General features: G+C 32.5%; 2 protein-coding genes and 1 pseudogene across 2 annotated transcripts; all 3 read left to right on the top strand.

The window, feature by feature from the left end:
• Positions 1 to 14,307: 14,307 nt before the first annotated feature.
• Positions 14,308 to 17,444, top strand: LOC134276571 (uncharacterized). Its single transcript, XM_062758813.1, has 3 exons — positions 14,308 to 14,580; positions 16,230 to 16,326; positions 17,254 to 17,444. The coding sequence occupies exons 1-3, from the start codon at positions 14,308 to 14,310 to the stop codon at positions 17,442 to 17,444; spliced, it is 561 nt and encodes a 186-aa protein (XP_062614797.1).
• Positions 17,445 to 17,698: 254 nt separating this feature from the next.
• LOC134276572 (uncharacterized) lies at positions 17,699 to 31,711 on the top strand (annotated as a pseudogene).
• Positions 31,712 to 33,757: 2,046 nt separating this feature from the next.
• LOC134276573 (plasminogen-like) lies at positions 33,758 to 43,207 on the top strand. Its single transcript, XM_062758814.1, has 6 exons — positions 33,758 to 33,767; positions 33,932 to 34,042; positions 37,408 to 37,644; positions 37,751 to 37,838; positions 40,515 to 40,657; positions 43,086 to 43,207. The coding sequence occupies exons 1-6, from the start codon at positions 33,758 to 33,760 to the stop codon at positions 43,205 to 43,207; spliced, it is 711 nt and encodes a 236-aa protein (XP_062614798.1).
• The last annotated feature ends 28,882 nt before the right edge of the window (positions 43,208 to 72,089 follow it).

Genomic DNA, 72,089 nt, shown 5'->3' on the forward strand with positions numbered 1-72,089 from the left:
TGATCGAATGAACGGAACGATCAGTACACATTATACCAACATTCTAACTATTGACTTTCTTGACACCGTTTATCAATTTTCAATATATAAATATCGGGAATGTCCTGTAAAGCCATTTGTTAAAGAGAATAAACATTACCTGTGATATTGTAAATATCTTGAACTTTGTGTTTATTAAACAGCCGCTATTTATAAGAATACAGTTGATGGTTAAAATATACATCAATATTCTTTTTAACATCGTGAACATTGTCAACATTTTCAACATTGCAATGCCAGCAATGTTCATAGCATGTTTCCACAAAGTATTATTAAATAAGAGACAAATACCTACACATGCAGAAAGATGATCAAATATGATAAAAAATATTAATGTTACTGTTGAGAAAAAGAAAGCAATTATGTTAAACAAAGCCATAAACGAATCCATCTGTTTACAGGATTTTTTCTTACAACATTCACATTGATATTTGTTCTCTTCTTCAAGAACATCAACTTTGAGGCTATCATCATTCACACAACTCTTTCCATTCTCAAATTGCAGTTCCTTTGCTCCTTTAGTGTAGTTTGGGTCGTGATCAAGATTAAGAATTGGTTTTATATTAGGTTTCAAAAGAACGGATATGATTGTACTTAACACACACAGGAGTAAATGGAATGCTACGTATATCGTAAGGTAGGGCACGTCGGTAGAATTTCGTGGCATGGTTTCCTCGAATAAGGTTAAGAAGACGGTGAATGTCAGAAAAAGTGTCTGACTGTATGTTATTCTCTCCCCTGAATCAACAGGAACGAAAAATGTCAGTGAATTGAAAACAGCAAGTATAATTATTGGAATAACAATAGTCAATATAATGTACAGATATCTTCTCCTGAAATGAAGTTTGTAAACCACTGTTGTTAACTCAAATTCTTGCTGAAATACTTCTGTAAAAGTAAAATTCATAAACTCCCATTCACCATTTTCAAAAATGATATTCGTATCATCGGACGTCCTTGATCTTGGATTTAGTTTCTGGACCCAGTCAGAAACTTGCCATGCACCAACATTAATTTTACAGCACTGCTCATCAAAAGGAAATCTGGAAACTTTAATGACGCACGAAAGTTTGATTTTCCCACCAGGTTACCAGGTGACGAGACCATTCGAATTCAGTGTTACAAATGGGTGAGGTTCTAAGCCATGGATATTTTCTTCGGTATACCACATGGTAAAATCTGGAGTCCAGATTTTTTGATGAGGAACTGTAATCAATTTTAGCCCATTTTCTTGAGTCTCGTTCCAAATTAGAAATTCATCATACCACTGAACATTGCACCAACCAAAAAAAGTTATATACTGCAAACGTTCTTCAACTTCCTGTACGGAATTGATAGAAAAATAGAAACTTACATCAACAGCCTCACTTTTATTTTTTCTTGGTTTTATCATAGAGCTGTAGTTCTCAAAAATATCCTTTTCAACGCTTATAGAACATGCAGAAGTTCCCAAGCCAAAAAGCTAAATCACTATTGTCAAAGTCATTTTCTTTGTACGTTTTGTCAAAAACGTCAAACAAGGTTGATTTATATAGAGTTTTCCAGTTAAACTAATTGACTGATTTTCTTTTAATGGTTTTACGCAACTCATTCCCTTTATTTCCAATACTTCGAAAATTTAAATGTACCGATATTATATCAAACAATTATTCGTATTACAGTTTAAAGAGGTCAATAAGGTGATCTCCTATAAAGATGCCGAATGCTGGAATGAATTTAAATAAAAGTAATCAATAAAGTCCATTGGATTTGTTTACCTAGTAGATGATAGTTGATAACACATAATTTTCTTAATTCTGCTTGAATTGAGTTCGAATTAAACACCAAGTTTGAAAAAGCCCCTTCATTGTTTGAATGTCACTCAAAGAGAATAGATGTTTCTCTGAATACAATTATGTATATTATATGAATTTATTGACACTCAGACAAAATTTTGCATGTAATTAAACATATTGCACTAATAGTTGTAGTCTTAACTGCCTTATTATTAACCAGAAAATATAATACATTAAAACAAGTAGGGTTTTTCTTTTACCTCAAAATACATGTTGGTATATATAATGTAGGACATTAATTCGCAATTCAAAAAAGTTCTTCCAATTAATTCATTGTTTAACATCAGTATTACGTCAGAACGATTTCTTTAACATTAATTTTACTCAATTCACAAATCAATATCAATACGAGTTTTATGTTTTTACTGAGGACGCAATTTGTGATGTTAAGAAAGACAGTTAGTCTTTTCTTTATTGTTAAGTTTTGAATATACATTCATGTAAATGAAATATAGAAATAACGAGCAGTATTGGAAGTCATATGTGTATGGTAAAAACAATAAATCGGGAGGAAAGCAAACACATCAGTGATGAATTAGGTTACAAGGTGGTGTGAACCTGGGATATGCTATCAGAATTACCCCACCTCAGTTGCTTTTTCAACGAAATCCCTTCTTTCGATAAGTTGAAAGAACTTTATTCTGTAATAACCAATATTTGCCCCCTCCCCCAAATCAAACTTTGATGGAGATATATTTTAGTAAGTTCTTAAACAGGGGAGTATATGCTGACTTCAAAGCACTGAATATTTTCATAAGTTATAACGCCATATTTACGTAATGACGTCACAAACATGACGTAAATTTCAGTTTTTTAATGAATTTTACAGAAAAATGTACATATTTCGTCGATATTTTGAGTAAAAGTCACCGAGCGCATGTGTGTTCAGGATCAATATTTTGATATACTCTGTAGAATGATAATATCAATGAAATATGTCAATATTGTTCCTGAACAAACTTGCGCTCTATAAATTTTAAAGCTAAAATTGTTGAAATTTTGTCCATTTTGTCCTCTCTCTGAAAGAGGATATAAAATCGGACTAGTTTGTGACGTCATAAAAACAAAAATTGTGAATACACTGCTTTGACACTATAATATTTTCTGTAAATTTATATTTCTCATACAATTTATTAAATTCAGTAAATTTCAGGAAGTTTTCAAAATTTGACTTTTGTAGGGGCAAATGTATGCAATATACCGCATATACGAGGGTTGATCCAAAAGTAATGTCACAGTGTCCATATCTTTTATATTTGGAGTTATATTATCAAATATAATATACCAAAAGATGCACAAATACAAATCTAATAAATCTTGAAATTTTCATTTAACAATGTTTATTCAAATTTATTTTATAGATGTTTAAAACATAAAGCACAGTGGGTGTCGCCGCGTCACAACTGAACGTCACATTTTAAAGTGTATTTTTTCTTAGAATGAAAAATACAAACACATTTAAAAGACTCTAAAAAGCACCAAATCTCTCATTTTTTTTAATAAGATACAATTGAAGTCATTTTCTAGTCTTTAATTTAAAATTAAATGACGGCATTGGTATTTGTGATCATAAACATTGTTGTTTTACTCTCTTTAATTGAACAAATGGATTGTCGAAATGGGAAATAAACGGCTCGACGAGTTGTAATGCATTTTTGCTTCAAAATATGGGAATCATGACAAGCGACTGTTACGTTAATTAATTAGACTCACAGAATAAAGAATGTAGATAAAAGACTTCTTTATAGATGGTTTCAGTAATTTTGGACAGATGATGGGTCATTGAATGATCAGCAGAGGACAAGAAGACCGAAAGAAAGGAAATCGGACGGAAACGTTCAGAGGTGTCTGACGTTGTCAAAAAACACAGACGGATAAAGTGACATGTGAATTTTTAAGTTTGCTATATGCTACTGTTAAAAAAAATTGACATAGGGCTTAATTATGAAAAGAGTGAGTGTATAATGGTACCAAGAATTCTTAAAGAAAGTGGAATTGGTGAAAGTGTTTGCAAATCACAAATATTTTTTAATGAAACGAAGAGGAAACGCTTAAAATTATGACGGTGCGAATCCGTCATATGACGTTATATTTAGGTGCGGCGGGTACCATAAACGCACATTGTTTAAAATTCGATATTTTGGAAAGTATACATCAAATTCCTTTGAATGTTTCAGGTCTGATTTGAAATAAATAAAGTTTTCATCGAGTATAATAATGTTGTTTTACGTCGATTTATAGCAATTTTATCAAAGTTACTTTTGGATCAACCCTCGTAGTTCTTTGTCATCTGAAGAGAATTTATTATTTATATCTAATCTTTTAAAACAATGTTCTTTTGAGCTGTCAGAGGCGAGGTGTCACCTAGGATGGGCCGCGGCGTCCTTGGACCGAGAATTCTGTCTACCCTTTTGCTTTTGAAAAACTTCTCACAACTTTTCACGTGGGTTGCCGAGTGTCTGCAGTTGACAAGGGCAAAGTTAAATAACAACAATAACAAGAGAAAAAAAAATCTTTTCTAAAAGTCTTCAAGACTTGTCAGTACGTAAATATAGAACATAGCATAACACGACGTCTTAATTGGCGCAGTGTGAGGGTGATGAAGCAATTACAAAGAACAGAAACACACAAAAAAAATTTATCTGTGATATATGAAATTTACTAACCAGGTAATACCTAAAAGATTGTCAATAAAAAATAATTATACACAAATGACATATTCAAAAATTATAATAAAAACCAAATTTTTCAAATGCAGATCAAATTCAAAGGTTAAGTTTTTTTTTTCACAAGGAATAAGCTTATGAAATATATGGGCCATAAGACTAACTAATCATGGACTATGTCCTAGGTTAAAGATTTTTTTTATAAATGGACCAAATTCTAAATTAGATCCAGTCAAGAGGTCAAAAATGTTGAAAAAGGTCTTGTCAGGGTGATTTCTTGAGTTAAAAATGAAAGTCCTAGCATCAATTGTTCCAAAGTTATGGCAAGGGATAAAGTTCAGTATTTTTTGCAAAATTGGGTTAAACTCCAAGGTCAAGATCTAGAGGTCAAATATACATTTTTTCAAATACATGTTTTTTGTCATAAGTAGCAAACATACATGCCATATGAAAGGCATTATAGTTCTATCTTGTCAAAAGTTGTCAGCAAGAGTGATAATTTATCTAGCGCAAAAAAACAAGCAGGCAGCAGACGGACAAGGCATAAAATATAAACGCCCAAAAAAATTGGTAAAAATTATTTATTCATTTTACTTATTGAATTATTTCATCATACATTTTTTTAGGAAGTATTAAATTGAGCATTATTCAAAAGTAATTCTTAATTGTCGTCATGCATGATTATTTCTTGAGAACATACTTAAGATTTAAGAATAATAAATTCTAGATTTTGTGCTTTTGAAGATGACTTTCTAGATTTTCTATTTAATATTTATTCGATTTATCAATAGTTCATGTGTTCAATTATCTTTCATGTTAGTAAAAAATCTAGAGTTTCTTAATTTTTGATATGTAACCTTCAGCTTTTTAAAGTCATTTTCATGGAACTGATCTCAGCAGTGAAACTTTTTACGAATACCTTTATTTTACAACAATGATTGTGTATTTTTCTCATATACGTCTTATATTCAAAAAGTTATTATCAATTCTTTATTCTTTAAATTGAACTTGAATTTTTATTTATAGTATAGCTACAGTGTAATTGACTAATAGATTCACAAAACAATCCATAATTTTGACATAAACTCTGCATCATAGCTTGAAAGTAAAAAAAAAAAATTATCAAAGTTAATAAAGAGTACAAAAATGTTTTCGTACTCGCCTTAGGATCCTTGCAATTGGAGGAGAAAAAAGGAAATATATCAAAGGATTAATGCTGTTATTGCATAAAAGAAATAGCTTAAATAATTGGTGCAATTCCACAGACGAAAAAATACGCTGTCAAGCAAATGTAAAGCATCGAGTATTCTATAATGTAGAGGATAGCTAATCGTAATAAGATAAACCATTATAATAATGAGTAGCAATACTGACATTAAATGAATGAGTCTGATTCCGTTTTCTCTTTCTGTTAGAGGGAGGTTGTGTAAATGACAAACTTCTCTCACATGGAAAATAACGATCAAAATAAATGGAATACCTGATATATAAATAGCTAACAGCAACTCAGCCCAGTTTTTCACACGTTCAGACAAAATATTTTCTAGCATTAATATATGCTGCACACTATATATACTGGTCATTATCAGAGAGAAAATCCAGATTATTTGAGAATGCTTTAAAATTTTTCTAGAACTCATTGTTAGGCTCTTAAGAGACATTACAACAAGGATATAACGGATATACGAAATAAATACCATATGGAAGTTAGCAGCGTGTAAGAAAAGAAAAGTGAAAAACACGGAATGTCTCGGAGAGATTTTGAAAATGGAGCTTACAGGTTTGGGTAAAATCATGATATAGCGTGAAGATAGGGCTAAAAGGTCAGCAAATGCCAAAGACGCGATTGCAGTATATGTCGCGGTGTGTAGCCTTTTAGTTTTGATGATTAACGATAGGGTAGTGATATTTCCAATAAAACCTATCAAAAAGAGTATAGTTCCAAAGATGAAAACGTGTTTGTCCCAGTAGTGAACATTCAATGAAGAAGATGTATCCTTGCACCGAAATAGATCATCAATTGTGAAATTGTTCTTAGAGCTTCCTGTCCCAGTAGGGTCCACTGAATGGCCTATAAAAGTGGTATTCTTCGGGCAAATTTCGCTGGAATTTCGCATTTCTACTTATAACTCTGAAAAGAAAAAAAAAACGAAAAATAGATGCATGTATAACAGGATTAGCTGCAGAACTGTTACTGTAATTTTATGTTTTTATATACTCCCAGTATTTGTCTTTGGTCATAACACTGTAGATGTCGTAATGCATATAAAGTACACTTTACGGCGCAAGATTTTATATGGAAAACTAGGGATGTTTCTGCCACTTTTTGGTATTGGACTATCAACTAACCTCTCATTCCCTAATTCTAAACATATTTTATAACCAACCTGTATATTCTAATCACCTCTAAACCCTTTTTCAATTGATTTACCAATACATGAAAGTGGAGAATTTTCCCCATCTTGCGTTGTAAGTTACAGGATGTCACGGGGAGGTTTCCCCAATTATATATTTAAGGAAAATAAACTCAGACAATTTAAATGCAAGCAAATCATCTTCGAAAATCTGTTTGTTGAAAATACTATTCATAAAGATCTTATAACTGAAAGACTGGTGTATGCTATGATTTTATAACTGTATTCCCTTTATAGAATTAGAGATCTTATATCCCACCGGAAATCGAGAACATGGCCTCTCTTTTTTATCCTCATACTCCCCTCCCCGAATGCTGAATGAAAAGTATACTGTGAGAAAAACTTGGAAAATTTGTGTTTCAAAATTCCAAAATTACCTTTTACAAATCTTTATTTCTATCAAAGAACTCAAAAAATAATGTTTGCAGATATCTTAATAAAAAATATAAAAGAAAAAATAGAACTTACGTAGAATAAAATTGAATCACTTAAAAATATCCCTGTTGCTTGAAAATTTATACCTTGGTCAGTTCCCATCCGTCACACTATGACGTCAAACAACTAATCCACAATTTAAAACAGATAAGAAAAGTTCAACTTCATACCAACTGGAACCGTCCTCAAATATCATTTGAATTCTACTGGACTGAATAGAATTATATTTAGTTCATCAGTTTTGAATGTTATTATTAAGGATTGATTCCAAAGGATATCTATATGTTAGAATAATACCTGTACGGGTCAATTGAATGATCTAAATAAATGCAAAAATATGTCTGCAGTTACAATGTTATACAATCTGTTGGTCTACACTTCTTGCAATTTTTTTTTATTTTTTTCGAATATTGCCAGACAGTTTTCATAAATTATTCATGGAACCAATCAAGAGATATAAGGTTTAGCAAGATTTATAACTTCCCACCGTGCCCATGGCACCATTTGATAAAAGTATCAATAATATAAAAGGATAAACATGTATCATACATGAAATAAAAAGAAGTCACATATTTCCTGCCTCTTAATTATCTCTATTAAAATTGCCAGCACCCTTTATTCTCCGAACATACATGTAAATGGAATTAGATACCTTAAAGGATTTTGAAAGTAATCAGCATAAATGTAAACATAACTGGAAAAATTGTATAATTATATTAATCCTTATTTCCACGTTTCATTTTATAATTCGTTTTTTTGTTTTGTTTTTACAGATGTCTTTTGATTTTAAAGATCGACTTTTGGAAGTTTAGAGAACAAAATGACTCCATCCCATGCCAATTGATTTTTTTTTTCTGTTTTTTTTTTTTTTTTTTTTTTTTTTTGCATTTTTACTTCCCTCTACAAACTCATTTCGTTAACATTAATATTCTGTGTAATAAATTTGGATGTTTAGATACAAAACAATCGTTATCAATCTAGCAATACAAGTTATGATCTACTCTATTACATGTGACGAGTAAGGGTAAGTATTCAGCTGAAAACAACTACAAGTATACCTTTCACCTACTAGAATAAGTTAATATGCATGTAATCTATTATAATACTAGAATAAAGAATACTAAAAAGAACTATACTAAAGAATGAATGTATCTTTACCAAGATATCGGATATTTTGTTTCCGACCAACAGACAGCTAGATAACACTTTTATTTCAATAAAACAGAATTAGGCTTTAATTATTTAAAAGCCTCTAAAATGGGTCCATATCAATTCATTTATTTTTTGATAAATACTGTAGAATCACAAATTTTCGTTGGGATTAAATTTCGTTAATTTGTCTCAAAAAATAGCTTCGTTGGCATTTAATTTCGTTGTTTTGAAAGTAACCCTATTCAATATATAGTCATATAAAATTTCGTGTGGGATTTAATTTCGTGGATAATTGTTAACAACGAAATAAACGAAATTTAATCCCCCACGAATATTTGTGTTTTTACATTATTAAAAAACACATTTCAATCACGAAAAAGAAGAAAATTTCTGCAGGCAAAATGGCGAAGAAGGTCATTATGTAAAGAAAAGATGATCATCAGTAATCGAATTTTTAAATTGCATCAGCAAAAGGAATCAAGCCTCATTAACCCTATCAATAAAACAGAAGAACAGACTAAGGAAACTGGATCCTTGGAAAATTGTGAAAAGACAACCATATTAAATATGTAAAGATTCTAAATGTACTGACATGTTTTACAACTTACAACTTAGAAAAAACTTAGTTTTGCTTTTGATCACCCACCCAGGCTATTGCAGAACAGATAAAGCAGGACTGGTCTATTCGTGGTTGTAACTTCTCAGGTACTACCCGAACACTTACACTCATGTAGATGAAATCACCAATCGGGAGACTCCCCACAGGAAAAATATTAACATCATTGTTAGGGGTATCTTAAGGAAGATAGTTTGTTGCAAACTACAATGTCATTTCCCACTAAAGGTATCTTAATTCATAACAACACGCAAGATTTTGTGTACACATTTAATGATTCCAATTTTTGTTTGTGGTAAGTTTCAGAAAGGTATAAATAACACGCTTCTGGAAAATTCTGATATGATTGTGCGAAGAGTCGTAGGTCATGTCCTCAAGAATTCTAATATATAAAAAAATGATGAATTAATTTCTTACATTCAAATCAAAGGTATTGCAAATTAGAAAGGTGTGTGAGGGGACGGGGGTTGGAGGGTTGGTGGGATTTCATTGAACAGTTGCCTTTGATAGACAAATGTACAGACCCTGAGACGTGCTACTACCCCACACGCTCGCTGCACGAACGGTACACGAACGCTACACGGTTTGCACGAAACGCTGCACGGTTTACACGAAACGCTGTACACGGTTTGCACGAAACGCTACACGGTTTACACGAAACGAGTTGCACGAAAGGCTGCACGGTTTACACGAAAGGCTGCACGAAACGCTTTGTACACGTTTCTCACACGCTTTGTGCACGATTCTCGCACGTTTTGGCCTCGATTTGGATTTTTCTACTCGGAATATCTCGGGCATTATTACTGTTTTATCATTAATTCAATGGAAATCTTTCACAAAGCCACATTAAGCAGCTGTTTAAATTAAATTTCAGTATACATTTGTATTACCGGTATATAAACCGATAGAAATATTTAATACTCTGACAGTTGTAATTAATTGATAAATAATTGTCAGTTCGAATTTATTTATTTATTTATACAACTGTTTAAAAATGAAATGCCGATATCATGAATGACTGTTTAATAAAATACAATTTTTATACAGGTATTAGTCATTCATTTCAATGTAATAATCTTACGAGTATAATTTAATAAATTAAACACAAATTCGATTTCTTACCGCAGGAATATAAACTCATTGATTTTTAATAATATTGAGTTTGATTTCCGTAGGCTGATTACATGTATTTTTCGTGATTTTGATTGTAAATTAGTTATAAAATTTGCCTATATACTCTACTTACCATTATTGATACATTAATTTTAAAGATTTTTTTTTTATTTTACGCAACCATTTTCAATAGGAGGGAAACCGTAAAGGGGGGGGGGTAATGTAATCTATTCTATTTCTTTCTCTTTTCACATAAAGCTTATCAAATAACATCAGTATACCCATCATACTGTAAATTCCTTCATTTCAAAACAGGACTAAACGTATGTATATATGTGTACATTTATTAATACTCACGGCATCTGACTATACATTGTACATACAATATAGATCGATCTTTACACCGGCATTCAGGTATATTACAAGAAAATGAAATATCTTAGATGAAATAAAAAGTACGTGATTTATAAAACAAATAATATGCAATTATTCATGATTTACTTCTAAGCTTTTCTTACATGATATTCATGAAAAGACTACCAAATCAGTTCTGTTTATTTTACTGTTTACGGCTAGAAATTCGGATGTACAAATAAAAGATGAAATGCGCTGATTTATAAGTTGTACCCATTTAATATTTTTAGGAACATTTTATTTTAAAAAAAAATAAAATCCAGTCGTAATTTTCAGGTGTCGTTAAGCTGTGAACTCAACATGTACATATAGCAAAACCGGTTTTCATGTGCCATGCACTCGGAGCCCGTGATCGCTGTTGTAAATGACCTTGATCACAGTTGAAACGCGGAAAGAAGATTCCAATAAAATTTGAAGGGGTGTATCTGCGCACACATTTAACAAAGAATTTAAAAAAGAATAGAAAATTAAGCGTTTGCTGAAACTAACATTAGATTGAAAGTTACAACAAGAAATGAAAGACTGTACTAGTAATTTAACTTAACCCCCCCCCCCTCCCCCCTTCGTTTAAAAAGATGTGGTCGTCAGTGCATGTGTATTAAAATTATAAAATCCATTTATTTGAAAATAATGAGCAACAAGTTTTATGTATTAAAAAGTATTAAATGACACATCGTTTCAAATGTAAAGACAACAGCGAAGTCCTGATATATTTTGCTTTAAATAAAAAAAAAATAATACCGGTATATTTCTTTCTTTCTTTGAGAAAAAAAATTTAAGAAGCCATGATCACGTTGATGGTATATTGAATTCAATGCCCTTAAAATTGTTGTACATAGTTGGAAATCAAACAGATATAAATTATACATTTCCGTTTAATTTCATTTTGTTTTTCCATTTTTTTTTTGTTTTTACTCCTATAATATCACAAGCATAACTAATTCAATAATAAAAGACTAATAGAATTTTACATCCTGACCCATCGAAAGCCATATTTAAAATGAAATGACTTCCGAATGAATCTTACACGATTCTTGCACGAAAGTCGCACGTTTCTCACACGGTTCTTACACGAAAGTCGCACGTTTCTCGCACGCTTTTCGCACGCTCGCTACACGCTTTGCACGAAACGCTTTGGGGCATACACGAAACGCTGCACGGTTTACACGAAACGTTACACGGTTTGCACGAAACGCTACACGGTTTACACGAAACGCTACACGGTTTGCACGAAACGGAAAGCGCACGAAAGTCACACGCTTTTTTGGGGTAGTAGCACGTCTCAGGGTCTGTAATGGATTTTATGAAATCTATTCATTTTTACTGCAGGTAAAATATATATGGCGGTAATTGGTTTTTGACAAGTATCATTCCATACTGTTTTACAAATCCGCGTCACGTTCACTGCAGATCAGTCAAAATAAAATTCTCTTTCTATTCCTGTCTCTCTCTATTTGTCTTTCTCTTCAATTATAGAAGGGGTAATTTCTGCATGTGCATAGAAATACAATAATAAACATTCGGAGTCAACATCCAGGGCCGACTCCATCCCTGCCTCTCCTCGCCAGACAATAACAATGCACTTTTAATTTGCTAATGTACACATACCGACTATGCATATCAAGAGCTTTTAATGGATCCATGGTCAATCGATACCAATCAAAGTTAGCTTAATGTTGAATAAGTATTCAATGAAAATGTCAGAAACACAGTAGTAAAATAAACACATTCCGATTTAGTAATACTGTAAAATCACATATTTTTGTGGGGTCAAATTGTCGAGGTTTGAGGAAAATCTCTTGGTTCGTGGGGATTTGATTTCGTGGATCAAGAATTAATGAGTACTTATATATGTAATATTTTACCTGGTCATGAATTGGTTGGTCTCGTAGTCTCGAAAACAACGAAATCTATCTAAAACAACGAAAATTACACCCCATCGAAAATTTGTGATTTAACAGTATCGATTTGATTCGTATCGTCTGCTTTATTGCCATAATTTTGTCTAACTGTTTTGTACAATGTATGTGTAACGTGAGTTTTCCCGACAATAACACAAAAATTAAGAAAAAGTACGTTGTTATATTTTGCGTAATTCCCATTGGAAAATGCATTCATGCAAAATGTAATAATCTAAAAAAAATGTTATTACATTTCACTTTTATTTAACATTACATTCTGCGTTGTCACCGCAGAATGTAAAAGCGCAAAATATGAAAATCCTAGTTTATTACATTTTGTGTTGCTATTTAACTATTGCAATGAAACAGAGCCCCTGTAGTACATGTACTGATAACCTCTAAGTGGCTAATGAAAAAATCATGTTTCATTATTGTTATATAATAAGATAACCATTTCATAACCAGCAAGAGTCTGCCATATCATTTCTTGGATGTTTTATCGACCTTAAACGATAATTTTAGACCAACAAATCTCTAAATCCTATGACAAGGTACATGTATATGACATAAAGATATCTTTCACCACAAATTTACGTTTTTGTGAAATTATATTACGCTTTCACTTGCATAAGGTGTTTTAATCTTCCAACTTATTCGATATTCAGAAACATACCTGATTACAATCGGTTTAAACCACTTTCATCTTCTGACAAATAGATTGATGTTACAGAAAAAAAATGTTTCTAAATAAATAAGTTGCTTCTAGCATGAAGGATGTCGCATGCATCTAATTCCAAAGTTCTAGTCGATAATATTTATCTTGAATGTCAGCTTACTTATGTTGCATGCTGACATATTTATATTATTACATGTATTTCACATTATTATATGTTGAACTTATCCTTAGGTAAAATACTTTCACGCAGGGAACACAAATGTTTGAGCATGTATAGACTATTATCGTTGAATCATTTTTAAAAGTGTATGTTACATTCTGGGAAAACGAACAAACAGGGTTTGGAAGTTATAGTGTTTTAAATATGGTCAGTTTCTAAAATTTGTTCAATCTATAATTATTAAAATCACTATAAAATTACAGAATGGCACAAAGTAGTCTTTAAAAAGACGCAAAACAGTGTTTTGTGTTTTGATTATGTAATATACTGAATTTGTTAACAAGAATAGAATTGAACTTGTTATTTCTAATTTGCAACTGGATTGCAACCAATATTTCCTCGTGCATGAAACAATGCAAGAAGACATAGTTTGTTTCCTGTATATTAAGCAGATTGGCATTATATATTAATATTGAAAATGGAACCATTCTTTTTACTTAGTATCTTTTACTTTAACAAGTGTTCAAAACATTTCATACCAGAAAAAAGACAACTCTTCTTTAATAAATAATGCATAAAGGACGTGTTTTCCAAAATTAAATTTTTTTAAACTTAGGTGAAAAATGGGAAGATTCTTTTTAATTAATATCTTTTTTCTTTACTAAGAGTTCAAAACAACATTTCATACCAGAATAAGACAAACCTTCTTTTATTAATAAGCATAAAGGACGTTTTTCCAACATAAAAATTTCTTTCATGCAGTGAATTGCGTTTTACAGAAAGAATCGATCAATGCCTTACAAACCCGTGTAAGTAACACTTGTATAAAAGATCTTATTTACTAACAGGAATGGATACAATATGGTTTGTCTGTTTCATCTTCACCATGTCTTTCATTATCAATCTAAAAACGGTCAGTTGTGATTTACAACCATGCTTTGATTACATAATTGGAAAGAAACTTTCGACCACCCCTATTAAAGTTCTATCCAATATAAGCCTGGAAACCTGTTTGAGTCAGTGTAAAAGTCTTGCTGATTGTCTTTCTACAAATTATCATCGGCATGAGTTTATATATCAGCTAATTAATCGAAAAAAGAACAACAATGAAGCCCTCTTAGATGACTGGGATTATATTCACAAGGAGTTGCCAGACATTGTAAGTGCATTTTCAAGCAACCTGAAACTATTCGTTTCAAGTTGCATCATTCCAATCCCTTAAGATAAGGAAATGTAATCAAACTGCTTTTTTTAAAAATCTAAGTAAAGGTTACATATCTATGGAAAATCATGTATATTTCATTAAGTAATGATTGATTGATTGATTGATTGTTGATTGTTTAACTTCCCTCTCGAGAATTTTTCACTCATATGGAGACGTCACCATATGCCGGTGAAGGGCTTCAAATTTTGACCTTTACTCGGCACTCAGGGCCATTGAGCAATAAGGTCTCTTTATCGTGCCAACGCCTGCCGCTGACACGAGGCCTCGGTTTTTAAGGTCTCATCCGAAGGACCTGCAACTTGCACTTCAAAGTGCCGAGCGCATGGCGAAGGAACAGTTGATACCCATTTTAACGACTAGGTCAGTCGCGGCCGAGATACGAACTCACGACCTCCCGATCACGGAGCGACCGCTCTACCGACTGAGCTACCGTGAACGGTTTTCATTTAGTAAAACAATGGGTGAAATTCAATTAAAATCTAAGGGCACTTTTGTTATGAAATGAGATATATGTACATTTGTTCAGTTAATTTACACGTTGATATTTTAAAATTGCATGGCTAGAAATACATTTATACATGTATCAACTTAAAATTTAAAGAAAATTTGGAAATTGTTTGAAATTATTTCATTCAAAAATTAATACTACAATGACCGTTAAAAATTACGCTGACTTGTTGCACAGAAAAAAATATTTGACAACATAATCGGACAAAATGTCACACATAATATAAAAAAATCTTTACTTGTATGGTCTTCAAAATTTCATATTAAAATGTTGTAAATTGCTATCAATTTTGAGTGATTCTTCAAGACATACGAGGGTTGATCCAAATGTAATGTCACAACTTCGAAAAAAATTCTCCTAGTCGACGCAAATTAACAAAATTATACATGATGAAAGCTACATTTATTTTAAATCAGTCCTGAAAAATTCAAATTTAAATGATTTATACTTTTCAAAATATCGAATTATATACAAAGTGCGATTATGATTGTCGCCGCACCCAAATAACTTCATATGACGGATACTTGCCGTCACACACATTTAAAAACGCCTCCCCATCGTTTTATTAAAAAAAAAAACTGATATTCACAGACACATTCACATATTTTATTTTCTTTAAGAATTATTGTACACTTTATTTATAAGTTCATCAATGAAAACTTTTTGAACAATACCATAAGACAATTTGAAACTAAAAAGTGTCTCACTCAATCCGCGTGACATGAATCTCTTTTTTGACAACGTCGACGCCATTGAATGTTTCCACCGAACCTCCTATCTCTCGGACTTTCTGTCTTCAACTGATAATTTAATTACCCATGGCCCGCCCAAAATCTCTGAAACCATCTATGAACAAGTTTCTTGTTAACATTCTTTCCTCTGCGAGTCTGATTTACCATCGTAACTGTTTCTACTGGCAATTTCCCGATTTTGAAGGAAAAACACATTAAAACTCGGGCCCATAGTCAATTGTGCAAACGCACTCTTTAAATAATTTGAAACAGCTCTGATATTAAATAAACGAAGACATTTTTCACGAATCACAAAATGTTATCCAGTTCTATTTAATCTGTAGGCTCATCAAACTGAAAAGATATGTGGTGTAATTGTATGCAACAATTATTCATCGTGTTTACATACCTCCACTGGAAAAGATGTATGTATTGCAACTGGTAAGTCATAAATTATATTTCCTTGAAAGCTGTTATTTTAGTTTTCACAAACTTGGTTATACATGTATATGAAAATGTCTAGTTTCTTACCTTAAAGTCCGCATATTATCAGTAACGAGTAATATAATTAAGATAACTTTGATCAATTAAATTTCTATAAATAACATATTTTGTATCACCAAGGTTGCATTTTTTCCCCGATTGTATTGTCTTATTATATATTTCTATTTTACTTTATAAAATTGAACCTGCGAAGTACAGTGGTCAAAGCGTTTTACCTAGAGTGGCGGGGTATGCAGTTGATCCTTACATCGCGGGTTCGACTCCCACCAAGGGACGTGTAGACGGGTCCTTCGAATACACCGAAGTCATTTGTCGCAGTAGGTGCTTGTACAAAACAAAATCCCCCACTGCTCAATGCCTGTGTGTGCCGAGTATAGGTACAAATTTGCAGAACTCCACCTGAAAGTGGTGGCGATTCCAAAGGATTGGAAATTTCTCGAGAGGTCTCCATGTCCCCAAGTGGACTCATACCTGCAACGTAAGGTAATATCTTTACACAGCATACGCTCTAACCACTGTGTCAAGCGGACGACCAAATAAAGGATAACGATGTACATAGGTTTCTCTTTTTCGCAATTGTTTTTTCGTTAAACTGTATATCAACTATTATTCACACCATCTTTTATTCGCGATTCGTAAGTTTGCAATTAGTTCGCAGCGACGTTAAATTTTTGAATCCGAGGAAACATTCCTTACCAGTACAAAAGCAAAATAAATGGTTTGCGACATTCTATATTCGCGGGTAAAGGTAGATGCGGACAACTATGAAATTTCATGACTTGTGTTTCTTAACATCATATCATGTCTAAATGTGGTAGAAATATTTCGTATTTATGCATACATGCATTTTTTATAACCCTTCAGATTGTTCCGAACCTCTTCTCACATTGAAAAACGGCATTGTGACGAGTCGGACTAATTCTCCCATATCAGCTTCTTATGGTTGTATCCCTGGGTATACGGGTGTGGGCTCTAAGAATACTATTTTTTGTCCACCAGGGGGAAAATGGACACCTTTATACTACAGATGTGAGCGCCCAGGTATGGACCATTGATAGTGATTTTGACTAGTAAGTAATTATTTCTCAATGCTACAGTTTTGTTATATTCTTTCACATTTTGGGGTAGGTGTAATTTCTATTAACCATTTGCATATTTGACTTTTTCTCAATTGTTTCTAAAGAAATATATTTATCTGGTGAGCAATGGCTTACCAACTCTAAATGGAATTTCCCCTGAAATTAAGACAATAATCTAATTATTCTTAAAGCAAGTTGTCAGTTTGGTGTTTTTATAATATTGTCAGTAAATGGTGGATGGGGTCCCTGGGAAAATTGGTCTTCATGCTCAAAGAACTGTAATGGTGGTGAAAAATCAAGAAGAAGAGACTGTAACAACCCTTACCCAATGTATGGAGGGGCGTTTTGCATTGGATCCAAAACTGAAACGTCTTCCTGTAATACTAATCCGTGTAATGGTAATTTTTCGACATTTATTTTATTTTGAAAAAAATGTTTTTAATCATTGAGGAAAAAAAATAAGATTCTTTTATTATTTGATTTGATTCAATATTTTTTTTTTTCATTTTGCATGAATAAAAAATAATAAAAACCTTTTCCTTGAGATAAAGATAAAAAAAATTGGTTCCTTTTTGAAATGAATATTTCCAAAATAATAAAAAAAAAGAATATGATTTTTTTTCCCAATCACACAAAGCCTAAATGTTTAAGAGAATTTTTAACATGAAAAGGACACATACTATAATGGTTTCAGTAAAAATGCATAACATAATCTCTGGTCTTGCGTATGAAAAACAGTGCGTAAAATTACACGTCTGCTTGCTACTACAGCAGCACTACTATTGTACATAATCATCGTGTCGTCCTAAAAAGAGTATCTTATTGTTATCGAAAAATGTAGTAAATGGTCCCTAAGACAATTAAACAATATCCATCAAATTTGAGAAAAAATATAATCACCATTTCTGGTTATGCTCTTCATAAAAAAAATTAGTACATAATTACCACAATGACCAAGATTTTCTCCTCTTTTTTGGGAGGGGTGGAGGGCATTTAAAATCATTTCTTTCATTATGTCAGTTTTGTCTTTTTAAAAAGAATTCATAATGACATTGATAAAAAGGAAAATTACTCATACATGCATTCCTTTGAAGAGAACAAAATATTTAGGACTTGTCTCTTTTCTTTGATGTTCAGCTAGCGTGCCTCTTTCCACTTAATTACCTTATTGAAGCATGTTCAAATACGTGGAGTATACAATGCCACACATTGCAGAAATTAAAGCGCGAGGTATTACAAAGCAATCTGAATTAACAGGAATTCCAATAGAAATTTGCATCTTTTTATTCTTTTTATTTTGTTATAGGCGGAGGGTGGGTTGGACGAAGAAAGAAATGAGACACCTTCTGAAGGATTTTCTGAATTATTTTGTACCTTTATTTATATTAGCTATACGCTTAGTACATTTTGTACATTGCTAACCGCTGTGGATTTTTGAATTCTTATTACAAATTGTGTGTCATTTAAATATTATTTTTATCTGGTGTAGTATATATATCAACCATCAATAACTGCTTATCATTCAAATCAACAATTTTCCTCGCTTTCTAACAAATTGTATTATCCGGATACAAATTTGTCTTAAGTTAAAAAAATAATAGTTTGTTAAGAACAGTGTATTTTACATGTAGCAGATGTGCTATCTACGTGTGTGCTCTGCATACACATCATACATGTATCAATAGAACGTATCCTTTTACTTGATAAATGAACAGTCATGCTTTGTACCTGTACCCGATTACTGTAGATTCTTTAGTTTTGCGGGTACTTTTTACCAAGTCAGTAAGTTCATACATGTATAATGATGACCCTTCACGAAAATCTCTGGTTTATGTTTTCATTTTTCTAATTTTTCCATTCTGCAAAAATTCATATGGTCCTGGTATCCTGTCTTGTATGACCACTTAAGAGTCTAAAAGCGGGATGCAGAAAAATTATAAAGCTTTCTCAAATTATATTTATTTTCTTTTGCTTTGACTGGGATATACAGTCTTCAGTAGTATCAAGTATTTCAATATATTATCTGAAAGTATGAAAAACTGGAGCGAATTAGTTTTTGCGGTATGTATTGGGGACCTCCCTTTCTTCAGCAGATACTTTATTTCATGTTAGAAAAAAATATTGTCTTTAACAGAAAGAGAACCTAGGCTCCGTCATGTCCGTTCAATGTCTACAACTTTGCTTGTGATATTGATATTTTATTTTTTGTCCATTCATATTCCTTTATTTATACAATACTTGATGTTTTAAATTATACAAACACACTAGGCTTGTCTACTTTAGCATTTCATCAATTATTTGTTTTATTTATTTTATTTAATAATAGCGTAAACAATTTTATCTAGTTCTTTTTTTCGCTCCAAGCTTCAAGACTATTCTCAAAAAGAAGAAAATTCGCTAACAGTAGTATTCGTTCACAGTTTTCATTTACAAACTTGTTAATAATAATAGTAAAAAAGAACTTTATTTGCTTTTTATTTTGAAGGTTGATGTGAAGGCATTTTAATGTTATTTTATACTTTCATTTATATAAATTGAATCTGATGCATTGAGGATCTTTTTTAAAAAAAAAAAAGAAAAAAAAAGAAATACCCTCTGAATGATGGAACCATGTCCTGCTGTATATCAACATTTAACATTGCTTGGTGACGGATAAATGGACTATGAGGAATTTATGCGCACACGGTTCAGCTGTAAATTTATTTGTTAAAAATTTTCAGTACATGACAGCATGTAGTTGAAGTTTACATCGAACATTTTCACGCAAAAGAAACCGTTGTCAACAGAGTTGCAGCCTAGATTGAAAATTGAAATAAACTTTCTTGGGGTGAGAATTTTGAATGTTTTATCAACTACATGCAGTATTTATATAATTTTTATCTCTTATGACTATGATTTATGTAATCTATGTGTTTATTTTTAACGTTCTTGCTCTGGTATTTGTTGTGCTAATTTTCGTTTTAAGTGTAGCTTATAAATGTTTTGTTGTTATATGGAACTGTCTTCAAGAATTCAAAATAAAACAATCCTGAAGTCGTATTTGCTGATGTTTTATTGATTTTTTTTTTTCTGAAAAGCATTGACTTTCCAGGAGTGTTACCTACGAACCTTGAAATGTCGATATCCCAATCGATAAGTGAAATCCTGTCTGAAGATCATGAAATAGACTTAGACTTATTGTCAAATTTTTGAAATTTTCAATCGCCTGTTAAATGTTCACTTGTTATTGAATTCATCTGTAAATGTATATGTTTAATGATCCGGAACTTGGTTACTAGTAATAAGCTCGTTATTTGCAGAAAAATGAAAGATAGAGATAACGAACAGTATTCAAAATCGAAAGTCCATAAATCAGTTGTAGCCAAAACCTGATCTAAACTTATCGGGATAGACTCACATATTTAAAATCAGTTGCGTTTTGAAAAAAGGTGCGGAAAACCAGGAAAAAGCAAGAAACTTATTTCAAATACTTTGAAATATTTTAATTTAATTGAGAATAAAAACATGATGTTTAAGCAGTTTGACTTAAATATGGGTGCTTAATTATTTTATTTTCTATAATCCCCTCAACAACTGAACACCTTATCTTATCCCCTCCAATGAATAAAAATTTGTACAAATTTGGCATTTTGCCACTTTTGTGATATTCAATTATTTGTTTGAAATTCTCAAAGGATTATTAACAATTGTATATAATTTAGCATACACAATAAATACATGTTATTGTATGTTGTTTAACGTCCTTAGCTCTCTCGAAAATTTTTCACTCATATGGAGACGCCACCACTTGCCGATGGAGAGCTGCAAATGTTGTTCTATACTCGGCACTCAGGGCCATTGAGCAGGGAGGGATCTTTTTCGTGCCAGCATCTACTGCAACACGGGACCTCGGTTTATATGGTCTCATCCGAAGGAACGGTCTCCACGTCCCACAGTGGGATTCGAACCTGCGACTCCTTCGCGAATTTTGAGCAGATGCTCTAACCACTAGCTGTGCCACGCGGGCGACTACACAAAATATATAGATGAGGCATAAACAATTATTTATGTAACACTAAATCCTAATGCCTTAAGAAATAACGAATCTTAACTTATCTCAGTTGTACCTTATACATGAAATACGTTAACTGATTCATTTAACTCTCTCTCTCTCTCTCTCTCTCTCTCTCTCTCTCTCTCTCTCTCTCTCTCTCTCTCTCTCTCTCTCTTCAATCATATTTTAATAATAAAGAGCACTGGAAAATGCAATAAATAACATTGCACGGAATTGTTTTAAACTCAGTGCATTTTATTTCAAGAAGATTCATATGTTCATTAACGACTTAGAATAAGTACAAAGATGTAGAGAATAGTGACAATTAAAAAAAAAAACAGAATAATACAATTAATTAAGTAAACAATATACAACATAGAGCATAATGATTAAATTTCGCATTGATAAATGTCAATTTGAATAGTAGTACCTTAGTTAATACTGCAAATATCAGAATAAACCTTGCACCTTTCGAATGAGAAACCCATTACGATAAAATATTAATAATTATACATTTTTTTCAATTGGTTCTACCAGTTTTTTTGCTAGCTTAAGTTAATCTTTGCGCACTATCTGAGCGATTTTGACATTATAGAAATCAATACATGGGTAACTAGGTAAAAATGCTAAATTTTGATGAAAACCTCCCCACCCCACCCCATCCCCTCAAAATACTTAAAATTAGTTTGTAAGAAAGTACAGCATGCTCATAATTTTCAACAAAACAATAAAATATTTCTTAATGCAACGAAATATTAATATCAATTTGTCTAGAAATACTTAAAAATCTTTGCCATGGATGGGGTTAAATGAATACTCAGTAGATAACATTAATACATATGCATCGTAAGAGAGTAGGTTATTCGACAAATAGGTGTCAAAGGAATAGAATTCAAAATATATAATAACATACATTAAGGAGAGCAAAATAACACTGTGACATAACAGTACAGTTCCTTTTAAAAACCTTGCTTTTTATCATATTTTGATATGTCCCACTACATAGCTTTTACGGAAAACCCCCTTGTGTACTCATTTTTTAAAATACCCGTTGTTCCGTATTTAAACCAGGAAGAAATGGCTATGAGTGCAATCCTATACAAAGAAAATCTGCGGGAATAGAATATGATATTTATCTTTCCATTAAATGCATATAACACATGAAAAATATATGCAAATTTCTCAAGCTGTGAAAATGTTAAAAATTACAAAAATGAGTCACACATTATTTTTATGTCAGAATCCACAAGGCAACCCTAACAAAAAAATACTATAGTAAACTATAGTTAACTATAGTTTACTATAGTTAACTATAGTACCAAAGTTAAAACTTTGGAACTTTGATTTACTATGGTGAAAACTTTGTAACTTTGATTTACTATGGTGAAAACTTTGGAACTTTGATTTACTATAGTAAAAACTTTGGAACTTTGATTTACTATGGTGAAAACTTTGGAACTTTGATTTACTATAGTAAACTATAGTAAACTATAGTTAACTATAGTTTACTATAGTTTACTATAGTATTTTTTTGCTAGGGGTACATCAATGTAAGAAAATATAATTTGATTAGTAAAGGTGTATGTCATTGGATTGATCGTTAAGGGTTTTACGCGCCTAACTGGCAATATCTCATGCATACTTCTGTGGTATTAAGAGATGCATTAATTAAAGTGATTAATGAATAAATTAATAAAATTATTCGACAACTCTACATATTTCTTGTACAACAATTTTTACAGCAAATTATTTATTTCATATAGAATTTTAAAAAAAGTTACAAAAATATATTGAAATATTTTTGTTTAAATCCTGATCTTTCCATTTTACAGGATTTAGAACACTTAGATGATGACTATATTCCTCATACATGTAGATCCATCGGATGATCGAAAAACAGCTGCGAGAAAAATGTACCTGAGGATAAAGATGAAGACAGTGACGACGACATCAACAAAGAATCTGTTCAACAAGACGACATCAGGGACAAGATTGATAGATTTGGTAGAAACTGTGTCATTGACAACAATGAAGAGAGTTACAGTGAGGAAAAAGAAGATATAGAATGTAATGGACGTAACAATCTTCAGAGTTTACAGGAAAACATTAGTAAAGCATGTTCGGGTGAGAAAAACTGTTTGAAAAACGGTGCCGTAGAAAAATTACAAAACTCAATACTGACCAAAAGTGAACTAGCTAATGATGAAAAAGATATCTTTATCATTGGAAGACTGGCATGTGTGGTGATTGGTATTCACACTCTGCGTGGGAAGGAGATGAAAAGGACGAAGTATGCATACTATTTCCAAAATAAAGAAGTTTGTAAAGGTGCCTTTCTTTTAGTACATGGTGTTGGGTCCAAATATGTTAAAAATCTAGTCTCTCACATGATTGAAAATGGACAAGTACCTCGTACCCACAAAAACAAGAGCAGACGCCCACCAAAAGCCTCTAAGTTCGACGACTTTAAAAGAGCTATCGACTATATTCAGAATTACGCTGAAGAATGTGGACTACCACAACCGGCAGTAAAAACAAAAGTATTCCTGTGACATTTTTACCTTCATCTGGCAGCAAGACATCACTTCATTCTTCGTATTCTGCTACTTGTGACGAGCTGGGAGAGAGGAAAGTTGGCTCACTACCTTCAAACTTCTGTGGAAATAATGCTGTCCCCATATTAAATATATGACGCCACGCTCGGATATATGTCCAAAATGTGAAGATTGTAGAGCCAAAATTTCAACGGCAGTTGGGCTAGCTGAGAAGCAAAAGCAACTACGAATTTTTACAGAACATTTGTCTAAGGTTGAAATGGAGCGACAGGTAAGAGTTTGTTTTGACATAAAGTCTCACTCAACTAAAATATAAAAATCATAATTCATTTAGCATAATTTATATGACTTTTTCCATGAAATTTAATTTTTCAGGTGTATAACGATGCAGTGAAAAAATCGATAGAGGAGATGGGTGCATTTGTTAGACCAGAGGAATGCTTCCTCCCTTTCCAACAGATCTTCAGCATGTTTACTACACCTTTGACTTCTCGCAAGCTGTTTATTTTCAATTTTTGCTTTTTTCAGGCGTTTAAATGTAATATAAATTCCTTTTACGTAAGTTTAGTTTATAATAGTTCTAATTGTTTGTATGACCCTAAAATCCCATGCAATCTAGAAACCTTCACCTGTTGGCCACATATGGCACTCAAGAAAGTATTTATGTTCCTATTATAGTATATCATTCCTTGGCTATTCAATAGTAACTGTTGAGCCTGAGTCTTAAATCTCAATTTAAAGTGAAACAAGGGTACTGACTGGATGTAATATTTTAACTGCTAAGGCTTCTAACTGTATGATTAGAATTAATATTTTATGTAATTCAACTCATAAACAGCCCCGTGGGGATCCGGGTTAGAATAGGTCCTCAGTACCCCCTTGCTTGTCGTAAAAGGCGATTATATGGGGCGGTCCTTCGGATGAGACCGTATAAACCGAGGCCCCGTGTCACAGCAGGTGTGGCACGATAAAGACCCCTCCCTGCTCAATGGCCCTGAGTGCCGATCAAAGGCCTAAATTTGCAGCCCTTCACCGGCAATGGTGACGTCTCCATATAAGTGAAATATTCTGGAGAGGGACGTTAAACAGTATACAATCAATCAATCAATCAACTCATAAACACATCACGCAAGACAGGAGGGGCCACTTTATTTCTTGACGCCAAGAAAATACAACTTTTTGGAGTTGCTATAGAAGGAAATTACAGGCAGATGAATTATGTTGTCGATGAAGACCAGGAAATTGGTGAAAACGGGGCTGGAGTGAAAGGATGGTGTTATTTCTATGCTTTATCACTGCCTGTTGCAACCACTATTGAAATAACGACCACTATTGAAATAATTATATCAATAGTATTTGAGATTGCATTTCAATAGCAAACATAGTTAGTAACCACTATAGAAATACGACCACCATCGAAATACTTATATCAATAGTGGTTAAGAGTGCATTTCAATAACAAACATAGTTAGTAACCACTATTGAAATACAACCACTATTGAAATAATTATATGTATAATAGTGGTTGAGAGTGCATTTCAAAAACAAACATAGTTATTAACCACTATTGAAATACAACCACAACTGAATAATCATATCAATAGTGGTTGAGAGTGCATTTCAATAGAAAACAAAGTTAGTAACCACTATTGAAATACGACCACTATTGAAAAAAGTATATCAATAGTGGTTAAGAGTGCATTTCCATAACAAACATAGGTCGTAACTGCTATTGAAATACAACCATTATTGAATATTGATATAATTATTTCAATAGTGGTCGTATTTCAATAGTGATAACTAAATATGTTTGCTACTGAAATTCACTCTCAACCACTATTGAAATAATTATTTCAATAGTGGTCGTTTTTTCAATAGTGGTTGCAACAACTGCCATACAACGTTTGGATCTGGTGAAAAAGAATGCGTCATCCATAATAATCCATGATAATTGTGCTGGTAAATCAATGTTTCAAAACAATATAAAGTGATATTCATATGCATGTTTATACGGTCATGTGTACATTTTTATTAATTATTTTTATATATTTACTTAGAATAAGTGGAACATGACATCGTACACAATAGGTTTTTCTTAATTAACTAAGTCTTCGTACATTGTATATTATGTTTCGTTATTTATTTATACAGAGAAAATTGACACAAAACTCAATATAGAATTTATATTTATCTATTGTGGCGAGTATTGGCCGTGGCACAATACAAAATTGTGGGACGCCATTTCAATTGGGCGAACCACCAAATTCAAACATCAACAATGTGTGTTTCTTTTTTCTAACCTTCCCGGGCTAAAGGCGGAGGGTCAGCACACATACAAACTGTTCAAATCAATCAATCAATCATTCAATCAAGCAATAAACCATATCTCAAATTCCAAATATCAAGCATATCAACTTATTTTATCAAATCTTGTATATCATATATCATTAATATCTCAAACTTCATAGATCAAACATCTCAAACTTCAAATATCAACATTTTTCATATTTCAAACCTGTACGATGTAGTACAGTTCTAAAGTATATATTACTGTCACCAAGAGTAAGCTTATTAGCTTAGTTTACACTAGCATTAGCATTTCAACAAGGTGACAGTTTATTACAAGTTTCACACAAACATTCAGTTATCAGTTGACTTGGTGTGCGCAGAGGCCACATGGCTGCAAGTTGGCACAGCTTGCAGTCACCCCACACATTGCGGGGGAAGCAAAGCAAGTCAACTGGACCACCACCAATACTGCCAAGACTCCCCTTCCCAGCTAGATCCTTGCACACATCTTGATTCCTAGATGTGCATATCCTTCAGCAGACTTAGACTTAAGTATTTTGAATTTCCCTTAATTTAGAAAAGGTTTTACAGCACATAAGGCAATCAAATCATAGCAAATGTGATGTATCTCACCTAATTCCTCAATGCCTAATAAAGCTTTGTCTTGTAGAAACTTACCTGTTTATAAATTCCTTCTAAATGTCTGAGCAACCTTGCAATGCTCTTTACCACCATAATTTTTCGTTTCTCCATTATTCAAGGCAAGTTAGATGTAAATGGTTGTAGTTAATCAAAATTAAAGATCTGTTTGTTTTTTTTAAAACCAAATAGGGGGAGTTTCACTCAAGAGAACTACCTTTATCATAATTCCTGTTTAAAAATTGCTAGGAAAGCCATGTCCTGCTGTTTGAAAAAACCAAATTTTATATCTCCGAAGGCGACTCATTCACTCTCTAAATAGCCAATTTAAGGAGAGCAATTTGAAATTCTTAATCATATTCAATTACAAGGTACAACACTATTTAGTGATGGTTACAAATGCCTGTAAAAGACAATACTATCATTTTGGAAGCATACTGGTCTTGTTTAATGATATTCTTACAAAAGATACATTAGCTGGAACATGTAACAAATTTACTAGTATTCCAATTTGTATCATACTTACCAGTTAAGCTGCCAGGAAGATATTTGGCACTTTATAGATGCCATTTCCAAACTAGGATTTTTTGGCTGCAATTTCATGACCCATGCTTGCAATACTTGTGTACTTGACTAATCTTATTTATGTGCTAATTGACTAAGTCCCTGTCCTCTTACATAGATTCTTTCAATAAATATTATTAATGCCTGTGATACATGTATTTGCATCTGAGCTCTACAGCTCTATATGACCACATTCTTCCACTGTGTAGCCCAAAATGCAAAGCAAAGTCTAAAAATTCTTAAAGGTATAGATGTTTGATTATCAATTACATCAAATGGAAATATTTTATCTTATTTATTTATTTATTTATTTATTTATTTATTATATGCAATGAGCATGAATACACGTATTACAAGTACGTACTGCTATCAATATGTGCTTGATCCTTCTTAATAGTATTTTGATTAAAAAACATACACCAAGTGAAATTCGTTTTAAATGCAAGCCCAAGGGACAATGAGTAGTCCTAAGTTATAAGAACAGAGTTGCAAAATAAAAGCACCCTGTGAGGAACTTTAATAGCCCGAATATCTTAAAAATGAAGTCAAATGCACATTCAAGGTTGAGCAATCTGTATAAAAATCCAAAAACATATGAACTTTCTGTGAGAACTATTTTGAAAATTAATTGATACATTGTTAGGGATTTAAGGAACTTGCCTAATTGTGTCACTTCTTGTGTGTAAATATAACCAAATAGTTTAAATAAGTTTATTTGCAACATACATTCTGTTGCATGTCCTATAAGTTAACTTGGATTCTAGAAGCAATTGTAATTTAACTTGGTATTTCCAACACTGTTATCTTAAGTAACCTGAACTGATCTGGAAGGTCATGTCTACCTACATCTCAAATATCCAATATCTCTACTGAAAGCTTTTCCTAATCCAAAAAGTCTAAGAAAATGAGATTTGACTTTCTTTTTTGCTTTAATTATTAAAAACCAAAATATATACATTTATGAATGATTACAAAACACTCTTGACATTTCTTGAATTACATATTGCAATTTCCAACCTTTCATTTCCACTTTATTGGATCAAAACAAAACTATCCTAGTAATTCCAGTCTTAGGCAATGGATGGTTGATGGTTACATATAAGTATTCTGATTTTCCTTTTCATTCAAGAATTAATATGAATTGATTCAGTATGCTGTTTAACAATGAAGATGCTCCCCTTTCTCCTATTCACCTTTGTATTACTATATTTCAATGACCATTTTGTTTCCAATTGCATAACTAGCAAATAGAATCAATGACCAGAACAAATACAGACTTGAGAAAGGCATTTTCCAGAGGATAATTGCTCCCCGACCCCAAATTTAGATCCCTTTCCTTCTTGAAGTCAACTATAATGAGTAGGATGCCCAATTTCAGGTTGTCATAATGCCTAATTGTTCTGAGCCATATTTTAGATAATGCTTTAAGCCAAATAGTTTAAGCCATGCATTACGTAATGCCTAATATTCCTTGGACCTTAGGGCCGGTACATACGGTAAGACTTGCCTTATAAGTCTAAAACCTTACGGTTTTGCAGGACGTACGGCTTTTATGTCCACACGCTAAGGCAAGACTTACAATATAATAAACAACATTTACATAAATGGCATGCGTTTTTAACTATAAACAGTGCGCATTATTAAACAGAATAATAGATTACTAGCTAGGACTTTGAAATAGTTTTACCGACCAGTGCATCCACACTTCTTAACAAGGAGGAGGAGGTTAAGTGAAGTTTTTGTAGATATTTTCATTATCTTACTCGAATATACTCTGTGTTTTCTTCAATATACCAACGTGCATGGTTTTATAGAAATAGATTGAACTTTGGGTAAATGGTTTTCATTGGTCAAGAATTAAAAGTCAGCTAAGTCTTGTATTAGGAAATAGAGCAGTGCTCTATTCTAAAGTCAGACTTGCAAGGCTCCAAAAAACGTGTATTAAGGGTGTACACACGGTAAGGCTAGAACTTAAGTTTCATGACTTGTAAGGCAAGCTTTACCGTGTGTACCGGCCTTAAAAGACTCACGAAGTTCTATTCCTACAATCAAACAAAACGTTGCAACTGTTTACATTACATAACCGAATATCTATAAAAGAATAATTGAATATAATCTCACAAATAGAAATTTAATGGAAATGTGCAATGGGTCTGAAACATTCTTCTTATGTTACATATGAAAAAATTAAGCTGCTGTATTATTTGCACCTAACATTACAAGAGCATATCAAAACAATCTATTGGGTTATTTTGACCGTAGTTTTAAACAAATTTCAGGCAACTGCAAGTCCTTATTTTGAGAGATATCAATGTGAAATTTTATGACTTGAATGTAGATCTGCGGCTATTTTGAGAGATTATTTTATTGCAACCTAATTTGTAAGATTTACTGGTTGTTATATTTAATTTCATTTTGTTTGCCGCTTGATTTCTGGTACTTAGTTTTTTCCAGTTAGCCCCCCTCTTCTCTTTTAAAATTCTTTTTCAAAGTTATTTTTTTTTTTTAATTTCTCCCTCTTATCTCGAAAGTTAACATTTCTTTAACAAATAGTTATAGAAGCAACATCAAAAGCTATGCTGGCAGACATTGCTTATAATTTGGTGTCAATCTACAGTGGAAAAAACAATTCAAGTATACAAGTATACACACTCACCTAATTAATGCAATACAAAGACGATTGATGTACCTGATATACTGGACTGTTAATCTGTGATTATACTTATTTCAATGTTTGGTTTTCCAAACGATTTGAAGATAATTTTCAATGCCTTTCTTTGACTTGTAGTCTTGTATTTGGGTCCATGTCCACGAGAAGCTCCCACCGAGTTTCCTTATTGTTGTTCACATGCATAGGGCCTATTCTAGTTTGCTTTTGCCGGGTTTCGAAGCAGTATGAAACAAAATGAGAGTTATTAATGTTAATAACCAACATTAAATCATTGTAAAACAATACAAAGGTATAAGTAAACGATTTTTTAGTATAACCGCGTGCGCGTCGTCTGCTTTGTCAAGTGTTTGAATCCAATCTTATCCGTCATAATTAATGCACATCAATAGTAATAACAGCGTTAAAATGGTTGAGAACAATGCATAAATGAAAAATGATACAAATTTTAAAGTTACAAAACAAAATTTCATGTATTTTATTGCAAGCAATTGTTATGCGTCTTTACCTTCGACAGGTTCAGGAGAAAGGAATGTGAAGATCAAACCCGACCTTTTATATACTACACTTGATGTGTCAACCAAACCCGACCATTAAAAGCTAACGTTCAAATAACAAATACTTGAGACCTATAAACTAGTTTATAGGTCCCTTCAAATATACTTTTCTCGTAAAATAAAGGCATCTATTTTGTATACACAAATAGATGCTATTATTTACTTCAGGCGAGAATAAAATCAGATATGTCCTGGGGTATCTGTCATGGAGAACATTGTTAGGCCTTCACCACAATATTACTCTTTCAATGCAAGTGCCCTATCACGGACGTTGTCTAGTGGATACTGGGTTTGCAAACATTAAGCGTCTCTATCACAGAACTGATGTTGACAGTCTATCTGGATGTCGTCAACAAGAGTGCCAAATCAAATACTGCAGTTACATATTTGATCGAGGCGGGAAAACACTGCTGGGAATGGTTTGATTGGAAAACGTTTGTTTCCCAATACTTTCTTCCAGTAAGAGACACATGGAAATTCCATCATTTCAGATTTTCTTTATTATCTCCTGGTAGGATTTTTAGAAAAAAATTCGGTGAATTTTTTTAATATGCTTATATTGTTTTTAATGGGTAAATATAAATTATATAATTATATATATATTAAATAATATGTAAAAAAAAAAAAAAGAAAAAAAAACGACAATACAAGTTGTAAAACGCTAGCACTTTCATTTCAAATTCTTCAGACGTTTTACTTTAAATAATATTTTCACAGAAAAAGTATACGTCAAAGAAACAGTTGACAATGCAGAAACGGAAATTGAGTTGCTGAAGTCTTCTGTTACGTCCGAAGATTTAACAGCAGTTGCCGTGATGCCGGAGATTATACCACCCGGAGGGATTTCCTCTGAGCGACAACAGTACCTCCAACGTATGGTCAGACCATTTGTCAGGGATCCTTACAAGGAGATGACATGTCCAAATCCCGAGGAATGAAATGCACAAAAAATGGACATTGAATTTTTTGTTGTTATATGTTTGAATGAAATCTAACAAAATAACACAGACAAGTAATGTTACATATCTATGTACATGTTCTCTTTTTTTGTACGTGCTACTCTTAACTTCAAGAATTCTTATTAGTTACAAATACCAAGCTTTAAGAATTGGTTATAAATAAACGGTTCTTCATTGGTTAATTTAAAAAAAATGTCATGTATGTAGTGTAGTGTTTTACAAGGAAAATGACGTTATTTTTTGACGTTACGCAACGTTCATGACGCTAAAAGAAGAGACTCATCATTTTGATTCAGATACGTTTTTTCTAGGTATATTATTCGAAAAACAAACAAATAATGGTATCAAAATATTCAGCCGGACGTTCTCTTCAAAGAAAGTAAAAAAAAGTAAATTTTCAATTTTTTGTCACGAAGGCCCCATTTCGCTTGAGACAACTCATTATTTATTATCTTTTTTGGAAAAAAAATGTGCCTTGATATAACATCACATCTTCGACGTTTTCCATTCAATGTTTTTATTAAAAACAGCATGAGATAAAACAAAATCATGATTAATTAATTGATCGTTCTGCACTCACGGATTGTGATTCATATGGCATTGAAAATTTAACAAGCAAAAAATCTTTTTAAGGTCTTAAACTTTTGCTGAATTTAACTAGATTGGTCAAAGTTATTCTATTTATTCAGAAAATTAAAAAAAAAGTAGTGGTCTATAAAGTAAATTTTAAAATATTTCCAAAAATATTTTAATTTTTTGCTAAATTTAGATGAAATACTTTCTGGACTTAATTTACTATATTTGTGACAATAAAAAGGGATGTATAAAATTTAAATGATCTTTAAATAGAAGCATATACATTAAAAGGAAACCGGAAAAGAAGTATATCACAATGCATCGCCCTGTGTGTCATCTTACTACCAAGTTAATCATGTAAACTACATATACCTATAATGGCTTATCTATTACTATTGGGGAACCCTCTCTACTTTGTCTCAGGTAAAGAAGTCATATTTTAGATAATTTTTTTTTCTGTTTGATCCAATTACTACTTTTTCAGTTTAACGACATTGTATCATGATATTTCAAGTCTTAAACTTTTATGCCAAGTATATTTTTAGATTTTGCATAAATAGCTTACCTAAAATTGAAATTAAAAAATGGGGATCAATAAGCTTCTTTTGGCGCTACAGTGCATTTAATATGACCTTTTTAAAATGAAATTTTTGTCTTAATCAAAAATAACATATTCAAAGTTTTCCCACCAATATTTTCATTAAATTAAAGCATAAGACAAATTTAACTCTATATCTATTTTAAAAAAGATAAAATTGTGACTACGAAAAAAGTTTCAAATTGCTCGCATAATCAATTATTTGACCTTTATGCACTAATAAAATGTGATTTTTCTGGCATTGAAAAGTTAATAAGCAATATTTTTTGTTCAAAGTCCTAAACTTTTTCTGAATTTAAGCAAATAGTTCAACGTTATATTAAATATTTAGATAAGAACATTAAAATGGTTGTAAATTTCCAGATATTACTAAAAAGTGTCGATTTACGTTAAAATTCTTTTCTCGTATTTTCAGAATATATTAATTATATTTGTCACACTTCGTTGAATGAATTCAGAAGAAATAATTTAATAGATATTTCAGAACCATCATTACACACTTCACTGCAAAAAACAGCTTTGTGTCCAGCCAGCATTTAAAAATAAGAATCTGAAATTAACAATACTTTTACAAAAGAGAAAAAAAAGCATCAATTTCTTCTAAAACACAAAAAGTGCCTCATTTAATTCTACTTGAATGGAATTTAATCGCATTACATGTTTATTTTCCGATTTTTCAGGCAGCACAAGTGCACCTCCAGAAATTTCGACAATTGTCCCGTCGAAGTTCCCAGTAACAATATCAGAGAGAACTACACCTTCTCCAGATCATAGCAGTACAGTTACAGCAGGTAGTGCAGACATGTTTCAGAAATATTCTTCCTATAAGAGACATTTTATATATGTTGAAAATGACTTTGTGTCCAACCAGCATTTGAAAATAGGAATCTGAAATTAACAATACTTTTATAGTTCAAAAGGGAAAAAAAACATAATTTTCTTCTAAAAACACAAAAAAGTGCCTTGTTTAATTTTACTTGAATAGAATTTAATCGCATTACATGTTTATCTTCCGATTTTTTTAGACAGCACAAGTGAACCTCCAGAAATTTCAACAATTGTCCCCTCGGAGTTCCCAGTAACAATATCAGAGAGAACTACACCTTCTCCAGATCATAGCAGTACAGTAACAGCAGGTAGTGCAGATATGTTTCAGAAATATTCTTCCTATTAGAGACATTTTATATACGTTGAAAATGACTTAAACTCAAACAAATTCATTATTAATGGACATAACATTACTTATTAGAATTGTCACTGACTGTGTACAAAAAGCAGTAAGTAAGGAAACTAATTCGAGATATCAAGGGTAGAATATATATGGAATAAACATTCAGGACTTCCAAATTACCCCAAAATAGTTATAATATTTGATGTATCCTTCCTTGATACTTTCCGAAGTTCACCAGTGTATTTTTTTTCTCAAAGCTTAAAGTGTGAGGAAAATAAACATTTCATCATGAACAAGATTTGTGCGTTGTACTTAGCATATTTCTATTTTGTTGAATGAAAAAACATCATCGATATGGATTTGATTCTTTTCAATTTAGTTTTTAAAACTATTATCACTTATAGTTTATCAAGAGAAATTTTAAGTGTATAACTTCATTGTTAATCAATGAGACTTACTTATCTTAAAGTTTTAATGTGATGAAATAATCATTTCTTCCCTTTGTTGTGTACACATGCTTCAAGATAGACGAATAGCTTTAACAATGATTTGATTCATGAAAACAATATTGAACTTACAAAAAGATAGGAGAATGTTTTAGCTAATGCCTTATTCCTGAGTCACATTTCCCGACCGGTGACCGTAGACCGGTGGTAATCGGTGGTAATCCGCGATGTAAATGATACCCCTACATCGGTCCACATTGGCCTTAGTCCATAAAATATCAGTCACATTATCCAGTGATGTGGTATACGATGGGCAACCAATGAGTATTTTGATAACAATACAAAAGCCTAGCGATGCATTCCTATTCATGAAACGATGTTCCAAGGTAATCGGCTTACGTTTAATTCATGGCTCATACCTTTTTAAACATCGTTCGTACGTCGGTCTACTATGGTCCAGTGATTTGTTGAACATCGTTCAATGACCAGCTGATGTCTGTTTCCCATCACTTAACCCCCTATGACCTCAGATTCAACGGACACTTGACGATGCTCGTCCATACATCGGCTAATCCATAAAAATGTGTTAATGACTGGGTTGCCGATGATTTTTAACTACAACTTATCTCTAAAAATCGCACCCACCGATTCGCTAAAGTATCCGTCACATTATCAAGCGATAGGGTATACGATGAGAAACCGATGCGTTTTTTTTTTATGAAAATGGCATGATTGCCGTCCGGGGACCACTAGTGATCGGACGGTGACTGAGGCCATTTTGCGAATCGGTGGGGTCATCGGCAGGAAATAATTCGTAGTTGAAATTCAGCGATGTCTCCAACGATGCCTCATATCGGCCCTCATCGGTAACCCATCAATAACACATCTTTCAAGGATCGGCCGATGTATGGCTGAGCATCGTCCAATATCCGTTGAATCAGAGGTCATCGGGGGGTTGAGTGGTGTTCAACAGATAACTGCCGATCACCGGTCAATTTTCGACCAAACATTGGCCCGTAGTCGACCGATGTACGAACGGTGTTCACCAATGTATGAGCGATGAACTATACATCGACCGATTATCCGGGAACATCGTATTTCGATTAGCAATGCATCGCTGGGCCTTTGTAAGTCCGACCGGCAACCACGCCATTTTTATCATAAAACGCATTGTTTGTCCATCGTATACCCATCGCTGAATAATGTGACTGATACCTTAAGGACTACTAGGCCGATGTGGACCGATGTTGGGGCATCGCTAACACCACGGATTACCAACGATTACCACCGGTCCAAGGCTACGGGCCGGGAAATGTGACCTAGGCATAAATAGCCTCAGTCATCGTCCGATGACTGTAGGTATGCGACCGGTAGCTACGCCATCATTATCAAAAGACACATTAGTTTCTCATCATATGCTCCATTGCTGAAAAATGTGACTGATAGATAAATTGTGAAATTGATTTTGGATTTTCTTATTTCTAATTTTTGGAATGATAAGGAAGTTGCAGTTTTTGTCCGGGTGTCTCTTTAGACTAAATCCCCAGTCACAAGTAAACAATGACCGACGGCCGACTGTTTTTCAAGCAAAAATGGGATTCTTCGGGTGAAAGTCAGCGGTTCATCGGCCGTTGTCTTGCCTGATTTTGACCTTTTTTTGTCGGCCGATCAATTCTGTGTCCATCGGTCCAAGTTATAATTTTTTTAGCGTTGGTGGCTGATTTCCTCAATTGTAGTTATCCTTCGACCCAAAATTCTCGGTGGGTCAACGTTCGACCCTCGTTGGTCAGTTTATGAAGTCAGCCGTCCGTCGTTGGACTATAAGGCCGGGTGTCCAAAATTTCGGGCGACGGTTAAAATAAAACCGCAGTTCAGAGCTCGATGATCGGGCGACGATTGAATATTTTTAATCTATTAAGGATACATAAACAAATAAAATTTTAATGGATGGATTGATATGTATTCTTTGAACGGAAATAACATGAATTATTAATCTGTAATATATAAAGAAATCTTAAGTATTCTTTGCTGCTTAAATATGCGCGACTGGTCGTTTTTATGCAATATTTTACAAAATTGTGCACACATTTTAAACATTTAGTCACAATCTTTAAAAATTCTTTTCAAAATTTTTGCCTTGCAAACATTAATCAGGTCACCTCTCTGAACATATATCCATGAAAAATATTGCTGATTTTTAAAGAAAAAAAAAAGATTTTTTGTGTTATTTATCCAAGTCATTGATGTTCCTTGGAATTGATGTGACTGCTCCGTGTCGTCCGATACTCGTGTCGGCCGATCATGTTCTTTCAGCCGACAAGACCAGAAAAATTGAGTTGCCCGACCATCAGCTTAAATGTGACCTATGCATAAGACGCCTACCGTAAGTAGGGACTCTTCACTTGCCAAACGTGTGGCAATAGATAGTCTTTCGAGAGAGACATAAAAACTGAGTTTCCGTGTCACATCAGGCGACGGCAAAATGAAGAATCCCACTGTTCAATGGCTCTAAGAATAGTATAAATGTCTGTATTTAAAGCTCTTCACCGATATATGGTGTAATCTATTTCTCTCAAGTGCCGTTGAACAGGAATCAGTCAAGCTATCAATCTATAGTTTTTTTCGGTGTACTTGCCGATCTTCTTTAGTACAAAATTTAAATTGAGACAAATTGGCTAGCAGTACAAATGTTTGTTCACGCATATACAATTGAGGTAGTTCAATTTGGTAATAAAATTCATTTATTTATTCAGTGTTAGGCTTATTTAAACCTCCCATCATTTAAAATAAATTATTAGGGCAATGACATATCAAACTGCATAATTTTATAATAATGAGTCTATACGTTAATGATATACTTGATCCAAGATTTTGAATTATTAAGGGAAATCCACACCGGAAGACTGTAGATTGCCGGGCTTCTTATACAGAGGAAAACAACGTGTAACAAAGTCAGGGATACTGTGTCAAAGATGGGATGTGCAGAGCCCACATGAACATAATTATTTCATATTTAGTCTTGCACAAGAGAACTACTGTAGAAACTTTGACAGAGAAGAACCATGGTGTTTCACTACTAATTCTAGCGTTCGCTGGGAACTTTGTGGTGTGGACATTTGCTGTGAGTGCTTGTTAACTATATGTTAGTGTATTGATATTAATGTTTTCATATCATTTATTTGTATGCATATTTGGTTCATTATCGTTATTTTTTTTCTTCCTTTTAGCTTCACCATGTCTAAACAGATCTGTTGACACTCAAAAAATAGCATCTCAGTGCTTTGCTACTGAACCAACTGGTATTGAATTTTGCAGGTAAGATTGTACTTTTTCTGTATTAAAAGAACTTATCCATGAATCAAGACAAATATTCTAAAAAATGCATCCATAAATATACACTACTTTATGAAAGTATGGATGATCGTTTATTATTTATTTTAATTTAAAAGCTAGTCATCAAATTAAAGTAATTAATTGCCAGCTCTGTAAGAAATACTATTGTATGTTATCTTATTTTTTTTTATATATATTACAATCTAAGCTTAATAAGCATGCAGTGTTAATCAATTTTAATTCTTCAAGAAGAATATAAAGATAGAAATCTCAGTTAACTGACTTCATTTAATGTTCTATATCAAAATATATTAAGCCTTTTAAATAAGCATGCAGTGTTAATCAATTTTTAATTCTTCAAGAAGAATATAAAGATAGAAATCTCAGTAAACTGACTTCATTTAATGTTTTATATCAAAATATATGAAGCCTTTTAAATCATCATGGACACAATATTTACGGCAAGTTAACTTTGTAGTTTATAATAGTCGTTTATTCCATATTATAATTATATTATTAATAACTTTACGAAAACCATGGTATTGTATTGATAGTTTAAAATGCAAAAGAAACTCTACCTTCATTTCGATTGTTCATTTTAGCACTAATTTATTTGAGGTTATTGACGTTTAATATTTGTTTTCAATTGCTATCAATGTTTTTTTTTTTAAGTAAATAAGATTTTATTATACATTTTTTTATCAAAAATTTCAATTGTCATTTTTTATAGAAGGTCCATTGTGATGTGTTGGGTGAACAGTTAAAAACTTAAATCACTGTCTAAACAAATTTGCCTTTAGGTATAAAACAATGCAAAATCCATTAGAACAATGTCAAAACTGTAGCTAGTGTCTTAGGTGTTCATTTAAGCAATTCGCCCGTGACACATGTAGGCAATTCTAAACAGAATCACAGAAAAAGAATTTTACAGTCTTTTAGTACCATTTTTGTTTCCGCTAAAATATTTTAGCAATACGGTGCTTCGAGACGTTCATTAACCTTGTCTTTCACTGATCATTCATTCTCTGTTATAAACTTGAATTAAAATTTTTGCCGAATGATATTTTAATTATCGATCCAATTTAAATAAAGTAAGCATAAACAAATAAGTAGTTAAATAGAAGAGTCTTGTTGATTCCCCGATAATTCATTGATTCATGCACCAAAAAAGTGTAACGTATATATTAACAAAATTGATCCTTTTATAAAAACAAGCAAAAAAAAATACACAATTGACGAAGATTGTTTAATATATATGACTTAAATGATAAAATGATTTATAGTATGGGTAAAACAAGATATCATTGAATGTTAAGAGAAAAATAAGTATGTATCTTATTCAATATGTAGAAGTGTTATTGTAGTACAGACTTGGTATAATGTAGGTAACAAAATTGAAAAGAAACAATATTAATAAAACAAACAGTAATCAATCATAGAAAAAATAATTAACCAGAAACAATACAAACCTATGTTAGGGTATAGAACACAGCCCCGAGAATAATATACATGATCTGCTGAAAACTGGAAAACACACATTGCTGCTTTAAATTACAGGTGAAACGCTTTGACTTGTACTTCTATGAAAACCCTTTTATTGGAAAGAAAGACAAACTGGAGATTTTAATCAAAGAACCATTGATATTTAAGGGGGCCAAATGTAGTTTCCATTGAGCAATATTTCGCGCATCATAGTAAAATGAAACGTATTTATTGTTTTAATGCAACTTTTTTCGCTTAGTTAATAAAATGAAACAAATAAAGAAATTAAAGGTTTGAAAATGTAATTAGAATTTGATATTATTGATTTTTTAATCGATTTTGCAATTGATAGATAGGTTGACGTCGCTACAGTGTGTTTTGACATTATTATCATCTGAAGCTCTTAAAGGAAGGGGTGATAAAATATTATTTAAAAAAGTGATAAACATACGCTCTTGAAATTTAAAACAAAAAAATTTGAAAATATCTCCATTATTTTTATTATGTTTTCATGTGAATCCATTGTGTATGTCATATTTTGTAGTACTCTATAAAAACAGTGAAATTTGTTAATTTTTTGCATTTTGAAATGCTCCCTCTGGTAACAAGACCGTAGAATTTTGTGTTTCTTACATAAATTGTATAAAGTAGTATTACTCATCAAATATTATAGTTTGAACTAATTATCTATTGTAGTATTTGTAATACGCATTTTTCTATATAATCCTATAGCAAATGTACCTGTATTTTGAGACGGTCCCTCAAAATACCTGGACAGTAGATTTCCCCCAAACTTTAAAGGTACACTGAAGTTAATGTAAGTTATATATGGTATAAAAATGAAGAGTTTTGCTATTGCAGTTTTCACACAATAAAACCACAGTCGGCCCCCTTAAAAACAATTGCCTACTGACGTTTTTCATACCAATTGTTAGTCCATTTTTATACACTGAATTGATGACGGATTTTCCCGTTATTTCATGGTCATGACAATGAGCACACGGCGGGTGTGACCGGTCAGCAGGGGATGCTTACTGATCCACCTGATCCCACCTCTGATGTTTTGGAGGTCTGTGTCTGCTCTGCTCCTATTTTGTATTGTTTTATGGACTTTGATTTTGAATACTGTTCGTTATCTCCATATGCTTCTCATCAAGCTTTATCTATTCCGTTTAGTCGCTTGTGGAGAATTGTTGGATGTTTGAAGAACAGAATTGAAATTTCTACGGATATTCAATGTTCTGGGATTGAATTAAGATCCATTGCTTTGCAAAGACAGGATATGTTAGAAAGGTTAATGGGAAGGTCAATCTCCCAGTGTAAGTAACTCTTTTTCTACTGCATTGACGAGGTCATGTATATGAAACTATATAATTATACTGAAATATGCAAAGATTTATTTTTTAATACTTGTGCGATTTAAACATTCGGGAACATCATTTCCCTTCGATAATTTCCAAAGACCAGACGTCTTTACAGATAAATGCCCTAACCACACTGAACAACAATATTTACAGTTCACACAACTTCTTTCCACTGTGCCATTCGATTATGCAAAATAAATGATTTGCAATACATGACAAAGATTATGGAAAGCTATATGGTTCAAAATTCCATCTCTGTAATTCTAAAAATTTACACATTAAAACTTTAATTTGTAATCTTTCATCATTTGCCATTTGTTCTTTCTCAATTTCTTAATTGTTAATTTTCCAACATAACTTGAAAAGTGGAAAAATGTTAGTAAGAATTATGCCAATAATCACGTTTAATTCGTAGACTTGCAATTTGTCAACTTGTGAAATGTACTTTCGTGATTTGTAAATTATGCAAGGTTGCATATTTAGAAGAAATAGGGCGCTATAAGGATGGCGGGTTATTTCACCTCAAAGCTAAAAGATCCTTAAGCAACTAAGTTTTGTAATATGCATGCATAGTATTCCTTCAAACGGTCTCTTAAGCTCTTTACAAATAAGAACAGGGTATCCCTGAATTTAACCACAAAACTTCGCTCTTTGTATGTACAGAAAACGGTGCGGATCTCGTAATATTTTCAAAGAGGGCGGGGTCCAACCGGTCAAAATACCCAAACAAAAAAGTATTCCGACTCTGGGGCAGACGCTCTAACTACTACACCACTGCGCCATGTTGCAGGCGACGACCTCTTTTGAAAAAAAAGATAGAAAATATACTTACTTATAACACATGATCATATTAACGATTTTTTTAATCTAAAATTTCCGTTTATACAGTGTATAAACTAATATGTACTTTACCAATTAGACATGAAATGGGTCTTGTAATACATTTTCAAGTTCCAGGATATTTTTCTAATGGAGGGGTAGGGGGCGTGTCAACTAAAAATCATCCTAACACAAAATATTAGTACCTTTTTTCATGTGTGTGTAGGGGGTGTCAATGGACATTTCTCGTTGATTCACTGTTTCAAATATGTATATATAGCACTTCTACTTATTTATGAGAGGTCTATAACTCCTGAAAGGGGGTCCAAGGTTATTTTACTGTAGAAAACTCATAACTGAAAATCCGAGGAGGTCCAGACCTCTCCAACCCTAAGTCCCTCCTTCCGAATCTGCTGGTAAACATGTAACACTTCAGAAAAGGCTTTTAAAAATATCCAAATTGAAAATTATTCAGGGTCATTGGGAGTTTTTACTAGAGTATACCCCTGCTTATATATTATTATTTACAAACAGTCTTACGGGCAGACATTTAATTTTAAACATTTCATCAGCCCTTTTTTAATTTCATGGTGAGACGAGTTGGGGTAAAGATTTAATTGTTAAGTAACGAATAACTTGTCACCCACAAAGGGTCCCTTTCGTATAAATAGGGATTAACCTAATGCAACCTTGCTTAATTTAAAAATCACGGAAGTACAATTTACATTTCACAACTTGACAAATCGGAAGTGTACGAATTACATGAGAACATCGGCAAAACTTGCAGTTACATTTAGCACTTGTCAAATTAATTTTGTAATAGAACATTTGAAAAATTATCAAATTATGATTTACAATTTACAAATTCAGGTTTACATGTGCACATTTAAAGACGTACAGAATTATGCAAAAGTACCCTCGATATTAATCACTGAAAATGATTTTTAAGTCAGTTGGAAAACATCACTGTTTTGTTTACATCCAGATGGATTTCTGATAACTCATGATCTAGCCTTTGAGATAGAAAAAAAGAATTGACCTACGTACAATTAGTATGAAAAACTTAAGTCAGCATTGACCTCTCTTATAAATTGTAGATTTTGACAAGGTCATTATTGTATATGCTGACAGTGTCATTAAATCGTCCATAAGACTAACGAAATTATGACTTTAAAGCAGGCTTTTGATATTTTATGTCTTCACATTGTTTGCCAATAATTTACCTCGTTTTAGAAATATTAAATACGTAATGTATGCTCTTGCATATCGAATCAATTGAGATATATAAACTCCGTATTATATTTTAATATATTAGTAGTATTAATATATCAATATATAAGTAGTATTAATATGTTCCTGACAGAACCATCTATGTAAATTTGGTTGTACGTAGGCACATAACTTACAAAGTAAAATCAAAACGACCATGTAATTCAATACTTGGAATTGAACTATTTTAAATCTTGAAAAAGCGTTAACATAGATAATGACCATACCTGCAGTATGTCTTACAAAATTATAACGAATTAACAGAAGAATATTCTAATTTTTGTTACATTTATAGGTATTAAAGCTCCGTGCGCAGATTCACGTTTGGTATCTTTTGAAAGAGTAGTTGTCTTGGCATTTTTTTGCATAGTAAAACACCCCATGGAGGAGACAACTTCAGAGACATTGTGCCGGTAACTATTTGCACGTTTGTCGTCTAACGATTGTTTCTTTATTTCTCTGAACAGGAAAACAAATTTTTATGTACAAAAATACACTCAAAAATGGAATTGATTTCTGAAACTAGGAAACGTACGTAATACGGAAATCATTGCAGTATAATTTCTTTCGAGTTAAAGATTTGTTTTCCCGATTAACATACATTACAACAAATGAAAATGATACATCGTACATTTCTTATCTCATTTACACTTCATTGTTAATAATTCGAAAGAGGTGATAACCTACGTGTGAAACTACATGTATATAAATGTATGTACCCGATTTTTCAGCCAAAGAGCAACGTGTATCAAACCATTGGTCTCTTAAAATGAATAATTATCTTAATTTTACTTTATATATATATTTTTTAATTTTCCCGGTTATTCTTTACTTGTTACCTTTATTGGTAATTTTCAATTTGATCAAGCCCCGTGGGGATCCGGGTTAGAATAGGTCCTCAGTCCCCCCTTGCTTGTCGTAAAAGGCGACTAAATGGGGCGGTCCTTCGGATGAGACCGTATAAACCGAGGCCCCGTGTCACAGCAGGTGTGGCACGATAAAGATCCCTCCCTGCTCATAGGCCGTAAGTGCTGAGCATAGGCCTAAATTTGCAGCCCTTCAGCGGCAATGGTGACGTCTCCATATCAGTGAAATATTCTGGAGAGGGACGTAAAACAGTATACAATCAATCAAATCAATCAATCAATTTGATCGAATTACCATTAATTTAAATATATGACATCATTACGTTCACGTTTTCCTGCCATGTAAGCATGTTTTGAAAACTGCTAATTTTCAAGCAATTGTTCTTCCAGATGCCATGTTAAAGCCTATTTTTGTCTTGTTATAGTTGGATTGCAAAAATAACACTATTCGTGACATCATTTTAAACCCAGGACCGTGAGTGCATAAAAATGTTGAGAAAAATGTATTGGAAATATTTTCATTGAATCTGTTCTACAAATAAAAGTCAATGTCATATGTTCCCCAAACACTAATAGTTTATTAAATAACCAGGAGCAGAGAAGAACATTTTCAAAGATTCAATGTATTTTCACTATATAATCTATATAGCCGCAGAATTCCTGATTCCGGGGCCATAAAACTTAGAAGGGAAGACCCTAATTAGAAGAAAGTGAAAAAGAAACAATAGAATAATAGAAGGGTCTTCCGTTGGAGACGGAATACCCTTATAATAGTTTTGATTTAATTAAAAAAGTATGCAATGCCTTTATTTTTCCTTTTAGTAAAAATAAATCAATAATAACATTTCAGCTTACAGCAATTAAGTCTATTTGTTTATAATGAAAAATCAATCATTATATTTTTTATTTTCAGTAATTTTCAACGTGTAGGAAATTGTATTACTTCAAAAATAAATGTCGTGACAAATGTCACTTGTCCGACAAAAGATAAAGCGTCAATGGCAAGGATGGTTGTAGACCTATTTCAAAATGGAGCATTGCAATCTCCTGTCAATTTAAGTCATTGTAAGATTACTTTTATTTCTATTTTTGTACATTCTAATGTTTTCGTGCAGAAGAATAAGTTGTATACTCACAGCTATGAAAATTCTTTTTTTTAACAATTATAGATTATAAGTAATGAGGATATTTTCCGAATTCATCATCAGTTTCAAAATTCGGTTCTTATCTTTACATTTTACATGAGAATGAAAATGCTTTTGTTTACCTTCGCTTTTCTAGAAAACAGACTGATAAATTTCTAATTATTTATTTATCTAAGTCTTTTTGAATTGTTGTTGAAAAAAAAATCAACTTAATTTCCTAAAACTGATATTAGGGGAAAACAATTGAGACATATATCTTCATAGTAAAAGAACACTCTTTACTGTTCCTTTTAAATGCAACTTTTATCTGTTCATAAATTCTGCACAATTCAAACATCCAACAACAGTTTTGTCCAATACAAATATGTTTTTTTTTTATCACAATTTGAATCAATAAATGTCTCTTAAAAAACGTTTTTCACACATATCGTATCCGTGGTATATTATCTAAGTAACTGCTTTTTAAATGAAAACGTTTTTTAAACAAATTATTTTGTTATTTCAAATGTGATCTAAACTACTGTTTAAAAAATTATGCTAATTTCAATTGGTGTTTTTTAGGTATGTCAAATATATCTGAGTTTCCAATGTCGACAGCAGGTATTAATTGCACGTTATAGATTTTGCAATGACAATAGTATACTGAAAGGAAAAAGAAACGCAGGGTAAAAATTTGAGGTGAATTAAATTTATTTTCCTATAATAGGTTTTAACATTCCTATCTAATTCTTAAGATCTTTCAAAAAAATATAACCAAAATAACATTTGATTTTGTCCAATAATTCATGAGTTACGGAAGCTCATATGATCATACCCCCAAAAAATTGAAAACTGAAAACTCTCATTATCTTCAATGTCTCCATCATGCATCTGTCAGAGCCGTTTTCTTCATTTGCATGGAATTTCATCAGAGTGTTTATCTTTCAAACCCTGGCTATATTGGGCATGGGTAACCACGCAGAAAAATAGGTCAAACGACACGCGCATGCGCCAGTGAAAGGAATACAACAGTAAGTTGACCGGCTCAAAAAACCAAATTGCTGAATTGTTTTCTTTCAATTTTCGTGTGAATATAATGATCATAATAGTCTACTGTATAAATCGCAGCTTTTGTGGTAGTACGGTTGAGATTTAAGAGATGACAGGAGGAATAACCCGCTCGTAATATGGTTCTGTTTCGCGTTAACGTCATCGTCACGGTTGATTGAAACCCTTTCTGATAACGGGTTACAAGTTTTATGGAGGAAAATTTACAAGATACTGCTTCGTCAACCGTTGTTGCCTTTTTCATTAATTAGGCATTTCGATAACAAGACCCCATTGAACTTCTGTTAACTGTACCAAGATTGGAAGATATTCATGTTGTCTATAAACATTGAAAAGCGATGTGCATACCCCAGGTGCATCAAACAATGCAACAATATTTTTCGACAAACTCGTCGTCATCATATTGCACGTGTTTTTGGCTCTTTAACGCTCTTCCTATGTGACATCATACATTTTACGGTTGAGTAATTCTGAACACTGATTTTGGTGCATAGTAACTAAATATCTCTTCTGACAAATTTTCGTAATTTTCGGTCATACGGTAAAATTTTTATCGAATATGATGCTACCCTCCGTTTCTTTTTCCTTTCAGTATATTATGAGAAAATCTCTTTGGGTTGAATATTGATTCATATTTAGTAAATAAGTCTTGACAGCTTTTTATTGATGCTTATGACGTCAGAATTATTTTTCTAAACATACACTGTTTTGTAAACGGGATCATTTCAGAGGCTGGGTTTTGCAATATTGTACTGAAAGAAAATAGTTTTAAAGCGGATAAATTGAACAACGTAATTTTTTTATGTTCATTTAAACTAAGATATGCTCAGATTTAAAACAAGAGAAGACATCCAAGAATTTTACAGCGGGTTAAAAATTTTAATAATGCAGTGTGATATAAGACATGAACCTTGTGACGTTTTTCCGTTGAGGTTCCATACAGCTAAAGCATGCAGTAACTCGAATTCATATTCCATTATATTTACATTTCAAATGTCTTTGTAGGAGATAAAATTCAAAATTCTAAAAAATGCTTTATTTCTACATACATCTAGTAGCTCATCGATAAAAAAAAAATCATTTGCGGGACAGGAATAATGGGAAGGAGTAGGGTCTGTAGCACGTGCAATTTGCAAATGGCATGCAAATGTATAAAAAAAAACTGTCCAAATTTTAGTTTTCAAAACGATGATCAATTGATTGGCTTGCGTGATAATTTAACTTATTATATACTTAATGTGTATCAACCAATTTTCCTGTTTAATTTGCAAAATCGCATGACTTCGTGATCCGATTTTCCGGATCACCACACTGTGGTTTTCTGAATCCATATCACCACTCTCTGAAACTAATGACATAGTATGACGTAACATGACGTTATTTTTCTTGTGCGTAAAAAAGTCCCCCTTTAGTATTCTTTGTTTTATTGACAAATATTATACAATTGATCAGTAAAGTTTTTTTTACTATATTTTGCTAGTTATAAGGAGGTATATAGTAAAATTATCATTAAAAACAGTAACTTGATCAGAAGGGCCGTATCACGTCTTGTTAACATTCGCGGATCATCAAATCAAACTCGACGCTTCTGATGATCTGATGATCCGCGCCTGTCAACTCGACGTGATACGACCCTTTGGATCAAGTAACTATTATAATGATATATATGCCTAAACGCCTTAGGTGTTTGTGCAAATTATCAAAAAAGCCACTCGATTGATCACACTATGAAACCAAAATAAAAGAAAGTAGAGGTTATTCCTCAATTAAACGACATCATATCATGGAACATTTGTAGTTCAGAAAAGTTGTGACTTAGAATGTGATATTCAAGGTAAGCCGTAATCTATCAGCGTGACGGGTGTTCCTTGTCATGATTGGATAAACTAATAGTTTACCATTATGTCTGAAAGACGCCAGTCGTCATTCGACTTAACGACTGATTTTATTTGCCAACATATTCATTGTACCAACCAAAGTATTTACTAAATGTGTTCTTTAAACGATTAAGATTATATTGTTGTACCAACTTGTTACTTGTTTGTCAGTAGATAAACTCGTAAAAAGAAATTGTAGTACGTGCTGTTGCAGATCAAATAAACTAAGACTTGAGGTACGATCAATTTTAAACTGGGACGGACAAACTGACAGATTGTGTGATATAATTGGAACTTCAACAAACTTGTTAAAAGTCAGCATTTCATAAATTCCATGGTCGTTACCATGGCCCTCTAAGGAAATACAACTTATTATTGAGCAGTATTTTTACTAACTTATGTCTTAAATTAATTGCTTAACCTTTGTTTTACACTGAATTCGACTACGAAATGTTCCGTCTACTTGATAAGTACATAGGACTTACGGCAGGTGTCATCAATCAACAGGGGATACTTACTCCTGCAAAACACTTCATCCCACCTCTGGAATTCCTAGGGTTCTTACGGATGTTTTATATCTTCTTTTTTTTTACAGAAATGTATTGTTTATTGTTAAGAACAGTCACTGTTTACTATTTTTACCTGAGCCGAAGTCTTTCTTGAACTTTTTTGATCAAAATTTGTCCGTTGCCTGTCATCGCCGATTTTTTTTTTTCTAAATTTTCATCTTATTTTCAAGAACAACTGGGCCGATTTCAACTTAAGACAAACCATTGTCTGGTAAAGGGAATTCATGCTCTTAAAAGGGTAAAAAGGAGACTCATACCCATTGCCAAGTGGGGGGGGGGGGGGGAGAAATTAAGAAAAATAGTGAAAAATTACTGGCATATCAATAATCTTCTCTACAAGAACCAATAGGCAAGAAAATATGAACTCGTGTTGCCAGAAGAGCAAAACGTTTTACATGGGAGTATATGAGAAAAAAAAAACTTTAAAATCTTTTTTCTCAAGAACTCATTTCTCAAGAAAGATGAAATTCGAGTTAAATTATTCTTAGGTTCACAAAGTGTGGATTCAAGTTTGCACAAATCATGATTTCTTGGGGTATGGTTGGGCCACAATGGCCGATCAAAATTTTACATATAAATATATAGGAAACAGTTGAAAAATCTTCTTCTAATGAACCATGCAGGAATTATGTGTCATAATCCTCTGGTGGGTAGTTCAAGTTTTATTGAAATCAAAACATCTGAGGTAGGGTAGGTCCTCAATTGGCGTTTAAAATTTTGCAAAGTTTTGCAAAGGCGCACATATATAGCAATAATCTCTGAAAATCGTTTTTTCTAGCACCGCAAAAGCATGATTTGTGTTATTAGATATGGCAATATCACTAGGTGGTGAAGATTCATGATTGTTTTGCATCGAAATATATATCGCAATGATTGCTAATATTCATATAAATGTATCATCTGGTTTTGTAGAATCAAGTTTATTTAAATGATAAACCTCGGAGGTAGGGTGGGACCACAATGGGGGATCAAAGTTCTTATTGGAGATATAGAGAAAAAATCTTCAAACCTTTTTTTGTCAAAAACAGCAAAGCCAGGAGTAGTGATATTTATATGTAAGCATCCTCAGGTAGTGTAGTTTCAGATTTGTTCAAATCATAGCCCCCAAAGATATGGTGGGGTATCGATGGTGTACAGGTGTGATTTAGACATAAGAAAACAGATGAAACAAATCTTTTCAAGAAAATCTACAATTTATGTTAATTTATATTGACATGTATACATTATCATGTAGTGAAGATTTTAAATTACTGGCGAAAGGAATTAATGACAAATCAACATCTAATTTTATATATACAATAAATATGATGACTTAAATTTACTTCTTTCTTCTGCGTGTGATGGCTGTCTCCGATTAGACTACCCCAGATTTCAGAGGTCTATTTCTCCTGCGTTAACAATCTGTATTGTTTGGAATATTGAGCATGATTATTGTTAATTATCGCATATTTCATAAATATAGTTTTCTTTACTAAAAATAGATTCTCCAACTTCACAAATCGTAGACCAGGACACGACAGAACAATTAAATCAAGCACAGCTGTTTAGTAAGTTGAGAATAACTGAAAGTTTCTCAATATGTAGAAATATTAATGATGCTGAACGGATATTTTTGTTCAATACAGTGTGTCCGAAAAGAAAGTTAACAGTATTACATTTTGATAACTTCGCTAAATCTAAAGCTTCTTCTATGAAACTGATATCATTCGAAAGGTCTCAAACGAAAGTTTTTACTATGAGAAAAAAATGCTGCACTAAATCTTACGTCCCGACATTATGACGTCATTTTAATTAAACGGTATTTCAATATGGCGTGACTAACGTCAGAACAGCGTATTTTTATCGTCAGACAAGTTTATGAAACGAAATGTGTAACAGACGTTAAGCAAAGGTTTGGATCTCATTTTAAGAATTGTAATGTGAGCAGGAACATGTCTACAAAATTATTTCTAAATTCGAGCGACAAGGACCAGTAGCAGATGCACCAAAAGCAGGTCGGCCAAGGTCAAGTCGGAGCAACGAAAATGTGAGTACGCTTAAAGAAATGCTCTCCAACAGTCCAGAGAAATCAGTTAGACGTTCCTCCTCAGAGACTTGAATCCCTAAAACTTTTGTTCATGACATATATAGGAAGGATCTCAAACTTTTTCCATACAAAATTCAGATAAAGCAGAGTTTGAGTATCTCGGATCAGGTTCAAAGATTGATTTTTGTCGTTGGGCTGCTGACATTGCTGACAATTACGCAGATGCATTTCAAAATGTTTGGTTTTCCGACGAATCACATTTCCTCCTATCTGGAAATATATGTAAACAAAACATGCGACTCTGGGGGAAATGAACAGCCTCATTGTTACACGGAGAGACCATTGTATAGCGAAAAATTAACTGTTTGGTGTGCCATATCGTCACATGGAGTGATCGGCCTTTACGTGTTTACGGACACTGTTAATTCACAACGATACTTGTCACTCCTGAAAAACAAATTCGTTCCCGCACTTCGAAAACGAACAGCAAATATGCAAAATGTCTGGTTCATGCAAGACGGTGCTACAGCACATCATCTAATATTGTATTAGATTATTGTAAACGTATTACATTTGGTTGTGTATTCTTTTTAGCGCCTTTCGCGGAAAGCAGCCTCCGCTAAATCAAGTACATCGCTAAATTTTTTGAGTATAAAGGTTCATGCACATTCAAAGAGCGCTAAATCAAATCTACGCCAACTTGTTGAAAATTCAATTTCCGCCTAATATCGTACACGCCAAATATAATACATTTACAGTATCTCAATGAAACAAGGTGATTTCCCGGCGATACCCAGAAGTGAAAGAGTCTGGACAATCTTGGTCTGCGCACAGTTCCGATTTGAACCCGTGCAATTACTTTCTCTGAGGATACCTTAAGTGTTCCGTTTACAAACCAAAACCGGTGGACACGAATATGCTTTTGTCAAACATCAAACGGGAAGTAAAGAAGATCAGCGAAGAAATGTGTAAAAATGTCATTAATAATTTCAAAGTGCGAGTGAGAGAAGGGAAGTTGGTGAAAGGACGTCACCTAGAGAACGTCATTAATTATTGAAATGACAGATTGGTACTTTGTACTTAAGGTTAGTCACTCGTCAGCTTTTTAGAAAAATTCACGCAGAAGCTTTTAATTCAAAACTGCTTATTAAAATTCAATTCTTATAACATATGGAAATTCAACAATGTAAATTTTTTAACATTCAATGAAAAAACTGCTCAAAAATTTACAAAGAAGCAAGATTTATGAGGGACTATTTCTTTTGGTGGAAGGATATTAAGCAGAAAATTCTGCAAATCTGCACATTTATCAAATTTAATGTAATCGAAATTTAGCCTAGCATACTTTTACTTGGAGAATATTTTCCGTTTTGATACTGCTAAAAATATTTAATATAGATCTTAATTTATATTTTTAGACTATGTTTTACACATTCCCTCAACAAACTTTTCCAAAAAATGAAAATATATTAAAGAAGTCCAGGTCAAATTTACACCATTTTTTGCCTGAAACACATATTTTGACAAATATTTCAAAATTTACATCACTGACCCCACCTTTTTCTTTCATTATTTTAAACTACTCGATACTTGTGACTGATCAGAACTCAAGTCGTAAAAAGTTTGATATAAGAAATTTTTTTATTGCCTAGTATTAAGTTTTAAAACCCCAAATATGTTATTTTTTAGTGCAAAAAGGTCACACAATAATTATGCGCATTAATTGCAAGATTTGTTTAATGATAAATATTATTCAAACTATTTTACGTAAAATAAGATTATATTTATTGCCATGCTTTCATCTAATCAAATATAATAAGGGTTAAATTAATTAACCAAAGAGATGAAATTTAAGTGCAAAAAGGTCAACTTAAATGTACCGTAGATCAGTAGGATGCACACTGACCCCCTATTTTCTTTGCGATTTTGAGTTACACTTTATGAGTACTTATCCTAAATATACTTCTAAAAAAATCCTTGATATAACAAATTTCAGGAGTGACTTACCTTAAATTGCTGCTAAAATAATATTCTTTGACATATTAATTAAATGAAGCTATCAGATTAAACTTACGTCTTTGCATTATATGTGTACACATTTTGATATAAATTCCTCAACCTTAAAGCGGCATTCTAAACGTTTGAAAGTGTTAACTTTCTTTTCAGACACCCTGTATGTTGCTATTGGGTTAAATCTATTCCTATCAATAACTCGTCTTTTTTACAGTATCCATAGGATCCTCAGTTTTTGTGCTTTTTGTTGGTATCCTGATTTTTAGCTTATTAACAATGAGGTATGTATCAAACCCATCAATTCATAAATGCAATTATTGCATTTTTTCTTTGCTTTTTGGTTTTTTGGATTTTTTTCAATTATAGTTGTAGAAAATTTTCTTTAGACACAATTCTAATAAATTTTAAAACTTTACGGAATAGAATAGCTCCTAAAAGAACTAATATTTTCATTCATTCTAATGATGGATTCGATAAATATATAAATTACCTCTTAGACTCACCGTCTCTATAAATATGTGCCATTATATGATCATATCGCAAGTACAAAATAAAACAATAAGAGTGGAATCTATGCATTTGAAAAACAAGAGCTAAACATTCTTCAATTTCCCACTTTATTATTATTTTGTTTATGTTATTTGTTAAGAAGATGATTTTAAAAAATCAATGTATTACACAATAAAATAATTAAATATGACAAAAATAAATGATCAAAAAATGACTCTCAACAGCTTTTTTTTTAAAATTACATACTGACGACATTTTGATGGATTTGCACATAATGAAGAGTAAACATGGGAAAATAAAACTTTAATAAGATAGTCAAAAAAAAAAGTACATGTAGTAGGGAAACGATCAGGCACACTTTAGCAAGACGCAAATCCCAAGTCCCTTGTTCATTCTGAGTTCTATTCAAGCTGATGCTGACGTTTTACAGACCAACAAAATATTCATGGCAAACGCCGATAGGATACATGCAAAAGATGAGCTAAAACATTGTCAGTTTATTTACGTGTAGCAATGTTTATTGATATCTTGTTACAGAAAAATGCTTTTGAAAGACAGACGTAAAGAACTACGCCTCCGTAGTGTTCCGAGAACAGAAAGAAATCCATATGTATCCAACGCTGCCTTCTCAAATGATCCTTACAATGATCCCGATTATGATACTATTGAAGAAAAAGACAAAGGCTATGAACATTTGAATGTATCAAGGGAAGAACACGAAACTCCAAATGATGAGCGAATGCGTGTAGGGTCTTATGTGGATCCTAATAATGTGGAGGGTAACTATCTAAATGTCATACATTCTTCAAACGAAAGAGCTTATATGGATGTTAATCCCTACACAGAGTTGATAAATGATTCCTTTGAAAGTACGGCTACGACACAAGGTAATGATGACCTGCAGGAAAATGAAGAGTACAGTAGCAGCCCTGAACATAAAAAACACCAAGAGATTGATGAATAGAAAAGATATTGGAACCAAAGTTTACTTTACCTGGAATGATTTAAAAGAGACATTATTAAAAAGAGAATAGGCGGAAACGCTATTATATAACTTTATTCTCAATAAGACTTTGAATATGGTAAATTTCACCAAAAAAAAAAATCGGAAATGGAAAAGTATTGCGGGCTTGTCACAAGGAGTACAAATGTGAAATATAAATGTCATAGCTGTAGTAGATCAAAAAGTTATGGGCAAGGTTAAAGTTAAAGTAATTAGACAGACACACGGATATGACAAAACAATGTACACCCTTATCTTTTACTACAGCGGCGTTCAAACAGCTGCTAATAGTGTCAGATAGCCTTGAATTTAAATAATCGTGGGGAATAGTTGTTTATACAGTCGATTGGCACTGTTTCTTAGTAACGACTCTTCTGTCTTCGGCTCACTTGTGGCACATTGTACAAGCAGAGTAGAATGATTTGTCTGGTCCTCTATTTGTATATATAATCATACACCTCTTCTTCTTACTTAAACTAGGATCTATGGAATGTTTATCAATAACATATTGTAATTGCTTGTTTGTTGTGTAAATTTAATTTCATTATCTATAAAATTGCTAAATATGCATAATTTCATAAAATAAACATTTTTTCTCATACTTTGTACTTAAGGACAGATGATTCAAACTTTTTTTTTCTTTGGAGGAGACTAAATATCATGTCACAAGTTTAGAAAAAGTAAATAATTCTTTGAATTTCTTCTCCTAAGAACTTGAAAATGAAATAGACTTGAAAAATAAACGTAACATTTCAATAAACTTACAAATATGGACAAAACACACTCAGTAAAGGTTTACCGATGGAAACAAATTTTAGAATGTGTTACATTGGTGCTAGAAGTTTTATATAAACTTTAGAAATGTATACCAAGCGAGGTAAATTTCATCAGGAAAAGCAAAATGGTAAAAATCAATCTATATGATATTGCTGATTTCTTGTCATTTTGCTTTTCCTTTTTTATTGACTTATTAGTAATATTTTCCAAGACTATTTTATTTTTCACTCCGTGGGAGGAAAAATTCTAAGCATTATCCACTTTTCTAAACTTGTGACATAATATTTAGTCCTTCTAAAGAAAATAAATTGTTTGTATCATCTTTCCTTAAAATGTAATTAAATGTTCACCTTTTAGAGATTGCCATTTGCCTAGTATACAATAAATCCATATTATAATCATTTTACTTCGGTTCCAATGTTCAAACAATAGCTACAATACTACTGACAGAATGTTACATTTGTACTACTTTGAAATTACTTAATTACTTTGAATCTTGCATTGTCACTTTTTTACGTCAATGAGAACGACGAATCGTATCTGTAAAGAATATTTATTGTACACAAAAATTAATATATTCACTTAATACATAATGAAACATGTAATGCAGCTAAGTGACTTGTACATATTTGCAAATAAACTCACTTTAAAACCATACTTAACTCTTCTTACTTCAAAAAATGAGTAGAATATCTCGTATATAAAGATAATTGGAAAGGGGTAAGGAAATGCTGGCACGGAACAACATGTTCTTCTCTGGACCTGCAACACCAAAGCTGTCTATTGATTTTGTAGCTTATATGTCGACTACACATCCCTAAAGTCATAGCTTTTAAATAAATAAAAAAACAAGGAAATGTGAATTTTAAAACGAAGAAACTCAGAACTAGAATTATATAGTGAGAAGTATTTTTATGCATTCTTCGCCATGTGGAAACACACTGACACGTATGCATTCAAGTACAGCAGAAGACGTTTGGATATGCATGTATGCAGGCCGAGAAAACGCGTCGAACGCTCTGATTAACACATTTACATGTACCTGCAGTGTTCTCCTTGAGCTGTTTTACTGTGCTGCGTCCGACACAGTAAACTTTTCTCCGACATAGCATCGATTGAACTTAAACGTGATACACTTTAAACATTTTGTCAACGCTGTAAGATCTTTTATAATTAAAAAATCCAAACATATAAATTCTCTCTGAAACTTTAATTACAAAAATTCTACCTCCGTTCAAATCTAAAATCTAAAGCACCTAATTAATAAGGCTTGACTTGCATAATCAATTAACTTCTAAACCCACATCGGCCTATATGCATGAAAAAACTAAGACAAATATTTTGTTGTCACACTTCTATGTAACGGTTAGTTGATAGTTGCATTAAAATATATGGTACATATATTTTTTTTTAAAGACAGTAATGACTTATCCAACCCAGACTCCCGCAATTCAATACACAATACCAATTGCTTGCATTTGTAGCATTAATTATGAATTTCTAAAATTAAAAACACATTTTTTAAGCTAAATGTTTATTGTATGGCATATATTGGCCACAGTGGTCAAATAAATGAATTTCCAACATCAACTTTGGGGTCGCCAGACAACAGGGCTCACCCCTTACTACAACATATTATGTGTCCTCCAAAAGGGCAAGTAGCATGCTGGGTTCATCCCAATTATGCTACCGAGACATCTACATATCATTTAATATACAACTCTTTACTTTAAACTGTCTTTATGAAAAAAATACTGAATCAACATCAACGTATCAACAGTCAACATCATATTTTTAAATCCAGCTTGAAGGTGACGATATGGCTTCACACTGCTTCGCATTGACCATTCAAATTAACCACTGTGACGAGATGTAGGTCTAAGGATTCCTGTCACTGTAGACATTTCCTCGTCATAAAGTTTCCACCCAGAGGACCTACCTGCTCCAGCACGTACATCGTGCATGTATTTTAGTAAATGCTGATATTTACCTGTATGGATAGATGTATATACTCAAATGAATTAGAAAGACATCCGTCCATTTCTCAATTGTTGTGATTTTTTAATACTCTTTGGTTTGCTTTGCAATTGGCCATCATCACCCAATATAAAAATTTGCTCACCATCTGAGTCTTCAATATTTGAATTTTTTAATAATAGTGACAAATCCACATATTTGCATGCTTACAAATTTATTAAAGTTAGGTTTGTTTTTTTTAAGAAAGTTATTAATCCACACAGAATAATGGCGATACCGACACGCTAGATGATGCTGCACGCTGTCCTAGAAAAATCTCCAAATATCAAAAAAAAAAAAGAAAAAAAAAAAAATATGCTGCCACCGAAAGCGCTCCAGGTCTAAATTGTCTTCTTATGCCGTTGATTCGACTAATTTTTTAACATCAAATTTAGTTTCTTTCGATTAATTAACAGTTATTTTTTTTAATATTTTTTTCACTCTAATTTCTAAACCATGCGCTGGTTAAGGGCTTGGTTGAAAAAGGAAGTGGGGGTGCTGTAAATTCATAGTGATGCTCAAGATGCATATAAAATCCCGGTCCAAGTTTCCGTATTACACAACAGACTGGTTCACACAATTATCAACAAAACAATCCAATTTTAAATCTACACAATACATAAATCCACATTCATATTAGATTACTGGAAATTATAAATAGGAAAGGTCATTGGAAAAAGAAAAGTGCAATCTTTGCCCATTCTGTAACATTCTAATGAAAAGACTTGAAGTTTCATCTCGGGGATTATTTTTGAGCTCAAGGTTTGTCATGACCTTGCTCATAGTTCATTTGGACATGTTAGACCTTGACTAAAGGAAATAGCTTTTTCAAGGTCACTGCAGTAAAAGTGTACTATATGAGTTTGGCACATTTACATATTTAACTTTGAATGAAGAGAAATTGGAAGTTTGTGCTCAACACTACTGTTCGTTATTTCCATACCCTTCTTGTACTACCTATGACTTGAGTATATGTCATGGTCATTTTTGGTATGTATATCTGCACTAGCAAAATTTTAAAAAGGTTTTGAATTAGTACATTTGGACCTTTTTTGTAATAAAAAACACTTAATGCAATAGCAGGAGGGTGGGTATCATTTTATGAGCTTGTTCACAATAATTCTAGTTTATGAGAGTCACTACGGCAGCTCACATAGTTTTAAAGTAAAACCGTATCAATCAGGCATATAGCATGGGTAGACGGGATAACATCTCCCACCCAACTTTTTTCTCAACATAACCTGATGTTTAACCCCTCCCCCCGCCCCTGAGTTCGGAGAATTTCCCAACTTTTTTTCTTGCAGTTTTTTATGCCTACCCCACACCATGCACTTTCAAAAACGATACCCTGTCTCTCAAGAACGAATTACTGCAGCCTTTGGTATTGAATCGATGATATATTCTCCTGCTGTCCTAATAAAGAATCAATATTGCAAGACAGCTAAGACCTCAGTAGCTACTAAAATAAAAATCTGGAAAAGCTATATATACATGAATATCTAAACTTGAACTGACCCTAAAAGATATTCATTAATAACCCTTTTGAGCCATCTTTTGAATGGCATATATCGAAATTTTTGTTGTACTTATATTTAAAAACATTTTGAAAACAATGTAAAAATCAGACGAGAATGACAAATATGAATATTATATATAAATATATATATATATAACCTAGAGATACAAAACGTAAATTTGAGTAATGTGTCGTCTGACTTTAAACTAGTTCATCATCATCATTTTTATTTCACTCACACCAACATGACCAACAACAGTGGTACATGAGGTACAATATATAAATTAGCCCTCTTTCTTTTTTCTCACATAAACATTTTGTCAGTTTTGAAATTAATTGATTGATCATTTAATATTGACTTGTTTTAATTATGATACTTCGAAATGCAGAATATAAAGATAAGTTTCAGATTCTTTTACTATCTAATTATGAATCTGCATGCTAAAAATTGATAGTTATTAGATTTACATCAATAAAAAGTGCTTACAGACAAACAAAGAATGTTGCCTTTGGATTTACCATTTTTATTTGACCCACTTTCATGAATACACTGTACAATTTATGGATCTATTTTCTGGATCCCTGAGTCTCCGGTAACACTATCCACTCACTTCAAGCATCAATGGTCTGTACTGTAATAATGTATTCTTATAATCTGAAAAAAGTGATAAAATTAAAATGTAATAATATTATTATATAGGTTTGCCTTCATATACTTAGAACCATTTTTAGTTGAGCTTGAGCAATGATGATGAATGCAAAGCGTGTTTATTGGAATCAATTAATTTCCAAGAGATCTCAATGATTTATCATTTTATTTTAAAAAGTTAACGTTTCTACTAAATGTATTATTTACATGTTTTTCCAGTCTAATTTTATATAAGCTCATCCAATTCTGTTTCTGCTTCTTTCCGAGTTTGACTTCAAAGTGCCGAATTTCATTCTTAAAACAGAAGTATACAACTCAAAGTTAAGACCGTATTGATTTTAGATATTCTTTAAATTTAAAAAAACTTGCAATAAATAGGTCAATTGGTTCTAGGTTTTGTCAAAATCTTAATTATGTCATTTCTTTCCAATACCCCCCCCCCCAAGAAAAAATGGAGTATTATAGATTTTCATTTCATAAATTTACGTTCTTTAAATCTAATGATGCTTAATATTTGAACCTAGTTGACCTCAAATAGTTCAGTGGTACCCGAGAAAATGTTAGCTGAATATGAATTTTCTTTTATAAATAAACACTGGATGACATCAGCAAAAAAGTTTTTTTTTTAAAAAATTCATTATTTTACTGTCACAGTGGTATATATACAATTCAGTTACTACTAGTCCACTATATAATACACTTGTTTGTATCACAATACTTCCAAGGTAATCCCCTTTCCTAAACTAAAATATATAAAGTACAGAGCTAACCCCCTGTCCCTTTTTCTTTTTTTACGGACGCCATAACAAAGGTCATTCCATTTTACAAATATTTCATAATAGTGTTGGATTTCATAAATTCATATTTTTTCATATAAAAAGCAGGTATTATCTTAAATGGTAAATTAAGATATCTACTGTTATATACAAAATTTTTATTTACCCGAACATCAATCACGTTATAATCATCATGATCATTATAGCTGGTGAGTGACTTTGGTTACAAATACTGTGAATACAACCAATTAAAATTAAACTAAATTCAAATTAAACTTTATAATTTTGGATACAGTTATGTAATTGATCTTGACCAACTTTTTCACCTTTAAGATCCGCAAAAATAATCTAAGTTGGGGAATTTGATTTCATTTTATCATATATAGTTTAATATCGGCAATATTATTATGGGGATACCCCCCTCCTTCTGGTTCCTCAGACCATGCATAATCTTTTTTATTTTGTTATAAAATACTAAAGTTATGCTAACATATATAATTAATCAGAATTAAATTGAAAATTAATGTGCAATAACACTTGCCAAATGTAACATATTTTACTGCATGGTTAATTTATGCTATACATTCTTCAGTAACTGTTGTAATGGTAAATTGTAAAAAAAAATCAATCACTCACCGTTATTAAGACTCATAAAAAAGCCAAAACTGAGACTTAGACTGCTCCAAGTTTGTAATTTTCTGCTAGTCTTCTGTGTATTGTTATTGAAAAGAATGTAAGCAAACTACCGTTATTCCTCCTATGTAAGAGAGCTATACCAAAGGGAGGTAATTTGAAGCAAAAGTGACAGAAAATTATGGATTTAAATAAGTTATCATATATAAATGCTTTAGTTGCCTGTAGATTTTTTTCTTGATTCTCCTAGAACAAATACTGTTTAATAAATATTTTATGTTGATAAGCTCTAAATGGTTGTAGATTTCCTATAAAGAACTTCAAATTTGCTGCTTTTAAAGCAAAATAAACCTCTTAAAACTAGTTTAATTTATCAAAAGGTGAAGAGAATTTCAATAATCAACAGTTGTTAAAATAGAGTATATTTATTTAAATAAAATAATAATTTAAAAAGTTTTTTAATGACTAATAATAAAAAAGTGTTTGTCTAACCATAAATTCAAGTGTCATGATAAAGTACAAAGCACTCCATTTGAAAGGCGCGTGGTTTCCATACTAGCAACAATGCGAAAAATTATTTTTGCTTGCCTTTTTCTATCATACCATTGGTTCTGAAAATTTATGTATGAGTTTTAACCAAATCTGTTTCTATGCCACTTTCCACATTTTTTTTAACTAAATGTCGATGCTTGCTGATTTTGACTCTTAAATATGTCTTTTCGTTAAGGCCACGGCTCTAGAATTTTGTTAGCACTGTAAGTCAAACATAACATATTACCAAAGTCATTTAATTGATGTTAATAAATTGCTTAAAATTTTCAACATATTCAAGGATCTCTTAAAAGTATTTTACTATTCTGAAGTTTCTTTTTTATATATAATTCGGTATAATTCGGTAATTTGATCTAGAAAACTGACTAATAAGTACGGCAAATCTACTTTCAAAAATAAGTAATTCGACTGTATCGACCAAAATTTCCTCTGCTTTTCATAACACGTATATTTATATTTTTCAATACGTACGACCATACCATAAGCGATTCATTTTCGAAAAAAAAAAACTGCGAACTTTTAGTGCTTATAAAAAAATGCATTCACTCTGCAACACAGTAAAATTTTAAACGATGGAAAACCCTTACAGGGATATGCTAATGTTGGAAAAATAATATCCTATTTTACTTTTATGAAATATATATCATAGAATAAAGATGGAAATATCAGTGGTATTTTTGGCTATTGAAAAAAAAATGCAAATAAATTTTTTCACAAATCTATATTGTCTGTGAATATAAATATCAAAATAAACGTTGCTAAATCATATTTTCATATAATAAATTATACTTTTATGAAATTCTAGTAACACGCATCATTACGAATTTTCACTTGTTTATTAAGAGAATGTTAGTGAAAGGGAATTAATTGATTTATTGTATATTGTTTAACGTCCTTCTCAAAATTTTTCATTCATATGGAGACGCCACCACTATCCGACGAAGAGCTGCAAAATTTGTGCTTTACTCGGCACTCTTGGCCATTGAGCAGGGAGGGATCTTTTTCGTGCCAGCACCTACTGCAGAACTTTCTCCACGTCACGTCCCACAGTTGGATTCGAACCCGCGACGTAAGGATTGACTCCTTACTTGGCGACTCTAGAACAGACGCTCTAACCTCTATGCCACGCGGGCGACCTGTGAAAGGGGAAGGTGCTGCATGTGATGGAGGGCGATATTATCTACGAATTCTTGAAAGACCTTTGAATTACAATCTATTTCCTTCTGTACTATAAATCCGATTGATGTCTGTTAAGAGGGGTTATCACTGTCTTATGTAATATTAATGCCCTGACTAAGAAGGTTATAGGGAAAATACGTTAAAGTTTTTCTTATTTTTTTTATCATGTTATTGATTTTTAGTTGCCTTAAATTACGGAAGAAAAGTATTCTAATATAACTTCATTTGAAATGCACAATTATGTAATACACTGTATGTGTCCTGTAAACGATAAACATAAAGAATGAACCAAGGTTAGTATTTACTCTATTTCAATTTATCTTTTGCTAAATGTTTTTTTTTTATTAAATAGACTTGTGACGTCTTTGAAACAGATTCTCACGCTTCAAAGGACACCCTGAAAAAGCTATTGATCGCACATTTATATGTAGGTATAAATAAATTATGTGGCTTCCCTTATATCAATGCAATCGAATTACACTTGAAGGGTATAAGATTTAACATCTTTAACTAAACAATAAAAGGTAAGTTACTTTTTAAAAAAGCTAGATAATAATTTCAAATATAATTATCATTAAACATGTATATTCCATACTCATTAACATTTATTTCCCTTACTAAAATATTCGACACACATCACACCCATTTCCTATTAAAATACAGCAAATACAGTGTATCGGTTCATTTCGGACATATCAAAGATATTGACCGAATTGATATTCGTGTATTCGTTAAGTACAATGTACATTGTAATTATACCCCCCGCTTGAAAAGCGGGAGGGTATATAGTAATCGTTAATTCCGTCCGTCCGTCTGTACGTCCTTCTGTCCGTCCATCCGTCCGTCTGTCCGTCCGTCCGTCTGTTACGCTTTGGGGTACCCATCTCTTATCCGCAACTCCTCTCATACCACTAAATGAAATTTGATGAAACTTTCACAGAATCTTTATTACATATTGCCATTGTGCACCTCCTATTTTACTTTTTGATTCGACACATATTTTGGATTTCCCGGCCACAGGAAAACATGGACTTTTTCACCAGTTATAACCATATGGGAGGCGGTGGGTATCATTTAGTGAGCTCATCGCTCACAGTACCTCTAGTATTGAAATTATATTCTATATTCTATATTTTAGTCTTTAAAACGTTGAAAAAAAATCTATAAAATTGTCAACTTTTGAAGGGATTCATACGTAATAAACTTTTCCTGATGAAACGTATGCATATAACGAATAATATTCTATTTAAGATTAACAGTCCACAAAACAATGCAAAACTAGAAGTACTGTGAGCGATGAGCTCACTAAATGATACCACCCCCCCCGCCTCCATATAGTTATAATGGCAAAGTCCATGTTTTCCTGTGGCCGGGAAACCCAAAATATGTGTCGGATCAAAAAGTAAAATAGGAGGTGCACAATGGCAATATGTAATAAAGATTCTGTGAAGTTTCATCAAATTTCATTCAGTGGTATGAGAGGAGTTGCGGATAAGAGATGGGTACCTCAAAGCGTAACAGACGGAAGGACGGACAGACAGACGGACGGACGGACGTACAGACGGACGGAATTAACGATTACTATATACCCTCCCGCTTTTCAAACGGGGGGTATAATAAAAGCAGAGCCAACAGAGGGCTCCAAAACATCAGAGGTGTGATCAGAGGTCTGTTCAACAGAGTGAACGTTCACGTGCGCTCGCACAAAATCCTTATTCTCTCAACAGATACGTTCGCGAGCGCTCGCTCTGTTGAGCAAGTCTCAGGTGCCATGGAAGAGTGAACATCCCTTACCGACCCGTCACATCCGCCATGTGCTTCTTGTCATGATCCGGAAAAAACGGAAAAATTAGTCGTTAACTCAGTGTTGAATAACAATTAGTATGGAAAACGTCAGTAAGCATATGGTTCTATAATAAATTGCATTTGCTGACAAGGCCCTCATGATCTGGGTCAGATCATGAAAAATCTTAAGATTAAGTCCAATCTTTATTCTATAATCAAATTATGAAGAAGTCAAACAGACTAAATTAAACTATATTTGAGAATTGCTTAACAAAAGGTCTATTAAAGTGTATTTAAAAACTAGAGGTACTGTGAGCAATGAGCTCACTAAATGATACCCCCCGCCTCCCATAATGTCGATGTGTTGCTATATATTGTTTTACGGTAATGTGTAAAGAGGAATAACTCGTCCAATCAAATGTTATCCAGAAGCTTCTATTATGTGACGTCATAGGTAAACAAAAAATGGCAATGTCCATGTTTTGCTCTGGGAAACGTAAAATACGTGTCGAATAAAAAAGTAAAATAGGAGGTGCACAATGGCAATATGTAATAAAGATTCTGTGAAAGTTTCATTATATTTCACTCAGTAGTTTAAGAGGAGTTGCGGATAAGAGAAAAAGCGTAACAGACGGACGGACAGACAGACGGACGGACGGACGGACGGACAGACGGACGGACGGACGGACAGACGTACAGACGGACGGAAATCCCGATCACTATATACCCTCCCGCTTTTCAAGCGGGGGGTATAATAAATTCCAAAATTAATGATTTTGTTTATAGTCCATTCAAATTTGATTTTAGTCTTTATCTGTTTCATGATCCTGGGGTCAGTTCATGGTCATTGTATCGACAATAGAACATATGACATGGTGATTTGTAAATAGACCGCTGATATTCCTGATTCATCAGCTGCTTTGTCAATAATATATGTACCTCGGTTTAGATATTGTTCAGGATATATCGTATTGACATATATAAGAATAACAGTTATAAAATAGTAAAATATATGATCACATATAATAATATATTACATTTTATGATATATGATATTTATAATCATAATTCAATTTGTAATAAAGGAGAAAAATATATTTTCGTCAGGTGTGGATACTGTTGAAGAAACAAAATCCGAATGGAAGGTAACCATTTTATTTATCTTACAATATGAAAACAACCGTTTTCCTATAGTTTGATTCTTAGATATAGAACTTTAACATTTAATTTACTAAAAACGTAACCTAAAGGAAGGATATGGAAATAACGAACAGTATTCAATCTCAACGTCCATTAAACAATATACAAAATAAGAGCAGAGCAAACACGGACCTCCGAAACATCAGAGGTGGGATCAGGTGCCATGGAGGAGTGAGCATCCCCTGCCGACCGGTCGCCACTCTAGCCCTCTTACAACCAGCTGCATCATGATCTGATGGTAATACCTGTGAGTCTCTTATAGTCTATATCCATTCTCATCCTTTTTTAAGAATATGCAATCTGACAGCTGATTTACTGGACACTTGATTTCCAATTATCCGTTTGAGGGATTAAGGAATGGGTAGTATAATTTTCAGTCTGGTGAAGCTGCCAACCAAGGTGACCATGGGTTTACTACTAGTCCACAAGGGTATATGTTGACCTTTCTGTCAAGTGCCTAAAATATGAAATATGTGTAATGGCTAATAATTTAGGAACACGGAAAATGTGAACAATGCTTTATCAATTAATGCAATATCCGAATTTATTTTCAGTAAAGCTTTTAAGATCGTGCATAAAATTCTTTGCCAACTTTGTTTTCTTCTAATTCACACAGAAAAGAACTGATCTGAAAAAAAAAATCTTCAAGAAACCTTTTCATGTACACTCCAATGTTGAAATACCATGCCTCAAAGTAAATAATGTTTTTAGATACAAGTTTTAGATCCGAACATGCAAGTCATTCTAGCAGGTTCATTTATCAAAGAATAAAAAAAAAATATTGATCTGTATTTACCTATAACGAGCACATAAGGATACCATATACTGATGATTTTTTATCATATTTTTTCAGAATATCGGGTTATTTACCTCCTCGAAACAATTGTAATAAACGGATGGTGTATTTTAAGATGCCATGGAGTTGAAGAAAATATTGAATATCCTTTGCTCATTTTAAAAATTCTTCTCTTGTTGACATTCATTTTTCACATTTTGATATGTTGTGTGGAGAACAACAAAAACGACTTTTATGTTATTCTTCATTTCACAATTGCTGTGTTGGAAATGTGTGCTCATGTTTGTCTTGTTTGGAAAATCTTTAACGCTAAGACAGTCGATCTGACATGGACACAGACGTTGAAGAAATGTTTTGCTTTTATAAAGGCAATTTTATATATATGTAAAACTCATGATCTGTGGACATTGTATAAAGAAACACGACTTCGACAAAATCATTGCATTGAAGTTCTATTTCCCTTCACAGTGTGCACATGTAGCATAACAATGCTCTTGTGTCTTAATAGTTCTTGGTAAAGATTAAAACCTTGTTTTGCTTTAAGCCACAAAAAAAAAATAAATAAATAAAATACGAGTATTACAAATACCTTTGGACGAATATACTTATTTCTAATTGCTTATTTCACCCACTTATATTTTGTTTCAGACTTCCGTTTCAAAAAGATAATATCATGAAACTGTAGAAGAAAAAAAGATATACCTCGAGTTTGTTTTTATATTCTTTCACTATTGCTGTAGTATAAAGTGTCTTACCACCTTCTACATTTAATTACTTGAACATGTATATTAAAATTGCTCTTCTATTATAAACTTGTTTTTCTGTTAGTTTTCTTTAATGATGTCTTTTTTGAAAAAAATCGATTTCTGTAATATCGCAATATTTGATAACTTTTTTTTTTATCAACACCAATGCTGATATTCATGACTCCATAGTATAATGATTTAAATTCTTGCTTATTGGAGATGTTTGTTATTCTGATGAAAATTGGGAAAAAAAATCCTAATTAATCATTAATTTTAAAGCTTCTGTAAGAAGACATCGTTTTTTAACACATTGGCAAGGTGTTTTTCCATACTTGGATTACAATTCGGTTACTTGAATAACACCATTACATAGTAATATGCACCCAAAAGCCTTTGTTTTGAAAATTCATGCAGAGTTATTCAGAAATAATGTGGAAGCGATAGCTGTATGGAGCAGTTTTGAAAAGTATCTATCCAGCAAATGAGCATCACCAAGCCATCTTTAAAATAACGTTTCATTGCCTCCTCTAGAGTAGGGGTAAAATTAGTGGGTCGTTCGTTAGAAGGGAAAATTTCTTTTAATGGAATATGGACCGCTCTCTAGGAAAAGGGGTATTTATGAAAAAATTTTCAAAATTGATTTTTTCAAATAGTTCATATCTACAGCAATACATTTAATATGCTATAGTTTTAAAGTTTAACGTGTTATAACACAACATGTACCGGTAGCAATGAAATAAAACTTCAATGACGTTAATCAACGAGGCCATTTTTTTAATGACGTTTTAGAAACACTTTCAATAACGCTATCTTCGTAAAAAAAACGACGTCTTTGAAACAGACTAAGATTATTTTGATGATAAAATAGAATAACCTTATTTTAATTTTGATATAAATTATTTATGTAAATGGTGTTTTAATTTTAGTGCTGAAAAATCAAATGTTGTAATATTTAAAGACAATAACAAAAACGTTTTAAGTAATTACGCATGGCATGTTGGTGACAATGTCATACCAATTTCGACAAATTACATCCATTTTGGCGTACAACAGACATCAAACCTTCGAGCTTTACCGAACACAATACGCTCTTGTGAAAAATGAAGGAAATCCTACTTTGGAATAAAAGCAAATATGCTTAAGAGGCCTAATCCCAGAACGTTAGTTAGTATTCATAGGAAACTCGTATTACCTTCAGTATTTTTTGGCTGTGAGTTATGGAACAATTTAAAACGAAAAGATTGGAACATTCTGAATAGATTTCAGCATTTTATTGGCAAAAAGCATACTAAATTTTCACAAATCAACAAGAACGGCTGTTTGCGAAAGATTGTTCGGATTACAACCAATGCAAGCTGAAATCGACAAAAGAAAACTATATATCTTTGGAAAGTTCTGCTGCATGGATAGTAATCTCCTTCCGAAACAAGTCTTTACTTTACGAATGTTCGAGTATCTTAACCATAACCAGACATCAAAATTCGGTTTTGTCAATAATCTTATCCCTATTATCCAGAAATACACCTTAGGAAGATGTCTTCATACAAACACAGGCAATACCAGTTTTCCGTCCAAACATATTTTTAAGAATATCGTAAAACAGGCTATTAATTCTCATTACAATTCTTCATGGAAAAATTTAATTTACTCAAATCCAGATTTCACGGACTTCACGTTTCTTCATACATCTGTGCATTTGGCTTCACTCTGGACATATCCACTTTCAACAAAAGAAATGCAAATTGTTACATTCATTGCAAATCGGTGTAAACCAGTGTATAATCTGCTCGAATCCCTCTACAAACGGTTTCCAACATGCCATATCGTCGTTTGCTGTAACATAAAATGAGAGATCTGAATTTATGTATGAATTATCAGACGAATACAGTAATGTTTACACAGATTTTGTCAGTTAAAATGAGTACGACTTTTACTTATATGTTCTTAGGGGTACCCATGACCAAGTATTAGACAAAAAGAAGTTAGTGTTAAAATGTTTTTCATTTATAGTTTCTAGTATAGCCACCTACAGCGACAATGTGTATGAAACATATAATATTATTATACTTTCATGTTAAATACTAAAATCTGATTGGTTTAGACGCAGTTAACAATCCGTTCGATTACCCTGAGCCTTAGCAACACACGTGACAACGGGTAACACAACGGTTATGCCACAAGCGTGGACATTATGCGCGTACGGTTCACCGTAGAATTCTCAAAACGTCTGTTGCGCGTTTGAAAGAACCGGAATTAACTTGACGTCAATAAAAGCTTGCGTCCGATATAGCTTACTTGAAAACAACAAACGACAGACGATACATGCTTGCGAGTGTAGGAAACATGCTTGCGAGCCAGAAATAACGAAACTTTATTTGATAAATGACTCTAATTCGACTATCAAACAAACAATAAGGAGATTAGCGAACCGGTGAGTGTGAAAGCTTTCTATACATGAACATAAAGACGATCGACGTTTTTTTCTTTTTTTTTTTTTTTTTTTGCTGACGTCCTAAATCAATAAGACATTCAGTATAATAAAATAAATGGTGCCTGTTTTGGAGGTTAACATTTGAAATTGACACCTCTCGGAAAACCATTGTCAACCTTCGCTGACGCGTCGGTTGACAATGGTTTTCCTTGGGGTGTCAATTTCAAATGTTTCCCTCCAAAACAGGCACCATTTATATAATATTACATTGAATAATAATAATCTTTTAACTGGACATCAATATGGTTTCAGGCCAAAGCACTCATGTGAAACGGCCTTGCATAACATTATTGATAAATGGGTTAAACAATATAGACAATGGCAATTTAACTGGTGTTCTTTTCATTGATCTTAGTAAAGCTTTTGACACTGTAAATCATGCATTTTTGTTGCACAAACTTTTGTCATATGGCATACGTCAAAGATCTTTTAACTGGTTTCAGTCTTATCTTAGTGGAAGATCACAATGTGTTAGATGGAAAAGTGTCTTATCTGATGAAAAAGATGTTACAATAGGAGTGCCACAGGGATCTATATTGGGGCCTTTATTTTTTATTTTACTTGTAAATGATTATCCAAAATGTCTGAAGCACTCAAATGTCAATATTTATGCAGATGATACGTCACAGGATGTGTCACATAAATCTATTGATGTTATTGAAGAAAGGTTGCATGATGATCTTTTAAATTCTATGAAATAGATGGAAAGTAATAAGCTTACGATGAACCTAAAGAAAACACAATGCATGTTGATTGGTACTGCACAAAAGCTCTCAAAATGTAGAAAATTGTGTAACAAAGTACGTGATGTTATATCAGAGACTGTTAAAAGTGCCAAACTACTTTGTGTACATATAGATAAATGTTTAACCTGGTCTGTACAAATTGAATTTTTATGTAATAAGCTTTCACAAAAAATAGGCATTTTACGCTGTCTTCAAGGTTTTATGTCAAAGACAGCATTGTTAAAAGATTATAACACTGTCATTTTTCCTCATTAAGGTCTTCCGTCTTCAGCGGAAGACCTTTCTGTTATTCTTAGGTTTCTTTTTCACTTTTATTATTGTTTTTTTTTTTCTTACCGATTTTGTGCACGAAATTTCTCGAAAATGGCTCGATGAATTTTCATGAAACTTTCAGGACTTATGTATCATCACTTGAACCTTATGCTTTTTTTTCTTTTCTGACGACGTCACTTCCGGTCTGAGATTTTGCCGATTTTATGAATTATAAAGGGTCAGGTTGTCCAGAGTTTTTCTGGGAAATGGGTTAAGATAGAAACATGAAACTTTCAGGTATGATAGACCTACGTCTGTAGATGTGCCTTTTGCATTTAACTTTTTCCGGAAACGCCGCACGTCGGCGCTAGCTATGGTCCGAAAATAGTCCTGTCGAGAATTCCAAAATTTCTAACACCTTTTCTTCGATATCTTTTTACCTAGAAATATTTTGTTAAAACATATAGAACAAAAGAAGTGTGGAATTCCAAGATCTTTCAAAAGATATCTCAAAAAAGGGGCTGGCCCTTAAAATTAAGGGCCTAGAGGGGCCGAACGTTTTTTTCTTTATATCTCAAAAAGTATTGAGAATTTGTAATACGTCAAAGAAGCAAAGTTGTTCAAAATATCAAGCTTAATCTAATGAAGTCGTCAAAATCCGTCCGGCGTCGTCACTTCCAGCCAAACCGGAAGTAGTCAGAAAACGCGTATTTTTGCCATTTTTGACACGTTTCTGAGTAACACATATCTCTAGGAGCATAATAATTAATTTTCCGTCCGTCGTTGTCACTTCCGGTCAAACCGGAAGTAGCAAAAAGTGGCTTATTTTTGCATTAATTAACATAGCTTTGGAGGATTTAAACCATTTTTGGACGTTATTTCTCATTTTTGCTAAAAATGAAAGCTACTTCCGGTCAAACAGGACGGAAGACCTACTCGTTGCTTTGCAACGAGCTTTGCTCTAGTTTTAACTATTGTTGCACTGTTTTGTGTTCAGCCAAAAACAAGAGTTTTATTGATAGAATTTTTAGGTTACAGAAAAGGGCCGCTAGAATTATCATAAAGGTGAAAGACATTCAAACACCTACTGTTTACATTTTTAGTGCTCTTAAACATGTTAAATGGATGCCTATACATGATTATTTTATATATAGAAAACTTGTCCTTGCTTTTAAAGTTATGAAAAGTTTGAAGCCAGAATATTTGCATGTTTTTAGATATGTTAGCCAGGTTAGCTCTAGGGCAACAAGGAGTAGTGTTAGTGGCCTTTTATACATTCCAAAAGCGCGAACAGTCAGTATTATAAACGATCTTTTAATGTTTCAACTGCAATTTTATGGAACCAGTTGCCTGACACTGTTAGAAACTGTAATTCTTTAGCTTCTTTTAAATCTGCATATTTGCAAAATTATAATTTGAACAGGTGAAGAAATTGTTCTTAAATGAATTTTATCGTATGGTAAAATATTTAATACTAGTAGTTTATTTATCAGTATGTACAAATATGTCTGATATAACATGCTATGTATATAATTATTCTTTTTTACTCTAGTTTCTACTTTTTTTTTATATCTGTCTGTAAATATGTTTTATACAGAATCACAATGTAAACTAGTCATGTGTACTAATTGTGCTATCCTGTCTAAATAAAAGTATTTATTATAAACAAAAACATGAGGTTTTTTTTTTATATATATATATTTTCATGCAGCGTGTATAAACAAACTGTATATACATTTTCTATATTTTTTTTTCATTGATGTGCATGTATATATGTTATTATTGATGTGTTGTAATTCGAATCTCCAAATGTAGGAAATAAAGAACGAATGAATGAATGAAAACACATTTCTTAATGAATCATAAGATATCATTTAGCGCATTTATTACCGCATATTTGAGTTCATCTCATAATATGCGTCGTTATCTAAGCTCTATATATCCTTTGATTATATGTCATCATTCACCTCCTTTTTGTGAAAAATTAAATAAATGAGATAAGCCGGAATTTATTTATCCATCCATGCAGTGTCAGTACGTAGTTACTAGGTTTACGGGTTATCTCCCCTTTTCTATGCATCAATGAAAGTGAAAGGTGGGTGATGAAAGTATCCGATTTATTTTTCTGT

The sequence above is a fragment of the Saccostrea cucullata genome, unplaced genomic scaffold, assembly GCF_032062105.1.
Source record: "Saccostrea cucullata isolate Sc308-1 unplaced genomic scaffold, CSIRO_AGI_Scuc_v1 ctg822, whole genome shotgun sequence".
NCBI lineage: Eukaryota > Metazoa > Mollusca > Bivalvia > Ostreida > Ostreidae > Saccostrea > Saccostrea cuccullata.

Bases quoted from the DNA above. Each gene is read 5' to 3' on its own strand.
- LOC134276571 (XM_062758813.1), top strand. From the start codon at position 14,308: ATGTCTTTCATTATCAATCTAAAAACGGTCAGTTGTGATTTACAACCA. The intron at 14,581-16,229 runs GTAAGTGCATTT...TTTAATCTGTAG, and splicing joins ACAAGGAGTTGCCAGACATT to GCTCATCAAACTGAAAAGAT. The intron at 16,327-17,253 runs GTAAGTCATAAA...ATAACCCTTCAG, and splicing joins AGATGTATGTATTGCAACTG to ATTGTTCCGAACCTCTTCTC.
- LOC134276573 (XM_062758814.1), top strand. The intron at 34,043-37,407 runs GTAGTGCAGATA...TGAATTATTAAG, and splicing joins TAGCAGTACAGTAACAGCAG to GGAAATCCACACCGGAAGAC. The intron at 40,658-43,085 runs GTAAGTAACTCT...TTACATTTATAG, and splicing joins GGGAAGGTCAATCTCCCAGT to GTATTAAAGCTCCGTGCGCA.